The following is a 67,274-nucleotide window of genomic DNA, read 5'->3' as shown; positions in this document are numbered from 1 at the left end:
GGTCTAATCAACATGCTTAATGGCTTGCTCACATTGGTTGTACTCATTCATTCATTCATTCATTCATTCATTCATATAACCATTGCCCTCAATCCCATGGTTTCAATCGGTCGATCAATTTGCTATTGACTTTTGTTGAATTTGATACCTTGTCTTGATGTGGCACTAAAGTTGGATTGGATGGTGACTTGAAGTAAAGTGTGGATCCATGGGGAGATCCTTAGAAAGGGATTTGACACTAAAGATGCAATTCCCTTTTCTCAGACCATCAAAAGTTCCAAAAAGGTTTAATTTTTTTTAACACTAATATATATTTATTTATATATTATAGGAAATTAGATCTTAAGTTAGCTCTATAAATATTGTAGAATATCAATTTTCTAATACAAATATCCGAAGGTTTTGAATCATAGAAATATGTAAGGCACTTGAATTGGTTGAGATGTTAAATTCGAGTGCATTTCAATATATTTTTAAAGTAAATGAATATTACAATTAAAAAATATATATGGTGTTTACATTTAAGAATACTTGTTCGAACGAATGTCAATGATTAATGGGGTTAACTCATTAAATTTGCAAAGTTGCGAGATGGACTTGCAATGGAAATATAGACATATGAATTGGCAATTTGGAATTGGTGTCTCGTTGGATACACAAGCATATGACAAATGGCAAAATAAGCACCTATTAGTCTTTCAATATTATTTGTCAAGTAATCTTACAAAAATATTGATTTAACACGACATACCTATAGAAACAATTATTTGGAACAAGTAGTGCCGACACGGTAAGCTGTTTCTATGACAACTCATCCAATGACATGGAAGAGGATGACATTGATCATTTTATAAAACAATATATAAAATAGATTATAAACATGAAGAAAGGGGATGAAAAGGAAGATGGAAGATAGAGATCTATAAAGATGTAACATTCAATAATTTAAGTTTAGGGGCCATCGCATCATTTGGCATAAGAGAGAGGGAATGTCTACTGTCTACTCACATAGCAGCGAAATTTAAGTTAACACCCTTTTGCTTTATTATTTTCATTTTTCATTCGTCCACTCAATCAATTCGATATTAATATCATAAATTTATTTATTATTTGTTTAATTTATTATGTGATAAAGTTGTGATGTACAATTAAAACGTCTAGGTTGCACGAGGGCCTCCTTTTTGTAGTTTTGTGCTTTTTCTGCTACGATTTTGGTGCCTCTCACTCTTCTTCCTCACCATTATTTCCTTCTAATTATTGACACCTCTGTTTCTCTCTCTTTATGCACACGTGTGGTTCATGCACGCGTGACTATGAAATTAGGTTGATTTGAATTTGTATGAATGTTCAGATAATCTTGGATTTGTATAATTTTTTATGAAAACGATGGGTGTACATAGTTGTAAAGACAAGGATTTTGTTGTTAAATATCGGAGAAAATCATTTAACATAAAAAAAAAAAGAGTTCATAATAAGTGACGATTCGATGCTCATGTTTATCTAAAGAATTTATTTCTCTTCATTATTGTTAGATAGTCATTATTTTAATTTTCATCATAACTAAAATAACATGTTACTTCTTTTGCTTAGAATTATAAATTCTCATTATCAAGGATTAGTTAACGACAACATCACGAAAAAGACTTTTTAAATGAGATTTTAGTATTTATGTAAAGAGTTATATCAATAAAAAATAATTTTAAAAAATCTCTTCAAATTAGTTTTTTAAAATAAAATTGTTCTTCTTTCATTAAAAAATCTATTGATGATGTCATAGGCTGTCTTGAGATTAGCAATCTGAGTTGCCCATTGCCAACTTCAAAAAGGAAAACAAATGAGAAAAGAAAAATGGAAATTTGTAAATGACGTGTGTGCAGAGCAGAATCAGAACTACAGAGAAGTGCGAAGAAAGAGGAGATTAAAGAATGTCAGATGATTTGTCCGATTGTGTATGTCTCCATGCACACCCATCTTTATCCCCATAATAATCATCACCATTTTTGTGTGCACGTGTGGGTTCCTCATGTACACGTGCATCTGTTTTTATTCACTGAAATTGATTGACTTGTCGTCTCTTTGGCCTCTTTCCAATTGCTTTGATATTTCTCACCTCCCCTAATCTTTGTCTCTTTGTTAACTGTCACCTCCATTCTTTGGTCCCATGCTCTCTCTCTCTCTCTCTCTCTCTCTCTCTCTATAACCCTAAAAGAAGAGAGAAATTAAAAATTCGCATTCACTCTCATTCACTTCTTGCACACCCTTTTTATAGTTTTTGTGGACAGTTTGGCTACGGAATATGTTGTAGGGTTTTTGTAGTTATCTAAGACAACTTAGATTAGTCCAACTACGATAAGATATGATTTGTTCTTTCTATATCATCAATGGGATAAGAGCTTTTAAAATGGAACAAGAGTTAAGTCTCAAAATCAAATTCCTATTTATATTGACACTAATCATATCATAATTGGCTCGTGTTTTTAACATTATGCTTGATTAGTCTCCTATATTATCAGTAGCTAGTAGTCATGATGTGAAGGATTGCAGCCAGGATTGAATTTAATGAGTGAACTTTAGTTTGTCATATCTTCGGCAACAGGATTGGATCAAGCCTCAAGGGTGATGCTTAGGTTCAATTGTTACAAATAAATATGTTTGTTTGATTAAATCAAGGTGATGCATGCATTTTTATTCAAGGCTTACGTTCAATCATCATCATCTCTTAGGTCATAATTTTGATTTGTTTTGTTAGTTATTGTGACTATACATACATTCATACATATATATATATATATATATAGACACACACACACACATACCTGGATCATATGCACCTGTAAAGCTAATTAAAAAAGCTAGATTAAATTAATAATTTGAACCCACAACAAAAGCTTGACTTTTGATCGGCTCAATGAAGATTACTTATTGAGTCTGTCACTTCGCTTGGCTCCGTAAAATGCAAGCCTTGGTCAAACTATTGGTTCGCTTATCGAGATGAAAAGAACTCGATCATTTGAAAGAGAGTTGTTATTTCATAACTCTGTGTCAATTGCATTGTTAAATATTTCGCACTTCGAAAGAACCCACAGAACAGAAATACCACTTTATTTAATCATTTTGTTTTTTGTTGTTTTGAATAGGAAAGTGAGTTAATACTTGGTATATTCAATTCAAATTTTTGTACCAAATACGACGGTGAAGGTCACGTGTGCTGCTTGCACAGAATTGGACTTAATAGTTATTGCTCTGGCTCAAATTTACTTCTTAACAACTTTTCCAACCATATTTACCAGCTATTAATTGATGTTAATATAGAATAATAGAAGTTAATGTTTCTGACTCTTTTTCCCTTACAAAGATGGTTTGGCTATGTTAGGGAATGGTATTAATTGTTGTGAAATCCATACAGCTGTTGTTAACATTATGTTTTCAAATTTTGTAGATTTTTGTTACAAAATAGACTCTTTTTTTTTTGGGTTACAAGATGGCTTGAATTCGTTAGTGCGGACTCGTTTTGAGTTGTAAACTATGTGTTACGGAATTTCGATTCCAGTATTGAAGCTCCTCTACTCCAAGATGTCGTCAAAGTCTCTCCATCTCATAATCCAAAAATCTAGCAATTGGAATAAATTAAGATAACGTAAAATAGCCAGAAGAAAGATTGACATGCAAATATGAATATTATTCTAATCATTAAGATTGAGACTATCAACAGAAAATTAAACAACGGTGTTCGCATTTGCCCCAAGTGTGTGCTTCCAACCACCATTTTGCAAAAGATTCTTAGCTTTTTAGAAGATGGCTCCACTCCCCATGTGTTAAAAGGTCCCCCCATTCAATTGCAATTTGTTTGATGATGGTTGATGCTTAAGTGCTTGTCTCTGCTGTTGTTTCTTCATTTCTCATTGATCTTAATATTCTTTCTATCAAAATTCTTTTTCCACTTCTTTTTCAGTTAAGCCCACATTAGGTAACCTTATGTTATAAAGTTGATACCAAAACCATGTGATCCCAGTGCTTGTTTGGCCACAATGAGGATGAAATTTAGCACTAGTGGGGTTGCAATGAAGCTGGTTTTGTATTTATATTTCCTTTTTGTTGCAGCAAAGCAACAATGGGAAAAAAACTTGCCAATGTTGCATGTTACCCCCTCGTGGGTTAAGTTTATCGTATCGTAATCGATCGTCCTTGGTACGATAAAGACAATTGACAAGAACCAAACAGTTTGTGAGCCCAACCATGCATCCATGGAATATTTTCGTATAAAAATTGTAAGGGTTAGTGTCACTGTCTTTCTTAACATTTGTCTTCAATATAATCGTTGGATCTGTACCCATCACTATCAGCTTAATTTATTGAATCAAATAGTTTCTCTTACTTAATATGAGAGCAAATTAAATGTCTTAATGATTTAGTTTATGTTTCACTTAAGAGAACTTATATTAGATTCTTACTTATTAGTTTAAACTTTTTAACAGTTTTTTTAACTCTTTTAATTTTCTCGTAGAAAGATATATAAGAGTAGATGAATTTATGAACACCTTTGTCTTATAAGCTAATATTTAAGGATAAGTTTTATCATTAGTTAACAATAACAACAGTGGAGCAGGCACCATATTAAATCGTCAAGTGTGGAATCAAATTCACCGTGGTGATAAGTAAATGATTAGTATCAATGCGGCCTCAAGCAAACTTTTCATTGTTAATTTTTGAAGCACTACCACTTCTTCATATATATATATATATATATATCCACTTCAATAGATGTCGATTCTCATCATGGCCTCGAAAAAAAAAGATCAAAGCTTTGACACCTAATTTCCATGTATTAACAATTTGTGTTGAAGACAAATTCCAACACATGCATGTAGTCAAACAACAAAGATTTTGTGATTATACATACGTTGAAATCATAGTCATAATTAATAGGCTTGCACGAGGGTACCTAATTTCTCTCTTATTTGAGTAATTTTATAATATTTGTTTCATACACCAATAACATGAAGCCCATTATTCTCGCACGAAGAGACATTGAAGCATGTTGCTAGTGAAAGCAAAAATTAGGTCAATCATTTAGATCTCATATGATCACACCATATTATTATTATTTTAATGATGTTCATATTATAACAATTATTACATGGATTTTAATTGTTATGATCTTAAGTTCCTAGCATGTGTTAGATACCTCCTAACCTACTCACTCACATGCTGCACACCAATTTCAAATCCCTAATCAATCTAATAAAAGTTGTTAGTCTTATAAAACTTGATGATAAAGTCTCATATTATCCGGATTGAATTCGATTGTGTTAGCTACTTTAGCTGGAACGCTATCTAATACTATGTTCCTTGTTAGTGCTTTAACTAATTCTAAAATGAAAAGTACTTTTATTCATAAGATATAGATTTTTTGAGTAATAAGTAAAAAAGAGCCATGCACAGTGCAAATGCGATATTATTTTACAACAAATTAAACAAAAGTAATGTAACACTGTTTCACAGCAATGGAGCAACTCAGACACAATTTTGCAGCAATATGAAGCAATGGAGAGCATCATTTTAATTAATAAAATTCAAACGTCCGCGTTTAAAAAGTTTTTAATCGATTGCATTTCTCAGAAGTTATTTTATGAGTAACAACAGTGCCCTAATCCGGCACATTCCGTTTTATCAAATTTGTAAAGTAACGTGAATCACGCCTTTTATAAGGGCGGCAGTGATGATCAATTTGTCACCTTTTGCATGTGTGTTCTCCCTCAAAATTGTAGTCAATCAGCAAATCATATCAAAACATTCAAACTTCTGTCTGTCACATGAATGAACTAGCCTTTCAAATTTAAGATTTGAAAGACATATTGTGAAGAATTTTGACCCCAAAAGCACTTCTAGTCAACCCGATACAGTATAAGGAATCAACCAAATCTCTCACATAGCTTCCAAGCTAAAGAGTACTGTGTCCACAGTTGCCGTCCACAGTTGCCCATCTTTTCATTACAACTTTAGAAATTCCGCCCTAATAAAAGTCATTTCCATTTAATCACGTCATGATTGTAATTAGATTATATCACTTGCAGATGCGATCATCAAGTTGTAGCTAACACCTCGAGAACTCATCAAACAATTTTTTTTTTTTCCCACTAACAAAATTGAGCGGTTTTTAAATTTGTATTGGGAACAGGGAGCTAGTTGGAATCATATAATTAACAATACAATCTTTATGAATATGTATTAACTAACATAAAAAAATTAAACTAGTGAGGAAAAACATTTCCAATTTTTTATTATGTAACTATGGATATATACCAATCGTGCATTACATGTTTCAATTATTGAAATGGACAACGATGAGACTGATCACTCTTTTGCTGCCCCTACTGTTAAAGGCCCCAGTGTGTCGGGTGGAACTAGTAATCATCAGAAAATTGAGTGCTATTTAATTGCCATATACATAATATGTAGTGTGAGATTGAAAGGGTAGTTAGAGGTTGATCTCTTTTTTTCATTTTACAATTACTTGCTTTCAATTTAAACAATCTTGCTGCTTCTCTTTGTAGCCCATTTTTCATGCAAGGCAACATGGAACCACATGATTAATCAATGCTTCTGAAGAAAAAGCTGAATTTGAGCATTATTCATTAACGAATATATCATAGAAATGGCTTTATTAGCGACTCGGAACATATATAATTTTATTCAGATATTGCACGGCAACCTGAATCCCACTTGCCCCATTTACATATTAAAATTAAAGTGTCGTTGTTAAACTTTGGAGAAGCAAAATAATATGAAAAAAAAATTAAAGACCCTTTATGCAAAAACATAGAATAATAATTTAATCACTTCAATTATATGTGAGTAGTGCAGTGCTGCTGGATTTGCAAAGCATTATTTCTGGTTTATAGCTCCAGAAAATCTTAACTTTATATATTCTGTACAATTCTGCAAATAACTATTCAACGATATTGGTGACAACCTTATTGCAAAGAATTAACGGTAGCTTCTATCAGTTTGATGAAGCTATTTACAGAGACTTGCCTGAATGTTTTTTTCACATTGCTGCCAAATCCCAAATTGCTTGAATTGTTGAATATTATTTTCAAACAAAGTTAATTGATCTTGCCTAACACGTTTGGGCCACTATGCCCCAGTCCGTCAAGCCCAGCTCAATACTAATGGGCATCAAATGGGCTGACGTTGTTTTCAAGAGTAGAATGAATAGTAAGATCTAATTACCGGAATCGAAGAAACAGCGGGACTATTAGTATTAGCACCCCTGTAACATTCTTTTCAAACTCCTTTTGTGTCGAAACCTAGTGTAATTCTAAAATATCATTTTCCTATTTTTTTCAGTTTGTCTATGGTTCAAAATGAAAAAAAAAAAAAATTCATCTTTTTCCAAACAACTCCGATTACAATTTTTTTTTCTCTTTACAAATTTCTGAATTATTAAATCATATATATTTAACTCAAAAAACAATCAATATATATATAATGTGTGTGTGTGAATTAAGTAGAATTAAAAATCCACTCAAATAGCTATTTAAAAAAAAAAAAGTTCAGAATGTAAAAGTGTGTGTGAGAAAACAAAAAATGTAAAAGACTTTGATGTAGTAGTATGAATGTAAAAAATTAGAGAGAGAAATATAGTCGTATAATTAGAATTATTTTGTCCTTCAATGTAATTAGAATGTAACAGGGATTTTATAAGGATTATAAGAAGGTGCCAATGATTTAACTCTGAAGAAAATCACAAGATTAGCAAAGCTACTTAAGCTTAACCAAGGGATTTAGAGAGCTCACCGCGCAAGCATGAACATCATCACACCCACATAAAAGCCTTCCATTTAGAGTATCAACAGCTTGAAATGAACCTCGTCCTTCACTCCTCTGCATTGTACAACAAATTAGCTCAATATGTCGGAACCTGAATGTGCATTGGTTCAATTGCATTTGAATATGTATCCATATTTGAAAACGAGTTTGATTATGATATCATGTTAGAGAAATCAACTTCAAGTGTGAAGTATGCAAGTGAAAGAATTCAACATGTGTATGTAATCAAAATCAACTTAAAATATAGAATCGCCTTTTGATTGGTTAGCAAATTAAGCAAAGATCAAAGACAAAACTGAAAGAGGGAAGGGAATGTGCTCCGAATTCATTATACCTTGTAGTAATCAACAGCAACAAAGTTAGCCCACCGGTTGCCAGCAGCAGCATAGCAAGTGTGAAGCATGTTAATAAGATGCCCGGAGTTATGCACACATGCGGTTCGCTTGATAGGAAGGGACTTGAAGTAATTCACCAATACCAAAGATTTTCTCTCGTCATTGAGTGGTGATGATTCTGCTCTATTAGAGCAACTCCCGGCATGCATCCCACGATTCCCATCTATAAAAAATATCATTCATATAACAGTTGGGGAGTGCAGCAGCGATATTAACCCTAAGAAAATTTCAAGGAAAAAAATAAAAATAAATAAATGAAGTGGTTTCTTACACTTATTTTCAACCATGTAGCTCCATTGATAAGCAATTCCTTCACTTTCTTGTTTAGATTTATTTGATGTGAAAACAAGTAGCCTTTGGTTATTAGCGACCATGTCGCTAACTAAAGGCCAATCTTCGCCATTTTTGGGCATTTTTGAAACTGGGAACCAATATTTCATCAATCCGGCTTCAGCAAACACTTTTGTGAGTCCGTTTGGGGCTTGAACATAATCTTCTAAAATCAATGTCACAATTTCTGCTGGCTTTGCTGACATGAATGCTTCAATCTCCTTCAGTGTGTCAATTGCCGGTTCCTACTTGATAAATAATATTTCTCTTCATCATAACAAATACTTAATTGAATAAAATCTTGAAATCTACTAACTTTTAGTAAGAAAGAAAAAAAAAATCAACATACAAATGCGGTGTAGTCATGGCATTTTCCTCCAAATGAGTGACACAACCAGACATCTCCTTTAAAATCATAAGTATCGAGCATGAAGCCTCGAACACCATTCTACAAATTAAATAAATACATATATAAATCTTTAGATTTCAATTATTATTTTGGATTGAATTTAGTTTGAGGACTATTTTCAGAACAAATAAAAAGAAGAGAAAAAGTTTAGTAAATACTCGTACTTTTAGCTGTTGAGTAACATTATCTTCTTGATTTGTAAAGGTTAATCGAGGAACTCCTGTGTGGGATGGCGTGTGATCGATGGCAAAAGCATTGTGTGTTGTCAAGAATGCATACTTATTCAACGGCAGAGAATTATTCTATCAAAAAAGAAAAAAAATAATTAGTCCATATTAATGCATTAAATTTGATATTATGTACTTAATTTTTTCTTCAAATTGTGCATCACTATGGTAATTTGTTATTATATACTTGTTTGATTGTAAATATATTTAATTCCAAACCTCATGTTTTCAACATGAGATTTTATCATCTCAATTAAATGGCACCCACGTCTTATTATAGGGTTTAACTGTATGTGAATGTAAATAAAATAACTAGGAAAAAAAAATCTTTAAAAATATACTTAATAACCCTATTAAAGTTTGGGCGTGACTGCGATGTAGCAAATATACTATGTATTCATCCCATCTTTTCGTTACTAGTAACCAAATTATAACTTTTATCTAATGTAAAAAAAAATTAAAATCTTCATGAGGTCAGAAAAAGAAAAAAACAACTTACGTCAGTATAATTTAGTGCTGTCGTATTCCACCATTAAATTGTCAAAAACCAAACACCACTTAAACTCCATTTAAATTGATGGTCACATTCACCACTAAAGTCAAATGAACAAACACCTCCCACTAGTCCTTTTAAGCGTGCTTTTGACACGACGTTGTTTATTATTTATTGCCTTTATTGTATTAATAGTAACATTTTTATAAATTAAAAAAAAAAAAACATTTAGAAGATGAAAGCACTTCTTCTGAACACCTAAAATCCTTATTAATTAAATTTCTTTATTATCAATCGAACTAAGTGATTCCATGCCATATATATATATATATATTATATGAAACCCAAAAAGCCAACGCTATCACACAAACATATTATGACCGTTGCATTGCATGTATCACCGTTTCATAAAAAAATAATTAAAAAGAAAAAAGAAAAACCAAAACAAACAAGCAAATCGTTACATTTGTGTTGTTTGGGCTTGCGACAGAAAATTTGTGAGCTTCCTAGAAACTGCCGAATGCGTCGTGTATTTAAAATTTTTCATCATGAAATGACAAAAAATAATCAATTAAATAAAGAATTAAAAAAAATTAAAATTAAATAACTTAGTTAATTACCAGGAGCTTGAATTGGTCAGTAATAGTTGATCTTACACATCTTGAACCTGAGAATCTCTCCGGGCAAGAGAAACAGTAAAGCCCCGCCTCGCAATCGCCGTCCGAAGAGCATTGCTCAAGCAGCTATTTATATATATGTATCAACATCGAAATTAATTAAGGTTTTAGAAAATGTCCAAAAAGAAACAAGCTAATTATTTAGTGCTCAAACACAAACCTTGCGCTGTCCATTGGAGCAAGCTGAAGCTAACATTAAAAGAACTGAAACTATGAATATGATTGAAATCAAGTTTCGGGAAGGACCCATTTTTGCGGAACTAATTTCTAGATGAAGAGGATATATTTGTTGGCTCAGAAAAAAAAAGAACATTCCATTGAGTAACTTCCATGGAAGCCAAGAGCAGAAACATGGAATTATAAATGTGCACGAAATTAGGAGAGCAAGAAAATGGGGACAAGTCAAATGAAAATGTTAAATTGTATTTATACATATGTATGAGAATGGAGGGTTTTGTATGGGGATTAGCTTGAGAGTTTATGAGGGTTCATTGTATCCATCATGTACTATGATTTTTTTTTTCCTTTTTTTAATAACAAATCATATATTAATTGATCTAGAAAATGTTAAACCATGAGTCATCGTCATTAAAGATCATGAAATTTACAATTTTTAAGGACTTGAGAATTGATTCGGAATGAGTTATTAGAGTGTAGTTAGGGCATGAAAGTGATGGGTTTGACTTCAAATCTTTTTCTGTTCATGTTATTCATTAATGTTTGCTTTGCCTAAACTATCATGCAAGGAGATAATTGTTCGTCTACTTCATGTCAATAAAATTGATGGGTCGAATATCAGTATTCGAACAATAACCCTTGCCCAGTCTATGGAGCACACCCTACCGAATTAATGGGCCTGAAATGGGCTGATAATGTTTTTCAAGAATAGACGGTATATGGGTTAAACAGGGTCCACTCCAAGAGCAATCCGAGGTTTTATATTTGGGCTATCATGCGCTCCCCCCAATCAAATTTAGCATCCTAATAATGAATTAGTGTGAGAAAAATTCAATCATTAATCTGACTTCCATGACATTGTAAGAAGTTAAACCAAGTTATCCCTTAAGAAGTGAGAATCAATCAAATGAAAGAAAAAAAAAAGGATCAAAGTCTTAACCAAAATTTAGTTCATTTCAAGGTAAATCGAAAGGGAGTTGCGATAGATTTTACGTTTAATAATTTTGGAGTTTTAAACGGATTGAGGTTAGACAGCTGTATCTTAAAGGTTATAGTACTAAAGTATTTGGTAAACATTAACTGCTGTAGCTTGGAAGTTATGTTAATATGATTTTTCATTTGTACAATGGAAAATCTATTATATCTTTAACAATTTTATCAAAATTATTATTTAAAATTTACATTTACTATATATTACTAATTTTTGTTTTATAGTTACATTTTTTTTCCACAGTAATTATAACTTAAAAGTTATAGTACCTCAATTCCAAATGCACCCTAAGTGGATGTGAATATTACTGTTGAGACGTCGTGCCAACAAATAATAACTGAAATTGACATAAAATTTATGTAAGAAGAGCATAATGAAAATTAAATTTGATTCACATTGTTGGAGAGAAAATTGTTTGTGGGTTAGCATCAGTAATTGCTGCTCAAGACGAAGACTCACAAGTGTTCATGCCCCAATTTTACACTAAACTTAATTAAGACGGCGCCCCGAAATTACTGTTTCGTATATTATACTTACAGGCGCTTGATTCACATGATCGGAAAGAATTTGGTTCACATGTTTGGTGAGAAAATTGTTCATGAGTTAGCATCAGTGTTTGCTGCCGAAGACGAAGACTCACAAGTCTTAATGCCCCAGTCTTTCTGCAAAGCTTAAATGCTGCCCCAACTTTGTGTTCATAAACGGTTACATCCGAGTGTTAAGAGTCCGACAATACTCTTTCATTTATCTATGTATATATATGTATATGTACTTACAGGCACTTGATGTGAAGAAGCTGTGAGTTATCACAATAAGCAATGGAGAATCATATGAAATTTCTATCAGTAATTGCCGCACTCTACTTCTGCCACCTGATCATCTTCTTTTGCATCCTTGCGGCCGCAGGTGACTCACCGTCCCCTTATTACACCCCAACAATAACCTTCGTTGCTTGTGGCTGGTTGGGCAACATCAGCGCCCATGGCCAGACCTGGGTGGGAGATGTCAGCTCTCAGTACTCCCCCTTGGGACAACAACAATCAACAATCTCCACCAAGCCTCGGGAACCCCCATATTCAGCCTCTCGGCTTTCTCATTCCCAATTCACTTACATATTCAATGTCACACCCGGTCAGAAATTCATCCGCCTCCATTTCTATTCAACTTCGTATTCAGGCTTTAACATCTCTAGTGCTTTCTTCTCTGTCAAAGCCAATTCTTTTACGCTTGTTAACAACTTTAGTGCTTCATTCGCGCCTGATGATACTTTTTTCAAAGAATTCTGCATCAACGTCCCAGAAGATCAGAGGTCACTGAGTATAACCTTCACTCCAAGTCCAGATTACCAAGATTCATATGCCTTTATCAACGGAATTGAATTAGTTTCCATGCCTCTCAATCTGTATTACACGGCGGCTGACGATCAAAGGTTCGAATTTGTTGGCGAGGGGAGCCAATTCAGTATCCTAAACAGCAATGCTCTTGAGACTTTATATCGAATGAATGTCGGTGGGAGCTTTATCTCGCCGCAGATGGACACCGGCATGTATCGGACGTGGATTGCGGACGACGGCTACGTGACAGACGCCAGACCAAGCGCTCTTCCAGTTAACACTACTATTGTTCTTCGTTTCAGCAGGATACTCAATTTCTCTGCTCCACTTGCAGTTTACAGAACCGCCAGGACAATGGGACTAGACAAGAACATAAACGAGCATTATAATCTCACTTGGGAGTTTCAGGTTGATTCTGGGTTCATATATTTTGTCAGACTTCATTTCTGCGAGTTTCAGTCGGAGGTGACTGAAGAGAGTGATAGAGTTTTCAAGATCTACCTAGCGAATCTAACTGCTGAAGATGTTGCAGACGTAATAGCTTGGAGTGGTGGGAATGGTGTTCCAGAATACAGAGATTACGCAGTGGCGATAGGATCAAAATCAGACGTAAAGAAGCAGAACCTGTCTATTGCACTGCACCCTGCTCCCCGATGGAGGACCAAGTATTCTGATTCTATCTTAAATGGGATTGAAATTTTTAAAGTGGACAACAACGGAAGTCTCGCCGGACCTAATCCTTACCCTACAGTCAGCCAAGCATCATCGTTTGGGACGCGGAGCCCGCAGCAATCAACAAAAGCAAAGAACAATCGTCCACGTATGCTTGGCATCGTTGGCGTTGTTGCTTTAGGCTTAGTTGTGCTCTTCATTGTGTTTCTGTTAATATCAAGGCGAGCAGTAATGAAAGAAGCTAAGTCCCGCGGCCCTGCCTCATCTCTACCGTCTGATCTTTGTACCCAGTTTTCAATTTCTGAAATCAAAGAGGCTACAAAAGACTTCAACAACCTTCTCCTTATTGGTCGTGGAGGATTTGGAAATGTGTACAAAGGATTCCTCAATGGCGACTCCACTCCCGTTGCCATCAAACGGCTGAATCCAGGATCACAACAGGGCGCTCTGGAATTCCAGACTGAGATCGGAATGCTCTCCCAGCTCAGGTATCTTCATTTGGTCTCTCTCATTGGTTACTGCAATGATGATGGCCAAATGATCCTCGTATACGATTACATGGCCCGTGGGACTCTACGCGATCATCTTTACAACAGCGATAATCCTCCTCTTCCATGGGATCGACGGCTCAAAATTTGCATTGGTGCAGCTCGCGCGTTGCATTATCTGCATACCGGTGCGAGCAAAGTTATCATTCATCGTGATGTGAAGACAACGAATATACTCTTGGACGAGGAATGGGTGGCTAAGGTTTCTGATTTCGGACTGTCCAAATTCGGACCCAATTTTTCCAAAACTCATGTAAGCACACAGGTGAAGGGAAGTATCGGATACTTGGATCCTGAATACTATCGCCTTCAGCTGCTTACAGAGAAATCAGATGTGTACTCATTTGGTGTTGTGCTGTTGGAAGTACTGTGTGCTCGGCCCCCTATTCTCCGGACAGGAGACAAGAAGCAGGTGAATTTAGCTGTTTGGGCGACAGAATGTTATCGGAATGGAAAAATTGGTGATATCATTGATCCGTTTTTAAAGGGTAATGCACCGCCTGTGTGCTTGAACCAGTTCGCTGAGGTTGCAATGAGCTGCGTGAATGATGATCGAATCAGACGGCCATCAATGAGCGATGTGGTTTGGGGTCTTGAGTTTGTATTTCAGCTGCTGCGGGAAAGTTCAGAGAAGAATGAAAAGCTTGGTGAGATTGAACATAAAACTGTAAGGTATGATAGCGCATCCTTGACTCGAGATGTGTTCTCTGATATTGTGAATCCTCAAGGAAGATAAAAGGGGATGGTTGATGTTACAAGTTTTCGTAATTACCGGTGTTTTGCATTATAAATAAATTGATAGAATTCTGTTTGTAATTGTATTAAAAATAAATAAACAAAAATCATTTGCTTTTGGTTGGCAATTTAGCTCAGGATTTGCAGCAGCATACATACTAGCAACAATACCCCTTTTCATAATTCCTCTGCTTGTTAATTTATCATTGGAACAACTTAGATTAATGAGAAAATTAATTAAGTAACATTTATTTGACATAAAATCAACAACAATCAACAAAGGATCTTGCATTTTGGGTTCAAATATCTGTACAATTGAAACAAAAGTATACCTTTAATTGGAAGCCATGGCTCTCCTCTAGTTTTGCTGTGATACAGGATTCAAGTATGCCAAACAAAACAGCAAGCAATCTGCAGAGAGAGGGAGAAATCCGAGAGGATTTTTATAATGAGTTATTCACACAAGGTTACACTTGTCACAAAAATTTCTGTATAGCTACATTGGCATTTGCTTTCTCAAAAGCCAGCTGCCGGTTAAAATCAAACTCAACCTTTTCTTTTTCATTTCTAGTTTGTAGCTCCATCAATCTTTTGTACAGATCTCGAAATATCAAATTGGTGACAACTTATTATTTGTAAAAGTACGGTAACTTGAACTTGTACTTAAGAATTCGATGTTGCTTTTGCGGAAACTTTAACCTGAATTTTGCTCATTCATTGTCCTCATTCTTATGAAGTGCAGGCTCCGGCGGTTGATCCAGGCTGAAGCAAGCACAAAATACAGTCTCAGAAAATAGCACAAATTGAAGATCAAATTGCTTTACATGCTATATTGTTATTTGAAATATATATATATATATATATATATATATATATATATATCAATTTATGGCCGATAACAAATCCATGTAAGGGTCATCAGGCTTAGCATACCGAATTAATGGACCCAAAATGGGCTGAGTATAAAAAATAAAAGAAACAATTAAAAAGCTCACCGCACAAGCATGAAGATCATCACATCCACACAACAGCTTCCCATTTAGAGTATCAACAGCTTGAAATGAGCCTCCTCCTTCACTTCTCTGCATAATAAAGCAAGCAATTAGTTTAAACTTTTGATTAGCAAGTTAAGCATAGATATAACAAAGGGGAAAATATAAATTAGGGGAAGGGAACAAATTCCTATTCGTTACCTTGTAGTAATCAACAGCAACAAAGTTAGCCCACCGGCTGCCAGCAGCACCATGGCAAGTGTCAAGCATGTTAATAAGATCTCCTGAGTTATGCACACATGTGGTCTGCTTGATAGGAAAAGACTCGAAATAATTCACCAATACCAAAGATTTACTCTTGTCATTGAGTGGTGGTGATTCTGCCCTGTTAGGGCAACTCCCAGCATGCATTCCACCATTTCCATCTATAAGATCATCATTCAAAATTAAAAGGAGAAAAAGATGTTCAATTATAGTGCCAGTTTACTAGTCTGACACAATTAAGCACACATCACATTTTGGTCAGTTTGCCATAGTTTGACTCTGATATTACTTGTTTAAACCATCAAAATATTCAGAATTCAAAATGCATTTTCAATCAATTCTCAAAATGCTACAAAATTTATCAAAATCTTTCTTTATTTAATGAAATCTGTTAGACCTTCTTGAGCTTCATGAGAAACCTCAAAACAGAGTTTGAGAAGGGCTTCAATTTTGGATGAACTTTAAAGTTATCAGGGATTTCTTGATTTTCGGAAAAAAGCATAAGGGAGTGCAATGACATTAAACACTGTAAATTCATCATAATATAAAATTAGTTTAATAGATCCTATTATTCTTACACTGATTTTCAACCATGTAGCTCCACTGGTAAGCAATTCCTTCACTTGTTTCCTTAGATTTATTTGACGTGAAAACAAGTAGCCTTTGGTTATTAGCAACCATGTCACTAACTAGAGGCCAGTCTTCACCATTTTTGGGCATTTTTGAAACTGGGTACCAATATTTCATCAATCCAGCATCATTGAAAACTTTTGTCAATCCATTTGGGGCTTGAACATAATCTTCTAAAATCAATGTCACAATTTCTGCTGGATTTGCTGACATAAAGGCTTCAATGTCCTTTAATGTGTCTATTGCTGGTTCCTACTAGATAAATAATATTTGTTTTTATAGTTATAACATTCAAAATGAAGCATTGCAGAAAATGAAATTCTGAAACTTAAAGAGAATAAGTTATAGGGGAAAAAAAGAGGGAAAAAAAAACATACAAATGCAGTAACGTCATAGCATTTTCCCCCAAATGAGTGACACAACCACACATCTCCTTTGAAATCATATGTATCAAGCATGAATCCTCGAACTCCATTCTTCAAAATTAAAAAATATCCATCAGTTTTTTGATTAATTATTTTTCAAAGTTCAATTGTTATTTTGGGTTGCATTTAATTTAAGTTGAGTAATATTTTGAATTGAACAAAGCTTATTTAAAACGCCAGAATCAGTAGTAAGAAACTGGAAACAAACTTTTAAAAGATCATAACAATCATACACTTAGCTGTTGAGCTACAGTGTCTTCTTGATTTGTGGCTGCGACTCGAGGAACGCCTGTGTGAGATGGCTCATTCTCATTGGCAAATGCATTGTGTGTTGCCAAGAATGCATACTTATTCAATGGTAGAGAATTATTCTATTAAAAAACCACCAAAAAAAAAAATATTAGTGGTCTTGGACAGAACTAAAACTTTCAACAATAAATTAATTACACAATCAACAAGAATCAATCTAATCAGGAAAAAATGTAAACAAAGAATAAATAAGGAAACAGAATTGAATTACTACCAACCAGAAGCTTGAATTGGTTAGTAACAGTTGATCTTGCACATCTTGAACCTGAGAATCCTTGTGGACAAGAGAAACAGTATAGTCCTGCCTCGCAATCTCCGTCCGATGAGCATGGCTCACGTAGCTATACATTAGCATTGGAAATTAATTAACCCAGTAGGTACACATCAGCACTGCAAAATGTATAAGAGAAATTATAAAAAAATAAAAATAAATAAATTTAAGGATCACAAGACGTGCACACAAACCCTGCACTGTCCATTGGAGCAAGCTGCGTTTACTGTGAGAAGAACTGAAACTATGACGCTCAAAATCAAATTTTGAGAAGGACCCATTTTGAAAAGTGCTAGAAGATTAAGAGGGCTTGTTTTAAAAATAGGATTGGAAGTGGCTAGATCATCGATGTTTACTGGCTGAGAAAACTAAAGAATACTCCATTCATCTTCGATGAGAAACCAAGAGAAGGAATTTATAAATGTGTGTATGAAAGCAACAAAATGGGAACAAGACGGAAAAAGAAAAGACAAAAAGAAAAAAGAAAAAGAGATTAATGTGGGAAGGTTGGATTGAATTGGGTTGAATTTGAGGGTTCATTGTGCATTATGCACTCTCTCTTTAAAACATATGATACAAAATGACAAATCATGAGTTTAATTATCACCATTATAGACGGTTGCAAAAGATCAGAAAAGAATTGATTTTGTGCGGTTAGGCAGTGTTGTTGCATGAAATTAATTGAGTTGATGGTTTGATGACTTCAAATTTTGTGCGTGTGTTATGAGGCAATGCTTGTGTTGACTACGGGGAGTCAGTTGTCCAGCAACCTCTTCTTGACTTTTATTCTGTTTCCTTTTTCTTTTTGTCATTATTATTTTTTTAATCTAATGCTTTAGCCTTTAGGATTAAAATAATTCGCTTATTATTTGTTTGATAATCCGCGTTGCAAAGCGTATTGTGTATTTTCAAAGTAGATGAACAAATTAAACTTTTTATGAATTATCTTGATATTTAATTAATAGTAAATCTTGAATAAATTAAGATTCTTTTCTAATATAATCTCTTCTAAATTTTTAAAGATCTCCTATTTTATATCAAATAGTTTATAAAAAAAAAAATAACATTGAAGGTCTTAGTTACAACTAAATTACGACTATCAAAAGAAAAATTCATTAAAGAAAGGAAAAAAAATTTTATGTAGAAAAACATAAATAAAAGTTGACAAACTGTGTAAAATAATAAAAATAATTAATATACATAGTTTCCCATGTCTCTTGTATGATAAATTGACTGTTGTTAATTCTTGGGTGGTTGAAAATGATCTTTATCTTGGGAGAAGAAGCGGTTAATGGCGGGCATGACTTGGGGAGGGCGAGTACGAAGGAACCTGCGAAGTCCATGCTCTGCATATTTCTCTCCTTCCTCTTCGTTTTCAAGCACTCCCATGCTCCTACGCCCCTTGTTTATTCTGCATCAATCATTTAACATTAATTTCGATCGAAGCACAAGGCACATGAATTCTCCGTCACCTTTGTCAAGTTTATAAAAGCGTTAAATCAAAAGGTACCTGACATCAGGATTTAGCAGCACGTTTCTAGTAAGCTGGAAGACGCACATGCTAGCCACAAACGTCATGGCAGCCATTAATGGATAAACCTGGTTAAAAAAGGAAAAATCAATGCATGAGATATGTATACAAATTAATTAAATAATTAATAATCCTTCGAAATATACATATATATATATATATATATATCTAATAGAAATGAAGATATATATTCATTCATATTTCATGCTTCATGCGTGTATGTACCTCTGGCCTCATCCCACGCCCCATTTCCAACTTTTCTTCTTTTTCAGACTTTGATCAGTTTAGGACGACGTACTCCAGGTATATGCAAATAGTTCAATGCAATTTATATATGTTTCAGTGCTCTTGTATGTGTCCCTATATATAGTGTTGCGAAATTGGAACAGTCAAGATTCTGCTCGTCAGCAATGATAAGGACCAGATTGAATTGCCGAATTGGTAAGGTTTTAAGGTTTGTTTCAGTGGGCTGCATTCAAGCTTTAAATTTTTGACTTCACTCAAAACCAGGGGCTTAGCCTCTTGTTTCTTTTTCCTTCCTTAACTTGGTAACTTTCGAAATGACCCAAATAGTTGACAATTTGTGCTTTTATTATTCACTTGGAAGGTTCCCATTCTCTCCTAGTACTCATCCAACAAGCCTGTTTTTTTATCTGGAGACGACAATGAAATTTCTGTTTCAAAAAAAAAAAAAAAAACTCTTTGGTGGATCATTAGGCTTATCTCCTTTCTGATTTCATTTGCAAACTATAACTTGCCTGCCATATTATCACAAAGGGCCTTAAATTAAAGACAAGTGTATTATTAATTTATTATTAACCTTTGTTTTCTTCAACGTGGACTGTTGAATTAGTAAAAATATCATCAATCATCAAGCTTCACTCTTTGTCTTTTATTTCACTTTCTTGATTTTAAATCAAAATCTTCATAACGCAGCTTAATTAACGCGGGTGCCATGCGTCTCGTTGAGGTGATTCAATTGTTTACGTTAGAAAAAAAAAATGGCTGCTTACATAAATAGAAAAGAGATTAAATTAATATTTAAAAAAATTAAAACTTTAGTTATATGGTTAAAATAATATATTAGAGCCAAGATTCTATTTCCAAACCCTATGTCTTTACTTCACCTTGATTAATTTTTGTTCACTCAACCTATTTTTAAGTCTCTTTTTACAATTAAGTAAGTCCTTCTCAATATATATGATTTTAAAATTACGAAGTACGAACGATCCTTCGCTAAATTCGAGTAGGAAACAGATCATAGATGGTTCCTGGTCTGGGCCTATTTGATATAATCGACAAAAAATTTAATTCGAAGTCCCTGTTATAAATTATAGGGACTATTCTGAAAATCTTCGCAAATTTTGCAGAGAACCGAATGTTCGGTCTGGTCCACATACTTAGTCAGGCCAAGTTGAACCCGTACCTAAGCCGCTCAAAAGCCGTATGACAACAGGTGGCATAAAACAACTGCATGCTGTGATTTCTTTTCATGAACCTGCCCGTACGAAACCCACGAGTATAAATCTGTAAAAATATCCAAAACCTACCACTCTACTCTGTTCTCACTAAAACTCACTTCTTTCACCGCCGCCGCTGCCTCCAATCACCTCACTCTTACTCCGGCGATCTCCCCCGTCGGCTTGGATCGTCCTCGCGTCTGTTACTGTATTATGCATTTGTATTTTTCTCTTTCGTAAGCGGTTAATTTTTTCTTCATAACACACTGCCGCCACCTACGCCGTCGATTCGTGCCGTTCTTGTCGCCGTCCGTCGGTAGCAAGGTTTCTTTCGATCGTCTAATGCAATTTATTTATTTTTTTCATTTTACAAAATTTTCTCCTTCGTTCGAACTGCCTTCGACAAATGATCCATTATTAATAAATTGAATGGTAGAATTTACAACCGTTTCATGAGATTCATGTGTTTTAATCCTCACATTGCTTATATCTGACCACAAGGATGCGCAGAATTTAGCTATTTATAGTATAGAATTTTTATTTATTTATCAGTAATATTTATTTGTTTCATTTTTGTGAATTCGGATACTACATTAGTAAGAAATGTGGCTGTGTTTTACTGTAAACTTTTACTTAATCTTGGCTTTTAGGACGCCTCGTTCGTGTAGCTGTTACATTAAGACTGAATGGACCAGGTAGGTGACCAAATTTATAATAAATTTACAATGTTTTAGCTCATAACTGCTTTCCATTTTTTACTATAAATGTTATTATTGAAGTGGTTCTGATGTCTGTGAATGCGCCAGTATGAAAAGGTTGAGAAGATTGGTGAAGGAACCTATGGAGTAGTTTACAAGGCCCGTAATTGTGTCACGAATGAGACAATAGCATTGAAGAAGATCCGCCTTGAGCAGGAAGATGAAGGTGTGCCTAGCACCGCAATTAGAGAAATTTCCCTCTTGAAAGAAATGCAGCATGGGAACATTGTTAGGTATATACATTTCACTCGTAGTAGATGGATTCTTATGTGTCATTATGTATTCTATCTTGTTTGATGGACGTTTGGATATCAGGTTGCAAGATGTAGTGCATAGCGAGAAGAAACTTTATCTGGTTTTCGAGTATTTGGACTTGGATTTGAAGAAGCACATGGATTCTTGCCCAGATTTTGCTAATGATCCTCGTCTGATAAAAGTGAGTTTGAGATATATAGTTACATTTCATAAATTGAGGTTTATATTTTGCTCTTTAGATTCCTGTATGCAATGTGGTTAGAGACTAGCTAGTATTTTCTTACCTTGGGAAATTACTTTCTCCAAAGGCATTTTAATTGGTCATAGTGTTGATGATCTGTCATAGCGCTTCAAATTTAAATTCATACTTTGAGGTTCAAAATTAGTCAGGAATTCACCCCACTAAAATGCGCATGTTTATTTTTTTGGTTTAATGATTCCTTTTTGGCTTGTCAAGCAGAGATGCATTGCTGTAGGATTGCATGTTTGGTGATCCTCATATAATCTTTTGATCCATTTGCAATTATTGTTTGATTACTGCAGTTAGTTTACCTGATTGAGTACCTGGCTCAAAATGATGAAACTTTTTTTTTTCTTTTTATAGCAATCAAGATGGAGAGAATGATACTACTTACAGTCATATTGCTTGTTTCTTGTCTTGCAGACATTCCTTTATCAAATTCTACGTGGCATTGCCTACTGCCATTCTCACCGGGTTCTTCATCGAGATTTGAAACCACAAAATTTGCTAATAGATCGTCGTACGAATGCACTAAAGCTTGCAGATTTTGGACTGGCCAGGGCTTTTGGTATTCCTGTTAGGACATTTACACATGAGGTACTAAAGATGACTGCATTTAAGTTTCTGAACAATAATGTTTTATTATTGTATCAAAGAAAACATAGCGGTGTACTAGGGATGCAGAACTTCTATTTCTACAATTTTGGTTGGCCATACGAGTGAGACTAGTCTGATTTTATACGAGGGAGAGTGTGTGCTCATCTTTGTATCTACTAGGATTTACCTTTGTTTGAGCTTTTTTTTTTTTGGGCGGGTGGAGGCTGCTGGTATGCCCTAAATATTGTAAACTCTTTTTCTTTCTTTTTAGCATTGGGGTAGTACTGGTATCTCAATATACTTTAGCTTCTTAAGGTATCGTGTACTGGCTGGTTCATTGATACTGCAGTTTCTCAAGGTTATTATGTATCGGCTACTTCAGTGATTAAAATTTTCTGTTGATACAATGGCCTTGCTGCGTTTATACTCAATATCAGTTCTCTCTAGGTGGTGACATTGTGGTACAGAGCACCTGAAATATTACTAGGATCTCGCCATTACTCTACTCCAGTTGATGTGTGGTCGGTGGGATGTATATTTGCTGAGATGGTGAACCAGCGGCCATTGTTTCCAGGAGACTCTGAGATTGATGAGTTATTCAAGATCTTCAGGTTTATTGTTTCCTAAACTTGATTAGATTCATTCAGTCATTATATTAGAATATGATATGTTCGTACCATATTTCTAGAGTGATTCAAGATCTTCAGGTTTATTGTTTCCCAAACTTGATTAGATTCATTCAGTAATTATATTAGAATATGATATGTTCGTACCATATTTCTAGAGTGATCTCTTCTCTCTTTGTATATCCTGAATTACACTCTGAATCAGCTATGCTGAGGGGAGAAAATAAAGTCATGATACATTGAATGTTGAGAAGTTGGTTTTTAATGAAAGATGGAAGTTGACATCTGATTATTCATCCCTCGTATGTGCAATGAATTGTTTTGCTTAGATGAGCTAGTATGTTGAAATGGAATGAATGTATGATTACAAGATTCCTAGATCTAAGTTTGGATTGAAACTTATTTTCTGACTGTTTTTGGAAAGATGATAAATATGTTAAATATTATTGTTCCTCCAAAATCATAGTGTGTTGAAATAAAACGATTATATGGTTAAGTTATCTCGGACTTCTTTTCCAAGATTCCTAGATTGTGTGGTTAAGGTACCTCAGGCTTGTTTTCCCAGATTCATAGATCTAGGTTTGGATGGAAACTTGTTTTCTGACTATGATATTGGAAATATGATTTGTATGTTAACTATTATTGTTCCTCTGGTTTAGTTTGTACCTGATATAGTTTATCTGAGTGATCAGTGACTTCTCCTTCATGTGATTTCTGTTGGTCATGTACCTTTTCTTTTCTTTCTCTTGTAAATATAGTCTTGAATAATTTTGAGAACGTATAAATAACATGAGATATTCAGCAAAATGGAGGGAATAATTGCTATTTTGTAAATTTATGGCTTGGCTTAGGATTTGAAAATTTTTATCCATTTTAATGTGAGGCCAGTTGAGAATACTATGTTTTGGTTGTCCCATAAAAGTTATTGACTCTGTTTATTCACTAGTGTTGTTAAGTAAGTTTTGCAAATTTTTTTCTTAAATTACCTTTCAATAATGGTCAATTTTGCCTAAGAAAAGAAGAAGAATTGAAGAAATGATGTGGAACAGAATGGATCTCCTTGGTGCATCTTCATTGTTTTTGTATCTTTCTTTATATTCTTTATTCTCTCTATTTGGTTCTGGCTCACTCTTTCCCCACCCTCTATGAAGAGTCTTGGGAACACCTAATGAGGACACATGGCCTGGAGTGACTTCATTGCCTGACTTTAAATCTGCCTTTCCTAAATGGCCTTCTAAGGTAATGGGATTTAGTTATGACGTCATGTTTGTTGTATGCAGTGATGTAATTATGTTGAAGAGAAAGAAAAGAGAGAATATACTATTATAAAGTTTTCTTAGTGCACATGTTATTTGCAGGACTATTATAAAGTTTTCTTAGTGCACATGTTATTTGCAGGAGTTGGGGACTGTTGTTCGAAATCTTGAGCCAGCTGGCATTGATCTCCTTTCTGTAAGTTCAAGATTTGAGATGATGCTAACTGCATCTGTTCCTCCCTGTTTGCAGCTCAATAATACCTAGTATTGTATACATAAAACGAGTTTTCTATGAATCTTTCTACTCAATTGGGGCTTTTTATTTTGTAATATGATGTCCCTTTAGTGTGAGCTCAGTGAGTTGTCAGCCAAATGGCTCCAATTTAATTTTTATTTACTTATTTATTTTTTATTTTCAAATGACATCCAGTGTTTAGAAGTTTTTAAACTCTCTCTTTGGCAATATGTGCCTGAAAGCAAAGTCCTAAATTAGATCCTTCCTACATCATTGCCTTTTTAATTTTTTAGCCCTTCTGAGGATTGTGGTAATTGGATGATGACCCAAGGCCATTGTCATAGGGCTTTAATTTCATAGATTTCAGGATTAAAAAAAAATTGTTTTTAGGAAATTTTAAGGCTTTTATTTCTTACATTTTAGGATTTCTTTCAATTCTTTTACTAATATCTATACCTTGAACATAAAGTGATTCCAAAGCTGAGTATTGTGTACTGTGAAATTACAATTTGCACTGATGTTTTCTATTTGAGATACTTATGCCCTTTGTATATCATTTTTCCAGAAAATGCTCTGCATGGATCCAAGCAGAAGAATTACTGCCAGAAGTGCTCTAGAACATGAATACTTCAGGGACGTCGAATTTGTACCCTAATATCTGTTGTATATGCTATTAGAGTGTTGACATTATTGTGAAGCCTTCGGTTTTGATTGTTTGCGAAATTTGCCGACTGTCTTTACTTGCAGTTTTACTGAAAAGTCTTACTACATGGAATGGCTTTTTACAGTCATCTCTGGATTTGCCTAGTTTGTAATCGTGTATTCGCGGCTTTCTTGATCTTGTGGATAAATGTTTGTGCCAGTTTTTCTTTTAATATTTGATATGTAATACACCAAATTGAATTTGTTGTTCGATTTCTCAAATTTGCTTGCTGAAAAAGCATGTGAAAAGAACAAATGCTGTATGGACTCTTAGATTAGCCTTAATGAAATGGTAAGTTACTGAATATATTGTATGAAATGAATGATAATAATTGCTTGATTGCACGGCATCAAAGCGGAAACCACTGATAATATTGCCAAAAGATTTTTTTTCCTTTTCGATTAGTAGATCCAAATGATATTAATTTATTAGCTTGTATTGGGGGCAAATTGCGGAAGTTTCTAAATATTATTAGGTTGTACCAGGGGCGAAAAACGGCTGTTATATCTATTATGGAATATTATAAGACTGAAATTATATTTAGCATTTTAATATATATATATATATATATATATACACGCACGCGCGCGTACACGCGCGTACATACCTAAGTAAAACAAGTAATCTTTGATGGGTAGGATCATATCGCGTTCTAGCATTTTGTGATCTTTCTGATTTTATTGTTAATCCATGTTGACCGGTACACATAATCAAGGGTCATAATTGCGCAAACACCAATAGGCAATGGCCTTACAAGAGATAAGAAGCAGCCTATATTTTCATTTTTCAACCATACATAAATTATATGTTAATACTTTAATAGTCTTTGAAGTAGGTACATACAGTGTAAATGGAGTAGACGGATGTGACTGCAAAATTTCAATGAGGAAATCTAATGGCAGTACCTATATACTGCAAACCTAGGTCAATCAGGAGTATCATCAATCTTCGTATTACAAGTTTGGGTGGGACTTGGCAGCGTAACCCTCTTTCGTATCAGCATTTCCACGGTTGGACATTTCCTCTTTCGCCCACCCCTCTCCCTTGACCTGAACCGCTCATCCGACTCTACAAAATCCCCCTGATACCAAAGAAAAAACAGAGTATGGTTTTTATCAGTGCTAATCATGATGTTTTACCAAGCTAAATGAGAAAATATTGGAAAAAAATGAAAGCTGTCTTGACATTATTTTCACAGTACACTCACAGAAGAATAAACATGGTGCCCAGATTTCTCATGGTTATCTCTCACATGCTTGAAGGCAAATCTCATGCCACAACCAAAAAAGCTACAGGCAAAAGGCTTGATTTCATAGTGCACAGCTTTCACATGCTGCCGGAGGTTTGAGTTCTGCAAACAGATAGACCAATGGTGGAAAGATATTAAATAACATATATAATGCAAGAAAATCAATTCAGGCCAAAAGAAGAAGTGGGGGGGGGGGGGGGGGGGGGGACTCAAAGGTCGCTGCTTCTTACAGTTGAGAATGAGAGGAGGCAGCCCTTGAATTGGCATTTAATTCTCTCAGATAAATCTCTGGCTTCATGTGTGCGGACATGTCGCTTGATGTTCTTTTTCAACTGCATGGACCCACATATCTCACATGGAATATATTGGTGGCATGACCTGATGTGAGCCTCTAGGCATTGTTTATTCGTAAAATACTTCATACATCCAGGTGCAGAACAAAATGCCTCCACAGAGTCTAGATTAACTGTGGACACAAACATGTTGGTCAGAGCTTGCAGACTGCCAACTTCAACTCAAACAACACTTCAAACATTCACTATAACAAATATTATGTTACAAAATTTCATATTAATTTGGAATTTAAGCAACAGACCATGAGAATCCTCGTGTTGCCGCAACTTCGAGGCATATTTGAATACTTTTCCACACCCAATTTCCTGACAGATGTACTGCTTCTGATCACCAGAATCAGTGGATGTGGTGCCCTCATGATGAAGTTCTTTCACATGTCTTTTCATATTGCCCTGAATGGTAAATTCACGATTGCAGTTTTCTATTGGACACTTAAATAATTTTCCTTGATGCCGTAATAGATGCCGAGTCAAGTGATCTTTTCTTCTATAGCTGGCATGGCAATCATCAACCGAGCAGCGAAATGGCCTCTGCAGCAAATCAAATGAATCAGCAGTGATCCACTGCATAGTTGACAAACCTAAGTGCAAGCATACATATCCAAACCTCGATTCGGAAGATTGCGTGAATGAGGCTTACTTGATGGAGCTTCTCAGGAGGTCTCCCAACCTGATACTGGTCCATTCAAGTTTAAAATTGCAACCTCTTGCATTTTGGAGTTCTCTGTGAGGGATCCAATGCTTCACGCTACAAATTCCATGGTTTTTTTCAGATTTCTCAAAAACCAAAATTCCTGCAAAATTATTGATCTTTAATTGGCACAAACAATATGAAAAGGATCCCACTAACTAGGTATTGAAAGTTCTTTTCTTGATGAAGGATTATAAAACAAGACATCAGCAGAGGAATTTTGCCATGCAACAGGAAAAAGACCACAATGAATGTACTCTTGAAAAAGAACTCTGTGGAAAAGGAAAGATGCCCAACAATTATTCTGAAATACCTCAAGCAAATGACTCAGCATGTGTTGTTTCAAGTAAGCAGGTTTCTTGAAACTAGCACCACATTCCTCGCATGTATTGCATTGCACTCCTTTTGTTTCCCCATCTCCATCAACCCTTTCCTCATCTTCCTGATAGAAAAGAATCAATAAAATAAAAAACTATAAGATAGACGGGCACAACTGTACTTAGTGTAATTGTTTGTTCATCATCAGAAATTCCCAAGCAGCTCAGAGAATTCAAGTTGGACACTCGAGCCACCCACTAAATTCTAGCAGCAAACGTTGTTACCCTTGAAACTTGACTCACTAACGCTCAATTAAAGTGTAAAGCAATTGAATAATTGAACCCAGATTTTTATTAAAAAGAAAAATACCTTTTTTGGGTAAAAGACAAAATTGGTTTCTCAGATAAGCTTCAAATACTACGGGTTTTCACAGAAGCTTAGACAGCAAATTACAATTGAAGTCAAAATACAAAACCATATGAGCAAAAAGTTGAATTTCAATAATCCCTTAAGAATCTAAAATTCCTAATTATGTGAAACAATTTTTTTTCATTAAACAAAAAAGGCAAGAGAATCAAACCTTATGGTGAGTGGCGATGTGGGAAAGAATGAGAGACTTCTTGGACCTGCAAATCCCACAGTAATCACAGTAATAACGCCTTACGACTCTTGATTTTGGCCGTTCTTCCAATCCTTTTTCTTCTTCCATATCAGAGACCTCCTCCATTCAATACAATAACTGATTATCGCGGCAATATATAACTGGGAAGAGAGAGTTTACAGTGAAGTTAGGGTAAGCGATCCGGCAGCTAGATGAATAACACAATCCAGAAACCGTCTTTTATAACTGACCGTTGGATGAGCTACAATACATCTGGGCCGTTCGTTTCAAGCCAAAATCACGGAGAGAAACGATATCGTTCATTAGGGTAACTTCCTGTTAGGGTTATTATCATACTTGTCCCTATAGTTTGCCAAAAGCACCAAATTAACCCAAAAGTTTACCACGTTTTCCAATTAATATCTGTCTTCCAATCGCAATTCGGTTTGCCAAAACTGACCAAATTCTTATTGTTATCGAGTTATTTTAATGTTTTATATCTTTTGCATATTGTCGCACGAGTTCATCGATAAAATGTTGGTCAATAATATAGACAGTATCTGAATAGATTATTATTGTCGCATTTATAATTAAAGCCTACGGAGTGATGAATATTTAATTCTCTAAATCTGTTTTCAAAATTTAAAAAAAAATCATAAATTAATGCGCAACTTTTTTTATTGAACAAAATCGCGAACTCATGGACTAATTTGCTAGTTTTGAAAACTATAAAGACACGTTTCACACTAACCCTTTGCCTTTTGCCGGTTTGAGAGTTTCCTTCTTCCACGAGCGCCAAGAGGGAGGGAGGGAGGGAGCGAGAGAGAGAGAGAGATTGCAGCGTACGCTTCAGTTGCAGAAACATCGTTAAATAAAAAAAGAAAAAGAAAAATAATGGGGTGCGTTAGCAGGGCCTTGTACCTCAATGGAATTGGGCTGTCACCATCCCCACAATCCCCATTACATTTTCCGTATTGGAAACAAAATTTTGTTATTAACAATAAAGCATTCGATAAATTTCACTTCCCTTTGCTCGCTTGCTCCATTGGCAATGGCGGTAGCAGCGGCAACAACAACAACAACAACAACAACAATAACAATAACCCATTTGGTTCTTGGTGGCGGCACGGCGGGAATGGTGGTGATGATGATTCTTCAGGGTCTTTGTATTCACTTCTCTTGTTTGTACCATCGCTTTTGTATTGTTTCTGTCACTGGCAAGTGGCCACAGCAATTGCAAGAACTGCAACAAGTTCTGAGGACGACGGCAAGAAGGAATACGACGCCGTTTGGGAAGTAAAGGGAAGCAAGCGGACCAAGCTGATTCCTGATTTCACAAAAGATGCATTTGTTGTTGCAAGTGCAAGTAATGCTTGGTTATCGTCGCTGTTATCTGTTAATAAATTATGGGATGAGTGTAGAGAACTCTTTGTGCAATTCATGCTACCCGAAGGTTTTCCTGATAGTGTCACTAGTGATTATTTGAACTACTCTCTTTGGCGGAGCGTTCAGGGCGTTGCCAGCCAAATTAGTGGCGTTCTTGCTACCCAGGTAACTCCCAAAAAAAAAAAAGCAATAATTCTGATTGAGAACTTTCTTCGAAAACCTGGCAGTCAATTTTTTGTTTTTTGTTTTATATTTAAGAGATGTGATGTAGGCTTTGCTTTATGCTATTGGATTGGGTAAAGGAGCTATTCCTACAGCAGCTGCTATTAATTGGGTACTTAAAGATGGAATCGGGTATCTTAGTAAAATTATGTTGTCGAATTTCGGAAGGCATTTTGATGTGAATCCTAAAGGGTGGAGGTTGTTTGCTGATCTTTTGGAAAATGCTGCCTTTGGATTAGAGATGTTAACTCCTGCTTTTCCGCACCATTTTGTTTTCATTGGTGCTGCTGCTGGAGCTGGACGCTCAGCTGCTGCACTCATTCAGGTACTACAAACAATGTTGGTGTTTATTTTTAGCACGTTCCAAACTTTATTATGATGCTGTTGTAATGCAGAGTTTGGTAGCTGAAATGGAAAAACTTCCTACTGAATTCAATTCTGTTTTTTTAAGTTAGATGGTTTAGGTGTAGATACTTGGTTGGATATCGTATTAGCCATTTGTGTCCACCATATCTTTAAATCAACACTGTGTTCAGTTTCTCTGCTTTATGAACAATTTCACAGTCTGTGAATGTTGTGTTGTTCTGTTGTTTTCTTTTCACATTGACCCACCTAATATATGATGTACATTTAATGAAAGTTTACGCTCATCAATTCACAGGCATCAACAAGGAGCTGCTTCTATGCTGGTTTTGCTGCTCGAAGGAACTTTGCTGAGGTGAAATGCAGTTTTCTTTTTTATTTACTAGTTTTTATAGTGCTACTATATATTAAATTCCCTTCGTCGTCCAGCATATCTTTCCTGAATGGAATTATTAAATTTAGGTAATTGCTAAAGGTGAAGCTCAAGGAATGGTGAGCAAAGCTATTGGTATCATGCTTGGTATAGCATTGGCTAATCAGATAGGCTCATCTATGCCTTTTGCACTTGCTTCCTTCAGTGTTGTGACATGGATTCACATGTACTGTAATCTGAAGTCATACCAGTCCATTGAACTTAGGACTTTAAATCCCTACCGTGCAAGTACGTCTCCTCTTTCATTCAGTCCTTTTCTTTCTTTCTTTTATCCTTTTTTTTTTATTAGAAGTGTTTTGGCATTGGTATTGTTACATTTCGACTTGAATATTTTAATGAAACGGTTTGCAATGTACATGAAATACTTATTTGATCCCTAATGAATAGATATTATACCTTTGTGATATCATTTGCATAATCCATTACTTCTGTGTGATATCATGTCAACTTGGATTTTCTAGCAGCAATAGAAATTGGCCCTATAACGTGAAATCATTATTACATCATAGTCATTTTCATAATGATTTCTATCAGAGAGTTTTTGTTTCTTGTTGTATAACTGTTACAACAGGTCTGGTCTTCAGTGAATATCTCCTCAGTGGCCAAGCTCCTCCAGTCAAGGAGGTCAATGATGAGGAACCACTTTTTCCAGCCCTTCATTTTTTTAAAATAAAGTCTGCAAACAAAGTAAGTTCGGTTCTTATTTTCTTACCTCTGTTGCTAGTGGTTAAATTCCAGAGAAAATAGAATAATGGAAGGTAAACATCCCAAATGATCAGGAAGCGTAGATTCGAGAATTGACAGACCAAAGAAAGCTAATGCTGGTTTTCATTTCAAAATGCACATGTGTCTGGGCATATAGCTGCGGTTTTATTGTCTCTTACCTTATGGGAGCTTTATGTTGAAGATATCACTTTAAATAATGTTATAGGTGCATATGACTACGAAACTAAAAATTGCAAAAAGACTACATTGCAGCATCATAAGTCATAGCAGGCCTAGTTACGGTGGATATATAGTGCTGCACTATATTATCTAGCTTTGTAGAACTTCCAACGCACATCATTATCCAGTCATTTATGAATTCAAGTTCTTGATTTTGCTGGTACCTTGTGGTGAGCAAGAGCCTGGCTTATGGATTCATCAGTGTGTGATTAAATACTCCCACCCCTCTAAGCATTCATCTTTCTTCTGCACCTTAAGTAAGGGGAATAGATCGGACCAGGGCATTAATCTATTTAACAATGACTAAATTCATTCCATAACACTCAATTGCTCGGTGATTTAAGTACTGGGATTGGGATGCTTGGAGAATTTATATGATTCTGAGCAGTGTGACCATATAAGTTTAACATGCATATGCAGTAGTAGTAGTATTATTGATTCTTATATCTGATTCTTATTAGTAAATATCCATTTTCAGTCACAATTACTTGTTCTATCATCGCAAGCGAAGGATGCTGCAGTTGAAATTGAGCATCGGCTACAGCTTGGATCAAGGCTCAGTGATGTTGTCAACAATAAGGAGGATGCTCATGCATTATTCAGTTTATATCAAGATGAAGGCTACATTTTGACTGAGCACGGTGGAAAATTCTGTGTAATTATCTACCTCCTTGTCGTCTCATGTCATCACATCATTTTTTTTCAAATTCGAGTGTTTCTTTCCCTTTTTGATGTTTTTCTACTTAAAACATTTGATTACCCTTTAATTGAAAGAATGAATTAATCGGAGAAGACAGTTAACTTTGTCTTTCCAAAGTTAGAAAACAAATGCACTGAACTTTTTCTTGACGTTTTGACTGTCTACTTGCTTTGATCAGGTTGTGCTTAAAGAAAGTGCTTTACCTCAAGACATGCTAAAGTCATTGTTCCAAGTGAGTTACCTCTATTGGTTGGAAAGAAATGCGGGAATAGTAGCAACAAGTACTTCTGCTGACTGTGCACCAGGTGGAAGGCTAGAAATCTCACTGGACTACGTGCAAAGGGAATTTAACCATGTCAAAAGTGACAGCGCTTCCGTAGGTTGGGTCACTGATGGTCTTATTGCAAGGCCTTTACCTAATAGGATACGTCCTGGTTATGTGGAGCCTTCGGTGGCAAGCTGATATATCCGGATTCTGGGCCTTTCATTCAGGCAATTCGTTCTAGGACCAAAACAAAACTTATATTTTAGGAAAGGCACTGTTTTGTGAATTAATTTGTTAAGTTCATTATACAGAAAGTTGTTGATGATCTACACGTCATTGATTGTCAGCATTCTATTTGCTAGCAATAGGAAACACTGTATATCTGTCTAGCTAGCCTGCGATAATGAAAAGCCGACATTCTCTCTTGCAATATATCATTAAGCTCCCTCTAGTTTACTTATTTTATTTGTTTTTAGTACTTCATATATTATCAACATCTATCAAATACATATAATTCTGAAAGAAGCTTATGTTTATTAGTGTAACTAAAAGGTAGGAAATCGAATGCTCATACAACAACATCAACTGAGTCTTGATATGACTTTACATAAAATCTGCCCCACTGGCTGTGCTTCTGCTACAACTTTATTATGAAAATGCTCTTCCTTGTCTTCAATCTATGATTCATAATTTTCACACAATGTTTTCACCATAGTTTCTCAGGCTGACGATCCCCTAAGCTTTCCTGAATGCAAATCTGTCAAGTGATGGGATATTTGCAGTTGTAAAGTTTACGAAGTTCAACTTCCCTCACAAAAAGGCCATGGGAACCTGTAGGCACACGCTGAGTCAACTTCACTGCGGCCTCAATATCCAAATGAGGTGATTTTGCATCCGTCACCAAGAACTTTGATTCACCAGTCTTCTCATCATGAACATACGACACCACGTACCCATTATCTTCATCAGCTTCAGTGTTCGCCGCAACACCGCCGGATCTTGTATTCTTAAAAACATATTATCTGCATACCGATACATGTTCTTTTTTCCCAGATATCACGGATTTATGACCCCCATATCCAGATTTCTTGCTGAAATAGGATGCCTTGATACTATTCCTGTTCTGAGATCAATCCTCACTTTTTCCATCAAACAAGGAACAAGTTCTGTTTTTCCAAATGCTTGTTCAATAGATAATATGTTTGGTGCCAAAATGATTACGTTGCCGTCCTCCTCATCCCATTCATTGATAGCATGTATATTGTTAAATCCCGGCACGTCAAACCATCTCATTTGCAATGAATCTTTCGCGCATCGCGGAATGACACCAATTCTTGACGCCTTGGTTGGATCCGAATGCAGCAAAGAGTCTCCTCGGAGAATCATTTCCGTATAATACATATTCAATTGGGTGTCAACAGAGACGGTATGTTTCTTTGTTATTGCAAAGTCATGCATGAAAAGAGGGTGACGTCCTGCCATTGCTATGTGTACATCAATCTGTTTCTCTCCGCTTGCATCAAAGTAAAAGTGTGTCACAAACGGAGGTATTGGACCATAACGGAAAGCAAACGTTTCGTCTGTTGCAGGGTCTTTTTTCGGATGGGCAGTCATGTTCATCCCTAACTTTTCATCAAAATCATAATGTCCCAAAGTTTCGGTGTCACCATTAGACGTCAAACGTACAGCATATGGGAGATCACCTTCACAAATCGCAAACAGATGGTCTCCCAAGAAAGATAAACTGGCGTTTGCTAGACCAAATCCATTGTTAATACTAATTAAGTTGGCCTGTGAGAACACGAGCTGTAGGGACAGCAGCTCATGCTAGAAACGCAAGAGGGCCACTGAAGCTAGAGAAGGCACGGGAAACAAAGGGAGAACCAACAGTGTTTTCAATGGTGTATTTGTAAGTTTTGACACAGCGGCTACAGAAGGTGGCTTGGCCTTGTGAGATTCTAATGCAGTGCAGCATTGCATCGCCATCGAAGAGATGATAAGGCTCTGAAAGAGGAGGTTATTGTTGGTTAGGGCCATTACGAATGTATGCACCGTCCAAGCAAGATGGGAGTGACCCTTGTATGACTTGGCATTGTGTTGGAGGAAGCTCATCCACTGGAGCAAAGTTATTAGAGAGTGCACGTTTTGGGTCGAGAGATGGTTGGAGTTTATAATTAGAGTTTATCATCATCAAGTTGTTGAAGAGATTGTTGATTGTATTGACTATCATTGTCCTAGCCGATGATGATGATGATGAGGTCTTTCTTTGCGATGATGATGATAATGAGGTCTTTCTTTGCGATGAAGACGATGATGGTAACGATAGTGGAGGTTTTTTTGGTTTGAGACAGGAGTGGTATTTGAGATGGTAATGTTGATAAGGTGGAGGAAGAGAAGGCATCCATGGCTACTATGAAAATGGAATATTGGAAGGGGGTATTTATAAAGGCTGCCAAACGCACTACCCAGATAATGAAATTGAAATAATATATGTATATTGTAGAAAAATCTTATGAATATTTTTTATTTATCACGACCACAATAAATTAATTAGGTAGTCTACATAATGCAGTTAAGTGATTTTATTCTTAGAACTTTCTTTTCAATTAATGGTTCCTAAACAATCAAGCTCCCATCAATTTAAGACGAGTTGTGGCGGCCGTCTCAACAGCTCAGCATGCTGGGGTTCTAGTAGAGTTCAATGGTGTCGTGTCACGAGTCTTATTGTGGGATCAGCACTGGATCCCATAGCAGTTCTCACTAAAATTTAATGTTAAAAAATTTAACGACTCCTACAATAAAATCAAATGCTCTACCTTATGACAGAATATCATTTAACTATTTCATTAACTGTTAGATAATCCGACACAAGTTTTTTGTCCTAATTTTAGATGATGATATCCTAATGTGTATTTTATTGACCGACATGCACATAAGACTCCAGTGACAAACTAATTTTGCTGTATCAACATGAAAATAAATAAGTTACATGCTATAAAGTATTTATTGCGTTAATGTATTATATAATATGAGAAAATCATCTTTCTTAAATAGGACGTAGGTAAAACTTTTAAAATTCTGTAAGACTAACTTATACTTAAAGACTAACTTTTAAGAGTTGATAACTCAAGTCTTGTGTGCATGTCGGTCAATAAAATACACATTAGAAAATCATTATCTAAAACTATGAATAAAAAAAAAAACTTGCGTGGAATTGTCTTACCGTTAATAGGATAGTTCAATGACGTTCCACCATATGATAGAGCATTTGATTTTATCGTGGGACTCGTTAAAATTTTCTAACATTAAATTTAGTGAGTACTACTATGGGATCCACTGCTAATCCCACAATAAGACTCATGGGACATGGGTAAAACTTTTAAAATTTCTGTAGGGGTAACTTGTACTTAAAAACTAACTCAAGAGTTGAAGATTGTCCAAATCTTGTATATTTAGTCCGTTATTATCTGCAATTAAATACTTGTGTAATAAATAAATTGCATGCTATCAAGTATTATTGTGTTCGTGTATTATATAATATGAGAAAATCATCTTCCTTAAATAGGACATGGATAAAACTTTTAAAATTTCATATGACTAACTTATACTTAAAAATTAATACAAGAGATGAGGATTATCCAAATCCTGTATATTTAGTTGAAGAACTATTCTCAATATGGTTCTTAACACCCCTATCATTTGGCTGATTTTTTACATAGTCTTTATCATGTGAAAAAATATTATGAACCCAAGCGAAAAGATAATACAAGCTCACTCGCGCATGAGTATGATTCTAATTAATACTATGTATGAGTCTAAAACTTATACGCAAAAGTGAGCTAAAGAGTTGATGATAAAGAATTTTATGAAGTGTTAATACTCGTGTTGCATTTTCACAAAGAAGATTACAAAGATTTATACACATGTCTTACATAATAAAAAAGAATAATGACATGTGGATTGTCATTTTTTTTATACCTACCTTGGCAGCAAATAATTCAATAATAAAGACAAAATATGCATGTGGCCAGCCTTGAGATCGGGATCTAATGCTTTTCCTCCGGCTGTTTGATTCCAATCTTTTCTTCATACTTAGTTTCTTGCTATCCATGTGTTCATTGCGATGATCTTGCAGATTTCTTTACCATCGTAACTATGTTGTTGATTGCATGAGACCTAGTAATTGCTGATTTGCCATTGACATGATCTCTTAGATGATTGTTATTTAACACATGATTTATTTTCAGTTAATGTGAGATTATCTATCCAACAAACCTAACTTCTAATAAGCTTTTATAATTTACATATTTTCAGTATATACTCTGTGTTTTTCATAAATTCAAAGGAAGAGGGAAATACATCATAAATATCTAATTATATAGGCTGTCGAAGATATACCGTATGCAACGGATGATAACAAGTAAAAAAGGCACTAAAAAAATGTTAAAAGAGTTGAAACATAATTTTCAAACCCAATAATGCATTCCAACTACCTTATAATTTAGTTTCCTTCTAAATGAAGCCCCACTTACAATTTTGAGGGTGGGACTAGGACACTGAGGTATTCGACTTAAGAAATTAAAAGTTTAAGTGAAGTAAATTCTTTTCTAATATATGAGGTATTACTTAGTTTCTCAACAATCATCCTCGGACAGAAGCACTACCCCGGACAATTAATCGAATCCATCACATTCTAGTTATTAAGGTCTAATTCTAATACCATTTATTTATTAAGGTCTAATTCTAATACCATTTATTTGGGGATGAATTTAGAACATTCAAATATCCATGTATCATACCATAACATAATCTTATATTTTTGACACTCCGCAGCTAAGCAAACGTTCCAAGTAAGCAAGCAAACAAACAAACAAAGGAGATGAATTTGTTCCATTTCATTATGAATTTGTTCCATTTCATTATGAATTTGTTCATGCAGTTCTAAGAGGGTGAATTTGGGTACAACTGAAGGTCAAGCAAAGGTTGGAGGTACAGTCATCTGTGTTTCTGGTGCCATAGTAATGGTTCTATTCCATGGCCCGGCTTTATTTGGAGGCAGTAACCAGGACTTTGTAACACAAACCGAAATAAGTGAAAGGGGTCAACTGGCACCTGCTGGATGGCTAGTGTCTAGTTTTCTGGGGCTTGGACTTGATCATTGGATGATTGGAACCATAGAGTTTTGTGCGTAATAGGGAATTGCATGTGCATGGCTAGTCTTCTGGCTTTCCAGGTACTGGATTATATAGTTCACTTCTGGGTGCATGAAGTTGCATTTTCAGAAATATTAAATAGATTCTAAGTTACTTTTTAGAACATCATCAGAAGTCTGATCCATTCTGCTTGGAAAACTAAAATGATAAATTGATTTAGCTTTTTGCTAATTAATCTTTCACGACAAACAAATGGGTAGATTTCTTACGGAAATTTTCAATAAATTTCCTCTGCAGCTGATTGTCTAATGCATTTCTTTAAGTCTACGAATGTGTATTTCGAATTCTTAAAGCTGCTTTCTGCCTGAAGTGAGTGATTTGTGTGACGTCTCTTTGAGGCCGTTGCTATGTCAATCATATTACTGGGTGTTTGTCTGCTGCCTTTGGAAACTATGCTTAATCCTCATTCATTCGTTTTGCTTGTGGATTTCACAACAATTAGACTATTCGGAAAAGCATATACATTGATGGCAGAAGGCGAAGGTTTCATGCGTCCTTGTCCTGCTTAAGACTAGTTACTTTTTCAGCTTCTGAAAGCAGTTCTTGCAACTGTGACTGTAAAGTTTCATTAGAAATATCTGTGCTTTCTGAATTCGTTACTGAATCATTTTACTGAAATTTAGATGATACCATATGATTTTTGCCCTCATGGCCCCTTAATTTTTTATGAATACGACTTACTACTACATCTTGATAACGTCTTGTTGTGCATTTCCTGATAAGTTTCTGCTCACAACTTATGCTTGAACTATTCTTTCCGACGTCTAATTTCTTGTGGTAAACATATCCGGGCACAAGTTTTCAAGGAATATCCAGCCAGCCTCTCTGTTACAGCATATTCGTACTTCTTTGGTGCTATATTCATCGTAATAACAACCTTCTTTATGGCCAATGAGTCAACGGATTGGAGTTTGACAGAGTCTGAACTGTCTGCAGTCATATATACTGTAAGTTTCCTCATGTTATAGATGCATTTTTTTTTTTCTTAATGATCCAATCTAGAAAGTTTTAGCTGTATGTAAATGAGCCGTTTTTATGTGTCTGAAATAAAGAAATGCTTTACAAAATCTGTCCATGCTTTTCCAGGGAGCTGTTGCATCTGCATTCAACCATGGATTCATGACTTGGTCTAATAGGATCTTGAAACCAGCTTTGGTTGCACTATACAATCCAATTCAACTTGTAGCATCCGCCATTCTATCAATTTTTTTCCTCGGAAGCCCTATCTATTGAGGAAGGTACGTACACCATGTTGTTTTTCGTTCGATTACTATAGTATGTTGAAATTTTCATTTGGTTGGCTCCTTGCCGAAGGTAGTGTAAGCTCGCTTGGTGTTTTTTTGCATCTGGACGGTATTGTAGGAGGATGTCTAATTGTCGCTGGACTTTATTTGGTCCCTTGGGCATCCTCTAGAGACAGAAAAGCCGCACCGGATATTGTTGCTCATGTTACTCGGGCCGCTGAACCTTTCATTCGCAAAGATCCATCAGTTAAATCACACAACTGCACTTACTTGCTAAAGAGGACATTTTTTTTCTCCAAAGTCTAGAGTTTTAGGTAAATATCTTGTTATTTCTATGTGGATATATATTTAATCCTAGTTTGATTTATTTAAAATTAAGCTAAGTTACCTCTGTCGAGAGAATTGAGCGTTTCTTCTTTAATTTGAGGCAACATGCAAGTCCCAACCTGGGTTCTGAAGCTTGTTTTAGAAATGTCTTCAACGACAGTTCAAAGTCATACATGCTCGTTGATGATTTGTTTTTAATGATTGGACTAAATGTGCTAGCACTAACACTCTGGCACATTCTGCAAACAGCCGGTTGCACGTTTCAAAAGTTAATCCACCGATGAGATATAAATTTCAGTAATTTAATTTTACAAGAAGCAACTCATTTGTGGGGCTATTGAACTTCTCCTTAGTAAAAATTTAAGTATTAATTATTGGTTAATAAATAAAAAATAAAAAATTAAATTCTATCTATATATTAATATTATACGACCCATTGTATAAGATCGTTAAAAGTTTAGAAAGATTTAAATTAAGTGAGAATTTTAATAAATATTATATTTTTAATTAATAAAATATGACACATCGTGTGTATTTTTTTCAATATATTTTTATATATCAATAAATTAACGTTATTATTAGAAAAAATAATAACAACGAAAAAAAAAACATACTGAGTTGTAAAATGTACCTTGCTTGAACTTATATTGACTTTCCAAAAAGATGCACATGGGTACCTAAAAAGTTTGGTGGAGTGATTTTAATTTTTTTTTCCTATTCCTTTTGATAGAGAAGTAGTTTTGATTAAAAGCAAACTGAAAAAAAAAAAAAAAAATCAATGGATTTGTTTCCAAATTTCGATAATTTTTGCTTTGCTTAGCCAAATATAAATGAATGAATTGACAGATTAGCGAACGTGTTGTGGCGTTATTAGGAAGTAAAACAAACAACTAAACAAAGAAACCCCATTAGGACAAAGACAAAACATAACAATTAACAAGCATAGTTAAAATGTCAAAATCAGCAGAATTTGAAACAAAATCTGTCCGAACCCAGCGACAACTTAATTCAATCACTATTACCTTATTTGTTGCCTTGTAAATAAAAGAGTATCACTCACACCCGCAAGCACACCCATTATTATTATTAGTACTATCGACCTCTTCTTCTTCCATTCTGCATATATATATATATATTGATTTTTTGGTTTATTTTTTCATTGAGGCAAAACAACGAACACTTCACGACGAAACCAAAAATTTCAAAATCAAAAGCTTGTTAATGGAGAGGGAGGTTTTGAGAGCTCATGGGGCGATGGCTTTGGTGCAGTTATTCAATGGAGGGTATCATGTAATTACCAAAGTAGCCCTCAATGTCGGAGTCGATCAGCTTGTCTTTTGTGTATTTCGTGATCTTCTTGCCCTCTCAATTCTCGCCCCCATCGCCTATTTTCGTGAGAAGTATGTTTTTCTTACAATTTTATTTTTCATTTCCATAATCAGGGTTTCATTTTTAAGGATAAAAATTGGAACTCCAGTGTCAAATAGTTTAGCTTTTTAGGATTTTGAGATGATGAAATTTCTATAGTTAGGTGGCGCTGTTGGATTTAAAGTAATCATTTTAGCTCTGATTCAACTTATTATTGACTCTTGCATGTTGAATTTGTATTAATACGAGTATATACAAGCTAAGAAGAACTAAGCATATGTTTCTTGATTAAAAACTTACCTGAGAGTTTGAAATGTTTTTGCTTATATGCATTACCTGGCCTTGGGATATGCATCCAAAGGAATGTTTAAGATTGAGATGCTGTGGAATGAAATTACTAGCTGTCGAGTATAAGTGGGTAGGTCGTTATTAAAGTATGAACGCTCAAATACAAGTGGGTGTTATCCAAAAACTTGCTACTCTGTTCTCCAAACTGAGCTGAAGCATAGCAGATACAAACATACCCTAAATCTGTCTTTTTTGTTGCATGTATATTCTAGCATGAATGAAATTTCACATGCCTACATGCACAAATGCCGTTTCCATTTTGTATAGAGTAGGGAAAGAGAGGATTTCATTATTCAAGTGTAATTCATGTCTAACTATTGATGTACTGCTGCATTCGACACTCGTTACCTTGTTGATTTTTTGTTTCTTTTTCAGGGGTTCATTAAGGTCCGTCCTTGGTTATCTGCACTTATGATCGTATTACACTTCTTGCTGTATCTAGAATGTTATGAGGTTTTGTGGGGTTAACACCCCTGAAATAGAGAAAAGTAATTAGAGCCTGCTGCTGTATCCTTTTTGTTCGTTTGACATATGGCAGAAGTCAGCTTCTTATTTATTCAAGCTTCTATCTTTCTGTATGACTGCATCTATTTGCCTTTTGTAGATTTGGCTGTAAAATGAATCCTGCTATTAAATAATTTTGTTATTGTATACTGCTTATTTGTAGCATATGATAGATAAAGTCAGTATTATGAAATATTTTTTGTTTCCTCTATGTAGAAGAACCCGTCTACCTATGACTAGACGCCTACTCATGTCATTCTTCTTTCTTGGATTAACAGGGTAAGTCATTTTTCATTAAAGATCCATTGTTATAGGACTGGTCATAGCTTCCTAATATAGTGCTGAAAAAATCCATCTGGTTTTATAGCTATTTTTTAACACCTTTGTTTAGGATATTTGGGAACCAGCTTCTGTTTCTTCTTGGTCTTAGCTACACCAATCCTACTTATGCTGCTGCCATACAACCTTCAATTCCAGTATTCACATTTCTTTTGGCTGTAATGATGGGGTGAGTGACAAATTTCTATTTGACCCCTTGTACCTTTTATACCTATCTATATTAATGAGTGTTTTATGTGGGATGTTGCTCGTCCAATTTCATGTATGAACCTGTTCATGCAGTACAGAAAGAGTGAATTTGCTCACAACTGAAGGTCAGGCAAAGGTTGGAGGTACCTTCATCTGTGTTTCTGGAGCCATATTAATGGTTTTATTCCGTGGCCCAGCTTTGTTTGGATGTGGTAATGAAGACTTTGTAGGGGAAAATGAAGTACGTGTAAGGGGTCAACCGGAGCCTGTTGGATGGCTCTTGTCTAATTTCATTGATATTGGACTTGATCAGTGGCACCTTGGAGTTTTATGCTTGATTGGAAATTGTATGTGCATGGCTGCTTTTATAGCCATTCAGGTACTGGATTGTACAGTTACTGTTGGATGAGTACTGAAATTTCGTATCTGAAGTCAAAACATAAAAACTGAGAGGATAATTTTTTGTATGCTTAGAAAATGTTCTTTGTTTAATTTTGGCTTGCTTTAATGTTTCATTCTACTATTTACTATCACTTAGTTGCTTCAATTTCCTTGATCTTCTCATAAGACTTTAGCTTTTCTTAATAAGCCTCCATATTTGATTTTAGCATGCTGTACTTGTTTCTGCATCGAACTATTTATCATAACTTTTACATATCTTTTGCTTGTTGAAGGTTAGAATTTCCTGATGTTAATTTTTTGTGATGAAATTTACAGGCACCTATTTTAAGGAAATATCCTTCCAGCCTCTCTGTTACAGCATATTCATACTTTTTTGGTGCTGTATTGATGGTTATAACAGCATTCTTTTTGACCAATGACTCAACAGAGTGGAGTTTGACACAGTCTGAATTGTTTGCTGTCATATATGCTGTAAGTTTCCCTATATCATTATTTGTAGTTGCATCTATTAATCTAGTTCCATTTTGAGTTATAAGTCCATCTAGCTTTGGGAAGTTGTTTAGTAGTATCTACCTAATCTTCTGGGTAGATGCATGAATTTTGGTTGTTTATTGGACATAGTCAGGGTTGTATCATTTTCTTACTTGTAGTTCAGAATTGGTTAAAATCACAAGTTATTTGTGAGTGTCCACTCGTTTTGTTGAAGCAGAAGTTACCTAGTCTAGGAAGTGATTAAGGTCCTTAGATTGTGAAATTTGGTATATCAATTATCAAGTTTGAAGTTTTAGCTGCTTGTTATGGCCTCTATTAAGTGTTGAAAATGTGAGTTTCAGAGAAAAAGAGTTATTCTCATTACTTATTATTCCAATGAACTACATGAGGATACATATATATATTAAGGTGGCCTCAGAAGTAAATCCCTTCAAATTAGGAATCCTTCCTAATATTAGTAGAGACTAATATTAGGAATCCTACTAATATTAGGAGACTAACTAAAATTAGAATTAGTCAACAACTAAATCTCCTTATTAGGTAATAAAATAATAAATAAATAAAATCTAAATGCTAATATGTACAGTGATTCTACACTCCCCCTCAAGCTGGGTTGTACAAATTGTACATGCCTAGCTTGCAACTCAATTCTTCAAATCTAGTTCTTGGAAGAGCTTTAGTAAGGATGTCTGCAGTTTGATGTTGAGTAGGAATGTAGACAATATGGACTGTGCTATTTTCGATCTTCTCTAGGATGAAGTGGCGATCAATCTCAACATGTTTCATCCTATCATGGTGCACTGGGTTTTTAGCAATGCTGATTGCTGCCTGGTTATCACATAATAGCCTGATAGGTTGCTTATCTATCATTCCCAGCTCTCTAAGTAATCGATGAATCCAAATACCTTCACAAATACCCATTGCCAATGATCTGAACTCAGATTCTGCACTGCTCCGAGAGACAACCGACTGTTTCTTACTTCTCCATGTAACAAGATTTCCCCAAACATATGAACAATAGCCAGAAGTAGAGCGCCTGTCCATTATGTTCCCTGCATGGTCTGCATCAGTGTATACATCAATCTCCCGTTTGTTGTTTTTCCTGAACATTAATCCCTTCCCAGGTGTCAACTTAAGGTACCTTAGGATCCTATACACGGCCTCCATATGCTCTTCCCTTGGATTGTTCATGAATTGACTCACTAAACTGACAGCAAATCCAATGTCTGGGCGTGTATGAGAGAGATAGATTAGCCGTCCAACAAGTCTCTGGTATCTCCCCCTGTCCACAGGAACACTCTCTGATTCTGTGCCAAACTTTTTGCTTGAGTCCATGGGTGTATCTGCTGGTTTACAGCCAAGCATCCCTGTTTCCATCAACAAATCCAATACATATTTCCGTTGGGTCACTGCAATGCCTTCTCTTGACCTTGCTATCTCCATGCCAAGGAAGTACTTTAAACTACCGAGGTCTTTAATATCAAATTCCTGAGCTAAACGTTGTTTCAAAACCTGTAATTCTTCCTCAAAATCACCAGTAAGAATGATATCATCAACATAAACGATCAAAACTGCAATTTTCTTCTCTGTTGAGAGCTTAACAAACAATGTATGATCTGATTGGCACTGTTTATACCCACATTTGGTCACAAACTTGGCAAACCTACCAAACCATGCACGAGGGGACTGCTTGAGTCCATAGAGAGACTTTACCAGTTTACATACCTTGCCTTTAGTATGAGAATTTTCTATCCCAGGTGGCACTTCCATATAGACTTCTTCTTCAAGTTCGCCATTTAGAAAAGCATTCTTAATGTCTAGTTGATGTAATGACCAATCAAAATTAGCAGCAAGTGAAAGGAGTACTCGGATGGTATTAAGTTTGGCAACTGGAGCAAAAGTTTCTTGATAGTCAATACCATAGGATTGTGTAAATCCCTTAGCAACTAACCGAGCTTTGAGTCTTTCAATGCTTCCATCTACTTTGTGTTTGATGGTAAATATCCACCTGCAACCTACTGTTCTTTTTCCAGCTGGTAGATCTGTGATTACCCATGTTCCATTCTTTTCAAGTGCAGTGACCTCATCCTGTACAGCTTTCTGCCATCCTGGATGCTTAAGAGCCTCATGAATAGTTCTTGGAATTTGTACACTGTCAAGGGAAGTAATGAATGCCCTGTATGCTGGAGAAAGAGAGTTATAGCTCACAAAATTTCTAATCGGATGACTGGTACAGGATCTTACACCCTTCCTTAGAGCAATAGGAACATCAGCATCATCAATCACCGGCACAATTAACTCAGGAGAATGATCGGCCTCACTTGAGTGAACTTGAGTAGGATTAGAATTCGGGTTGGAGTCATGGCATTGCATGAGAGGTGCAAGGTTCTTTCTCTCTTTGTTTTCATTTTTCCTCCTTGTATAGACACGAAGCTGGGAAGATTCAAGTTGTGTAGACCTATGTTTTGAGGATAATGGACTGTTAGACGATGGAATTTCAAGGTTGGGGTTTGGTGTGTAGTTTGAATCCGAGGGAAGAAGGACAAGAGGTGGAGATGCATGCTGAATTTCAGAGGATTCTTTGATGAGAAGTTCATCCCAAAATTGAGATTCCCTTACATTCTCCCCCTGAATGTTAGATTTTGGGTAATAAGGTTCATGTTCAAAGAAAGTGACATCCATTGAATTGTAGACCCTTTTGGTAATAGGAGAGTAGCATCTGTAACCCTTTTGGTTTGATGAATAACCTAGGAAGACACATTTGATGGATTTAGGATCTAATTTGGATCTATCTGTGTAGTGATTATGAACAAAGGCTGAGCACCCAAAAACTCTTATAGGAACATCTGAGGAGATAAATTTGGTGTGAGGATAGATTTTGAGGAGAACTTGATGAGGACTTTGAAATTTATGAACCCTAGAGGGCATCCGATTGATTAGGTAAGCTGCAGTAAGGACTGCCTCACCCCAAAAATACTTCGGCATATTGGATGTAAATAAGAGTGCCCGAGCTACCTCAAGAATGTGGCGATTTTTTCTTTCAGCCACTCCGTTCTGTTGAGGGGTATTTACACATGAGCTGGTATGTATTATGCCATGATGTGAAAGATATGACTCAAGATGGGACTTGAAGTATTCGCTAGCATTGTCGGTTTTAAAGACTTGGATTTGAGCATTGAACTGATTTTGGATCATCATATGAAATTTCTGGAAGATATGGTTAACTTCAGATTTTTCTTTCATGAGAAATATCCAAGTCAGACGAGTGTGATCATCAACAAAAGACACAAACCAACGAGCCCCTGAGAGGCTTTTAATTCTTGATGGACCCCATACATCACTATGAATCATGGTGAATGGACGGGTAGGTAAGTGAGGAATTGAAGGAAAATTTGCACGTGTGTGTTTAGCAAATTGACATATTTCACAATGAAATGAATTTGGTTTTTTATTGATGAATAGTTTAGGAAATATTTTTCCTAGATACACAAAGTTGGGATGGCCGAGGCGAAAGTGCCACAGCATGATTTTATCCACATTATTGACACTAGAATTGAAAATCGAAGAATGAAGTGATGACAGACTCTTTGACACACTAGTGGACATGTTGCAACTTGAGTAACCAGCTTGTCTATTTGGAGGATTATTGGCTCTAAATAGATAGAGACCTGACACCAACTCAGCACTGCCAATCGTCTTCCCCGATTCCATTCCCTGAAATTCACACAAGCGTGGGAAAAATTTAGCAACACAATTAAGATCTTGGCTAAATTTTCTAACTGAAAGCAAATTACAGTCCAAATTTTGAACGTGAAGAACAGGGGTGAGAATTATATCTTCTGTTAGATGAGCAGATCCTATTCCCAAGACCATGGAGAGAGAACCATCTGCTATACGAACAGAAGAATTACCTGTTTGAGGACAGTAATTGTGCAGGAGTGTTGCATCCCCTGTCATATGGTCGGATGCGCCAGAGTCTACAATCCATGATTCACCTCGGTCACTGCTAGTATTAAGAGCAACAGGAAAACTGCTTCGCTGTGCCTTCATACTGGTTGCTTGAAGTTGGCTAGTAGATTGTGAAAGACTATGGCAGATCATTTTCTGCAGAATTTCCATTTGTTCTTTGCTGAATCCACTTGTTTCACTTGAAGTTTTCTCCTCCGTTGATGAAGCTGCATTAGCACGGCTTTCTTTATCACGGTTAGGCTTGTTTGACTTCCAATCAGCTGGTTTCCCGTGAAGTTTCCAGCAACTTTCCTTCCAATGTCCAGCCTTGCGGCAGTGGTTGCACCAGGGCCTTCCTCGTTGTTGACGGTTGTCATTGGAGCTAGTGTTGGTTCCTCGGACAGCAAGCGCAGAACTGTCAAGCAGTGACGGATTAGTTGTGACTTCTTGAGATCCCATCATCACCTTGCGCCTGCTTTCTTCACGCCTAACCTCAGAGAATACGTTTCTAATGCTGGGCAGTGGTTTAGTCCCCATAATTCGTCCCCTTACTTCATCCAACTCCTTGTTTAATCCTAATAGGAATTTGAAGATCCTTTTTTTGCTCCACGATTTTTTTGTAAGTGACTGCATCATCTGCACACTTCCATGTATGAGTATCAAACATATCAAGTTGCTGCCAATGTCTTGTTAGAGTGTTGAAATACTGTGTGACAGAGAGATTCTCTTGACGGAAATCGTGCAAGATGGTCTCAATTTGGAATAGTTCGGCTGTGTTCTCAGAACTTGAGTATGTCTCCTTTGCTGCGTCCCATATTTCTTTCGCTGTGCCATAAAGAAGAAAGTTTTCACCTATATCATTGTTCATGGAATTTATCAGCCATGACATAATCATGTTGTTGTCACTCTTCCACAGCCTGTATTTTGGATCTCCTTTCTCAGGAATTTCAATCTCATCGGTGAGATATTCATCTTTACCTTTCCCGGAAATAAACATTAGCACAGATTGGGACCATTGGAGGTAGTTCTGTCCATTTAATTTATGGCTGGTAATGAGAATGGATCCAGATTCGGAGTTACCATGGGTGGCTGTCATCGGGGTTGAATATGATTTAGACGTGACCTCAGAGGAGGAGGTTTGCAATGCTGCTCCTATTTTCGTCATGTTTGGTTCAGAGGAATCGAAAAAAAAAAAATATTGTAGATGAAGGCTTGAAGGATAGAAAATCTGTAGGGTATTGATTGGAATGAGAATAGGGAATGAAATTCACAAGATTAGGTTTTCAGAGGAGGATCGTATGAGGCTCTGATACCATGTGAGTTTCAGAGAAAAAGAGTTATTCTCATTACTTATTATTCCAATGAACTACATGAGGATACATATATATATTAAGGTGGCCTCAGAAGTAAATCCCTTCAAATTAGGAATCCTTCCTAATATTAGTAGAGACTAATATTAGGAATCCTACTAATATTAGGAGACTAACTAAAATTAGAATTAGTCAACAACTAAATCTCCTTATTAGGTAATAAAATAATAAATAAATAAAATCTAAATGCTAATATGTACAGTGATTCTACAGAAAATGAAGAAATCCTTGAGAAAAATAATCCATGCTTTTCCAGGGAATTATTGCATCAGCTGTCAATTATGGACTCATCACTTGGTCCAATAAGATCTTGGGGCCAGCTTTGGTTGCACTCTACAATCCACTTCAACCTGCAGCATCTGCCTTTTTGTCAAAAATTTTCCTTGGAAGCCCTATTTATTTGGGAAGGTTCTGCTCCTTTTCATCCTTACTTCTTTGGTTGAACATCCTTGAGCTTGTACCTCAAAAGCTAATGTGTGCTTACTTCTGGTATTTTTCGCTTGTGGATGCAGCGTGTTAGGGGGTTGTCTAATTATTGCGGGTCTTTATATGGTCACTTGGGCATCCTATAGAGAAAGACAAGCACCCCCAGTGATCACTACTCATGTTACTCGAGAAGTTGAACCTGTAATAAACAAGGACGCGGCAGTATCCAAGACTCCTTTCCAGAGAGCACATGTTTTTGCAACAAAATCGAATGATTAAGCGAACTCTTGATATTTGATGTAAAGTTATCATTACTCAAGTCTTTGTCAAAGAAATTAGTATATCTTACTGTGTACTTTCTCTTCACCAAATGTATGTTAGTCCTTCCCAAGGCCAACCATCATTTTCGCATGATTAAGTTGTTTGTCTGTTTGACCTTATTTGCTCAAATTTTACGAAACCATCCCATGGAATTGATTATCTGTGTGAATTTGCTTGGCCACTTGAAGGAGTCGCTGTCAATTTTGTTGAGACCTTTTCCAGTAAAGCTTTTTGTAGCATGTTTGGTAAGTGGAAAAGCCTTGGCATTTGTGCGTTGTAGACGGAAAGCCATTGATTGAAAGACTGAAATCAAATTTGTTTTCGTTTGTTTGGTGAACATAGGTCGTTTGCCCCCTCATTGGAGAAGTTTTTTATTGGGGCGTTTTTATGGGAGCATCTAATAAAATTGTGATACGTGTATGTTAAAAATTTTATCACCAATGTTTGGTTGCTTCTAATTTCGATGTGTATGTGGTAATATTTCATTGGACAGCTTTACTAATGACACGATTGGGATGTCTTCGTAAATGACTTTCTCGACCTAAATGTAAAATATGGTAATAAAAACTTCAGAAGCAAGTTTGAATAGAAGGGAAATAAATTTACTCTGATACTAAATGAAGCAGAAAGGCAGAAGCAAGAATTACAGAAAATAAGTGACACATTTCGTCATCCACTATTCCACTCCCTTCCCTTTGTATGCACGAGATTTGGCCTTAGTTTTTCTTACACAACTACATAAATATTTTACCATTTGAGTTATGGAAATTCTTTCATAGTTTTATTACCTTAACAAGACAGATTTTTTTTCAACATCATATTTGCGTCTACCCCAAGTCCTAGTAGATTTTGAGGGAGTGATTATGGAAGATAATGATTTTTATCGACTGAAAAAGGGGGAAAAAAATGGAAAAGAAACCTCTTCTTTAATTTCTTTAGTTGAAAAAAAGAAAAAGAAAAATGCAATTACAAATATGCCCTTGGATCCAAAACTCTCCACCAAGTTGGATCGGACTTCGTATTTGGATCCAATCCAAAGTCAAAATCAACAGGCAGCGGCACTGTGTAGTCGTCTGATTCAAGTCAGAAAAAATAAGTAAAAATAAAACAATAAAACAATATAGAAACGTAATAAAAATTAAATTAAAACTCAGGAAAAGAAAATCACGCAAATCACAAACAAGGAATGGAAGGAGTTTAGTTGAGTTACAACAAAACAAAGAACAAGAAGAAGAACAAGACCCCGTCTCACTCTCTCTCTCTCTCTCATTGGATCTCAAATGTTATAAAAAAAGGGGAAAAAAAAGGGTTCTGAGTCAGGGCATTAACCAGACGACAGATCATCACTGCCAATCTATCAACACAACCAAAAACTTCGCTCATTTTTTCCCGTTTGCTTTCGCTTTCACTTTCTTCTGTGTGTAAGTTTTTCTTTTTCCCCCACCCTAACTTTGTTTTCTAATTTTAATTCTGTAGCTTTTCGTATATTTTGTGTTTTTCTTCTTTTTTTGGTTCAATGGGTTGGTGGGTATTTAGTATTATTGGCACTTGTTTACTTTTCATTCACATTTAGCTTACTTTTGTATGTGAGATCATAATGTTCTAGGGTTTCTTGTTCATCGATTTATGAATGTTCTTTATTGTATTGTATTAGAAATTGGTTGAGCATCGAAAAACAAATACTACCTATGATTCAAAATCGTATCTTAATAGTTATTCTTTGAAGGATCATCTTTGAGATGTCAAAATAAAAAAATGATTGAGACAAAAGTAGATTTTTTTACTCAGCAATACATGTGAATTTGTCTCTCTCAGCAACCCATGATCCAAAGATGTGGTTTTTTATTATGTAATTGACTGATTAGATTCTGTAATGGAACTTCTCTGTGCAGGATTTGTTCAAGTTGATACCTTGTATTTGATTTATCAGCACTCAATCACACTGGCTTTGTGCACATGATTGCAATCATTATGCATGGAAATTTGAAATATATGCAAGCTCCTTTTTCCTTGTTTTGGCTCCTTGGTACGCAAATGGGATGTTGATTGGAGACATGTAAGCTATTCCATTAATTCAGTGCAGGCAGTGTGATGCGCAATTATCAAAATTTTGGTGGAATATTCTGCTGCACAAGATGGTGTTCAGTAGAATTGCAGAAGTAATCTCAGCTGCATCAAGTCGTATTTCAGCACCACAGTCTTCTACTGCTCTTTCAGCTGGATTGTCAACTGAGGCCAGTTCAGCTCATCAGTTTGGTTTTCCCAACAATCTGCGACTCTCCTCGTCTCTTCAAGATTTTTCAACTTATCGTCAACTTGATTCAGAGGAGGCTGTTGGTCTTGGATATGATAGGTATGCAAAACAACCGAATCTCTTACAGAGAGAAAATGCTGGATCAAGTTTTTCAAAGGAAAAGGGATTGCCCGGTGGAACACCGTTTATGTGCAGGAAATGGCTGCGAGTTTTTATGGTTCTCTTGATCCTATTATTGTTTTCTTTTCTAGTATATATGGTTTCAATGTACATTTATTCTAATTGGTATCAAGGAGGGTCCAAATACTATGTTGTTCTTGATTGTGGAAGTACTGGAACTCGAGTTTATGTGTATGAGGCATCTCTAAATCACAATAAAGAGAGCAGTCTCCCTATTTTGATGAATCCTCTTACGAAGGGTCTTTCTAGAAAATCTAGTTTACAGAGCGGACGTGCATATGATAGAATGGAGACTGAGCCCGGGTTTGATAAGTTGGTGCACAATATATCTGGCTTGAAGGCTGCTATAAAGCCTCTTTTACAGTGGGCAGAGAAACAAATCCCTGAGCATGCACATAAGACTACCTCTCTCTTCATTTATGCTACAGCTGGGGTTCGCAGGCTGCCGACGTCCGATTCAAAATGGCTGCTAGACAATGCTTGGTCCATTCTTAAAAAAAATTCACCGTTCTTGTGTCAGAGAGATTGGGTTAAGATCATAAGTGGCACAGAGGAAGCTTACTATGGATGGACGGCCTTGAACTATCGCACAGGTATGTTGGGGGCCATACCCAAAAAAGAAACATTTGGCTCACTTGACTTGGGTGGATCGTCGTTGCAAGTTACATTTGAGAGTAAGGAACACATGCATAATGAGACTAACTTAAACCTTAGGATTGGGGCAGTTAACCATCATCTCAGTGCCTACTCTCTCTCAGGATATGGTTTGAATGACGCATTTGACAAGTCTGTGGTTAAACTTTTAAAGAGGATTCCAAATGTTACAAATTCAGACTTAGTAAATGGTAAAGTAGAAATTAAGCACCCTTGCTTGCAGGCTGGTTACAAGGAACAATATGTTTGCTCTCATTGTGCTTCTAGTCCAGCGGAAAACGGAAGTCCTGTGGTTGGAGGAAAAAAATTGGTTAAGGGAGGAAAATCGGGAACTACTGTGCAGCTAACTGGTGCTCCAAACTGGGAAGAATGCAGTGCACTTGCCAAAACTGTTGTCAATTTGTCTGAATGGTTGAATATAAGCCCAGGAGTTGATTGTGATATGCAACCTTGTGCTCTTCCTGATGGTTTGCCACGCCCTTTCGGTCAATTTTATGCTATCTCAGGGTTTTTTGTGGTGTATAGGTTTTTTAACCTGACTTCAGAAGCTTCACTTGATGATGTGTTAGAAAAGGGTCGGGAGTTCTGTGAGAAAACTTGGGACATTGCTAGAGTCAGTGTTCCCCCGCAGCCCTTTATTGAACAGTACTGCTTTAGGTCACCATATGTTGTGTTATTGTTAAGAGAGGGCTTGCATATCACTGATAAAAACATCATTGTTGGTTCTGGAAGTATTACTTGGACACTTGGGGTTGCCCTGTTGGAAGCTGGGAAGACATTTTCAACTAGTTGGGGGCTTCACAGTTATGAAATACTTCGAATGAAGATCAATCCAGTTATTCTAATTGTTGTTTTCCTTATTTCATTCATTTTCCTAGTTTGTGCATTATCATGTGTCAATTGGACACCAAGATTTTTCCGGCGGTCATATCTCCCATTATTTAAACATAACAGCACATCTACTACATCTGTTCTTAATATTCCATCTCCTTTCCGGTTCAAGCGTTGGAGTCCTATTAACTCTGGTAAGCTCTTCGACTACACTATTGGATGTTCATACTGTTAATTATCTGCTACATGATTTGAAATAACACATTATATGTGGGTATAATCAGGTTAGCAGGGTTTGAGAGCCTTATGACTTTAATCAGCATGTAGTTTGTCTATCTTATATTTATTATCTTGATTTGTTCTGCAACCTGATTATTACTTCACTCGTGTTACGTGATCAAACAATTCAAGCGATTCTTTCATCGCTTATGTGAATCTCATTTCTTAGTCCACAGAATTTTTATTTTGTTTCAGTCTATTCGGTATTCTCTTTTGAGCAAGTTTTATTCTGTTTGTTTCTTCTTGTTAACTAGTTTTAGATTAGGTTTTCTATGTTCAAGTTCTAAAGGCAATGACAACTGTGGTTTAGGGGATGGAAGAGTTAAGATGCCACTGAGTCCAACAGTTGCGGGTTCCCAGCAAAGACCATTTGGCTTGGGACATGGTCTCGGAGGCAGCAGCATTGAGCTTGTGGAGTCTCCATTGTACCCATCAACTAGTAGTGTATCACACAGTTTCTCTTCAAATAATTTGGGGCAAATGCAATTTGACAGTGGTAGCATGGCGTCCTTCTGGTCCCCTCACAGAAGTCAGATGCGTCTTCAAAGTAGGAGATCACAATCTCGAGAAGACCTCAGTTCTTCTCTGGCTGATGCACACTTGGTGAAGATTTAGGCAAATGCTTGTCCTGAAGTTTTGGTATGGTCATTCTTCTCTGAATCACATTTGTTTTATTCTTGAAACACAGTAAAAAGCCACTAAAGTTTTTTTTTTTTTTAACAATTTGGCCTTTCCCATTCAATTGTAGGCATTCTTTTTGTATCATACAGAACTTCAATTTAAAAAGTTTATAATCCATTTAGCGTCAGATATGTTACTACCTGCTCTATTTCTGTAATAAAGAAGATGAAATTGCATATACGGATATATCAGTAATATATCTTATTTGTGGCAATTAAAGGGATTAAAAACACTCACCAAAGAAAGAAAAACTTTTATATCCCAACTCTCATGACTCACCAAGTGGAAACCCTTCTCTCATCAGCAATTATGAATTGATGATCAGATGCGTTAACTTCTTCTTCTTATTCGTTTTTCACCCTTCACTAAGCTGTTTCTTTTGCTTTTTCACTTGATCCTTGACGCATTCCACTACATTTTGTGAATGTTCCCCTCATTATAGCGCTCAATTACAAAGAAAATGATCATTGAGCTAATGATGAGCTGGTCTTATCATTGTTCGAACAGATGTTGCTCAGCAGGGTATTCAGGCATCGTTGGCAAATTGCCCAACACACAAGTTTGCATTCATTGAGAGTACAGGCCATGGTTACAATGTCCTCAGTCACTAGCTATGTGAGCATTCCATGTTCTGCCATTTCTTATCTGACAACAATTTGATGCCCCGACATCTTTAGTCTGGCAGCGCCAATGACCATATTTGCATGAAGCATGCTTCGTAAAGATTGCTTAGGTCAAATTTTTCACTTAACTTTCACTCTTTTCCAGCTATTACTGTAGGAGCTTAACTGAATTAAGTTGACACTTGTTGATAATTTCATTTTGTCATTGGTTACGAAATGGTGCAGTGGAGGAGTGATCGGAAGAGATAGAAAATAGGATTACGAGAAACAGTTATAGTATGCTATAGAATGACCAGTATGCTTTCAATACATATGAGCTTTTGATGTCCATAATTAGCAGTTTTGTTTCAGGAAAAAGAAAAAAAAATGCTGTTGTAATTTAATGGTGACTTTTCCTAGCTCTATTATGCTGATCTTGAGGCTTGCACATTGAAGATCTTTTGTTCTGCACTTTTGTTAACAACACAGGGTACATGAAACAGGCAGAAGAAGATAAATTCACAAATTCTGGAGGTCCCTTATCTTTAGAAATGCATTGTTGTTATTATAATTCATGCTCACTTCTCAAAACTCATACTCAAGCAACATTGATATAGAAATGGTTATCTACAACACGAGTCTTGTCCATTTATTAGCTAGGGGCAGTTTCAAAGCTTACAGAAGTCGATTTCCCTCACAAAAAGGCCATGAAAGCCTGCAGGCACCCGCTGAGGCAGCTTCACTTCAGCCACAATGTCCAAGTGAGGTGATTTTGCATCCATCACCAAGAACTTTGATTCTCCTGCCTTCTCATCATGAACATACGACAAAATGTAGCCATCATCTTCATCTGCTTCTTTGTCCGCTGCGTCTCTGGCCACGAAGAACGGCTCGCCGCCGTAGCAATCCGGCCCGTAAATCCTGGTAGCCACAGTGCACTCCCGTCGTTCCCCTTTCTTCAAATCCAGCTTCACCAAGCCTGTCATCTTAGGCATTGGATCGCCCACTGCTGCATACACATACCTGTTCTTTTTTGCCACATATCCCGGATTTATAACCGCCATATCCAAATTTCTTGCTGAAATAGGATGCCTTGAAACTACTCCTGTTCTGAGATCAATCCTCACTTTTTCCATCAAACAATGAATAAGTTCCATTCTTTCAAACACTTGTTCCACAGATAATATATTTGGTGCCACCATGACTATTACATTGCCATCCTCCTCATCCCATGCATTGACGGCATGTATATTGTTAAGTCCCGGCGCATCAAACCATCTCATTTGCGATGAATTTTTTGCATATCGAGGCATAACACCAATCCTTGACACCTTTGTTGGATCCGAATGGAGCAGAGGCTCCCGTCGAAGAATCATTTCCATACCATAAGCCTGCACTTGTGTGTCGACAAATATAGCGTATCTCTTTGTTATTGCAAAGTCATGCATTAAAGGAGGGTGACGAAGCCATTGACCTGGCATTTTTATGTGCACGTCAGGTTGTTTCTCTCCGTTAGCATCAAACCAGAAGTAGGTCACAAACGGAGGCATTGGACTATAACGGAAAGCAAACATTTCGCCTGTTTCGGGGTCTTTCTTGGGATGGGCAGTCATGTTCATCACTAACTTTCCATCCAAATCACAACGACCCAAAGTTTCAATATCACCATTAGACGTCAAGCGCACAGCATAGGGGAGATCACCTTCATAAAGTGCAAGCAAACGGTTTCCCAAGAAAGCTAAACTGGTGTTCGCTAGACCAAATCCGCTGTTAATACTAAGTTGACCTGTGAGCACACGAGCTGCTAAGACACCAGCTCTTGTTAAAAACGCAAGAGGGCCACTGAAGCTAGAGAAGGGACGCGGAACAATGGGAGAACCAACTGTGTTTTCAATGGTGTATTTATAAGTTTTGACATAGCGGCTACAGAAGGTGGCCTGGCCTTGTGAGATTTTAATGCAGTGCAGCATGCCATCGCCGTCGAAGGGACTATAAGGCTCTGAACGAGGAGGGTATTGAGGGTTAGGGCCATTGCGAATGTATGCACCCTCTAAGCAGGACGGGAGAGACCCTTGTGTTACCTGGCATTGTGTTGGATGAAGCTCATCGACAGGAGCTAAGTTATTGGAAAATGCACGACTTGGGTCGAGAGACAGTGGTTGCGCCTGGAGTTTAGGTTTTATCAATTTGTTGAGTGTATTAAGTATCACTGCACTTACGTTTGTTGTTGTTGATACTGATGATGATGGTTTCTGCGTCGTCTTTGTTTGCTGTTTGTTATTTTCTTCTGTGGTTTCAGGTTTTTTGGGTGGTGGTGTTGTTGAAACTATCACATTATTGGTTCGCGATGAAGATGATGATGATGGTAACAACAGTGGTGCTTTTGTTTTGGTTGGAGAGTAGTGGAGCCGCTGTATTTGAGGTGGTAATGTTGACATGAAGGAGGAAGACAAGGCATCCATGGCTATGTGTGTCTTTGCACTACAACAGCGGTGGATCGGAGCGGGTATATATAGTTACGAAGTGGAAACGTTATTAAGTTTTCTTATATAAGAAACTAGATTTCGGAATAATGATAAATTTTTTTGAAAGTTTGAATAAATAATATTAAGATTTTGAGCCTCTTTTATAATAAGTTTAATTATCATGAATTTATCAAAATAGTTAAATTCGAAATATAATATGATAATTAAATTCTCCTAATCAAAGTAACAAAAGAAAAATAAACAACACTCAAATCCGAGTTCTAAAAAAAAAAAGATAAAAATCTTAAAAGAATAATAAAAAATAGGGTTTTCTGGCTCGACTATGGGTAGAACATTTTAGGCGGTTTTGAGTTTTGTTCGTCTCGTCGCAAGGTTTGAAACAATATATTATACATGGAAAAACGGACACTTATAACCCAAATTATGACCTCCAGAATGTACCATACTCGCGGCACACAATACTCTACATGATTTAGAGAGAGACAAAATGCATTACTTGAAAGGGGGAAAAAAAATTAAAAGTTTAGGAGAGAATTTAAATTATGAGAGGATACTAATTTATATTTTTTACATTCAAAGTAAGTAGTATAATTAGTTAATTAATGACAATATATATGAAAATAGTATAGAGAAATTTAAAGTAACTACCAATTTTGTTAATGTTTCAACATGATGTGAATAACTAAGAATGAATTAGTTATACGTTCCTTTCTACTAATCAACTGCCGTGCCAATAAAAGTAAACTCGGGATAAGTTTATCTGCATATGATTAGAAGAAAATCCTAGCGAGGCTGGATTTCGATATGGCTGTCATGAATCACGTGGAATAACGCTCGTAAAAATTTCTTCGCCCAAGCTTCCAGCAGTCTTAATTGACTTAATTATTGTTGACAATGGCAGATGGAAATGAAGCGCGGGTCCACAAAGACTCTTAAATCTTAATAATAGTGTGTATGTTTCTTGACATGAATCATGTTTAATTACGTGGACAGTGGAATCTATATCTATGTGAAGCATCATATGCGAGTGGCGTCTAGAATCTCTAGCTAGAATACGGTTGTGATGGATGTAATTTGCTATATATTTTCAATTATAAACAGTCGTGTTTAATTGACCCATGATATTAATTAGTCTCGACAGACAAAGTTAGGTTTGACATATTAACTAGAAAATAGAGTACTCCCCTCTTGCTTAGACGGCGCATGCACTCGCAATGGCCCTAACCCTCTCAATACCTTCCTCCTTCAGAGCCTCTCAATCCGACGGTGATGGCATGCTGCACTGCGTTAATGAAACGTGAGGAAGTTCTAGGTCTTAAATGAAAAATTGATTGAGTAAATGTTACATATTAATTAATGTGGCAAAATTCTTTAGCTGCTACGTGTTATATAGTTAATTCTTTATTAATTTCACTGTTTATTGTGATAATTTTGTTGCAGTACCTTAATGAAAATTTTGATAATTCATCTCTAGAAGAATTCAAGTAAAAATGCATGTTGTTTATTACTAAAGAATAGCCACTTCGGCCAAGGCCGAAGTGGTGGGCTGCTGCCCTCACAATGCTTGTGAGGGCAGCGGTTCTAGCCCCCACAAAAGTATTGTGGGGGCTAAATGTTCTTTATATTTAAAAATCATTCTCCCTTGTGAAATGCAAGTGGAGTATGGACATCCCTCTCCTGTGAGGGGTTATTTGTCTGGGCATGTACTTCATAGAATTCAATGTAATAATGTAAGTCCCAATCATGTATATCTGATTGTAAATATCAGTGTAATATCTCTGTTACAATAGCAGTTGTTGTAAATATCTGTGTAATGCAGTAATCTGATGATTAATCAGTATTCAAAAAAAAAAAAAAAAGACTCCATATAAAAGGTAAATATACTCATGACTAGTTCAAAACTGCTGGTTGTGTGGTAATCTAATTTCTTCGTATATACTTGGTGCACGATTTCAATCTAATAATCTAATTTCTCCCAGTGGATTATATGCCTCACTGTCTATTGTACTTCCTTGAAAAATAGCACTCTTCAATGTCTACACGTATAAACAAAGTCATCAATAGGGACAAATGATTTGATTTAATAATCGAAACACAATTCTGTGCACCAATAATAAAACTTATAAAGATGTAAGATTTTCAAAAGTTAGGTAAGCAAACTCCTAACCCATGCTATACCGTCCCAGGAAGCACCTTAATCCAAATGCATCATGGTAACTTTGATTATTATTACATAGGTAGCAACAAAATTTTTCAAAAGAAAAATGGAATTTCTCTTTCTTTTATGTATTCACGTGAAAGCAACTCATCTACAAGGCATGACTGTCTGAATTGCCCAAAGTCATGATACTAACCATCAAAATTTTATTTTTCTTCCTTCCCTTGTTCCTAAGAATATATACCCAAATTGATGGTGTGTTGAATTGTGAAATTAAAGAATCAGAATCGCAATAATTGATCGTATTTGTTTGTTAAAATAGAAGTAGGAATAGAAATAAAAATAAGTGAGGCCCAAATATTTTTGATATTAAGCTACAAAAACTTAATTTCCATGAGGGTTGGAAATTAACTTCTCATCCCAAATTTCATAATTCCATCTTTATTCTTAATTAAATTATTATTATTACCACTACTACTCTACTGCTACTGCTAGTAGTAGCCGTTATTTTGAATAACAACAATAATAATTATAATTATTATAAATTAAATCAATCAACTAAAGTCATTTTAACAACTTATAAAAATCTATTTCGATTCCTGCGGCTAAAGCAAATAAGTAATTCTAATTTTCATTCCTCATTTGGATTCTCATTCATTCTAATTCTAACTCATTCCAATTACTAATTGATAAACACAACATTAAAGTAGATGTAACTCATATGATTAAAGTAAACAATTTATTTTAATTCTAATCCTTCATTTCGATTTTCAGTTTATTTCAATTTTAACTCATTTTCGATTACTAATCGGTAATCATAACATTGGAGTAGATTCAGCTCGTCTTAAACCGGATATGTAGATATGTAGACTATGTTGTGACAGAATCTTATTCTTAAGTTTCACAAACTTCCACATGCATATAACAAATTTTCTAATGGTCCAGAGTCCAGACCAGCCCTCCTAAAAATTCAGAGGCCCATTTTTTAGAACCCAAAAAGTAAACAGAAACCACGCGGCTGTAGCGCGTGCAACATTTCTCAAAACAAAACTAAAAGAATCCTGCAATTTGCTTAGGCAGTTGTTCAATCACACACTCTGTCACACACACTCACTCAGAAGATCAATTAATATGTTTGGCCTTGCACTCAAATCACGCCCGCTGTTTTTCTCGCCACTTTGTCAAACTTTCTCACCGCCCAAACGCCTGAAAAAACCCCAGTCATTCAGATTCTCCGTCAAAGCCAATATGTCAAAGACCATCGAGCACGTCGTCCTTTTCAAGGTCAAATCCGAGACCGACCCGTCAAAAGTGGACACCATGATCAACAACCTCAACGGCCTGGTCACACTCGACCCGGTCCGACACCTAGCCTGCGGTCCGGTCCTCCGAAACGGTTCATCTCTCTTCACCTTCACTCACATGCTCCACAGCCGCTACAGCTCCAAAGAGGACCTCGACACTTACTCTCAACACCCCGACCACATGGGCGCGGTCAAAGAGTCAGTGCTGCCGATCTGCGAGGACATCATGGCCGTTGATTGGGAGGCTGATCAAACTCCCGATCCGATTGTCTTACCTCCGGGGTCAGCTGTGAGAGTCTCGTTTTTGAAATTGAAGGAGGGTGTTGGGGAGGATGCGAAGAATGAGATATATGGGGTGATAAAGGGAATTAAGGAGAGTTTTGGGGGGATTCAGCAAATTACTAGCGGAGAAAATTTTTCTGCCCGAGCCAAGGGTTTCTCGATTGCTTCCATTGCGGTTTTTAAGAGCGTGAAAGAGATGGAGGAAGCGGATTCGAATGAGGAGTTGGTGAATCTGCAGAAGCAGAAGGTGAAGGATTATTTAGACGGTGTCGTTGTCGTTGATTATGTTGTGCCTTCACTTTCTTCTTCCTCTAGTCTTTGAAGAAGTTCTTAGAGCCTTAGTCCTCATCTTCATTTGTTTCAATAACAGACTGGATTCTGCAAAGGTTCGAAACATTTCTGTTTAATGAAAGTGAGAACCATTTTGAATCCAAAATTCATTTAGTTGTCTACTGTTTGTTCTCTCTTGTTTTTGAACTGTAGCTTAGAGAGGGGGGGCGGGGGGGAAGGAGCACATATCTGTGCCCTGTTTCCTTTATCCAAACCCGCGCAAACCCCCAGTCCCTTGGGCAAAAGAAAGCACATTAACCTAAACAGAATTCACACGGTAATGATGATATATTATTTCACTTACAGCAACAAACAGTTCAAAAACAAAAAAAATATAAATGTAATATCTCCTTTTCTGTTCACTTGGGTAGCGACTCATCAACATGCCTATGTGACGCTGAACTGCTATGAAGATATTTCCTATTTAATTACAAAAATTAAAAATTACAAGTATTTAACTCCCAAAAGTGAAAAACTTAACCTCATATTCCCAAAATGGTCCTTATTTGATCTGGAGGATGTCTAGCTAGGGACTTGGGGTCTGGATAGCCATTCTCGGGGTCCATAATTGCCTGGTAAATTTGCTCATAAGCTTCAGCAAGTGACCTGGCCACCTGGATACACGCTTCAGAACGCAATTTTGGGACCTGCAATAACTCAAATTCAGGCAGAGAACTCTCACTTCCCAAAACAAGCCCAAAGAATGCCTTTAAACACTCCGAAAGAGATGTTGGAGAAGTGTCTTCTATCTCTGCCAGAGGAAGGCTAACCTCCTTGCTACGGAAATGACGCATCTTCGGCAACAAGCCGCATCTTCTTAAAATGGTATCAACTTCTTTATCCACAAGAATTCGCAAGTGATTATCTATCATTGATCCAAGGTTCTTAACATATTCAGCAGCAACTTCATGACCAATCAATGGTTGTTGGATTGCACATAAGCAGTTGATGAGGAATATCTTAGAAGGGGTCTCATTACTCTGCTAAAAAACATTTAGGGGATTAGAATGCAAAAACAATCAAGCATTTACACACACGCGCAAAGATTAAAGCCTTAACTCCATCACACCATACACAAAAACAGATTGGATCCTAACTATTGGGCCATTAGTGTTTTTTTTTTTTTTGGGCAATGATTTCTATAAGTATGGCTCAAAATATTTTAAGGACATATCTAGTAAAACCTGCAATTTAATAGTAACTAAAATTATCCCAAAATTATCATTGATAAAAGCAACAAAACAAGTAAGGACAAACCTGCGAGGATGGGGTGGAGCTGCTGTTCGACAATATTGCATCAACTGATGATTTACTCACATTGCCTGAGTCAGAACTCAGTCTTCTTCTCGATGAGTGACCGGCCCCCTTGGACTTGTGTGCTTCTGCTGCTTGTTCGCACATCTGCAAATAGAAGGAACGGATTTGACATCATTTCTAAATTCTAGCAAGAAAAATGAATTTTTATCTGATTTGCTAAATTTTGGAAAGAAGAGTTGGTACAATTTTTCACAAGGAACACCAGCATGGTTTAACAACAAGTTTTACAAAGGCCTGACTTTAGTCAGCCCATATAAAATTCAGAATGAGTTTAACTAGAGCTAAAATACAAAGAAAACATTCAGTTCTCATTTCCAAGGTAAATGTTACAATTCGAAGGTTTATAGTGAAACTTCTTTATCCTTCTTCCCAACTCCCTAGGCAAAAAGCACCGCATTTCTATTACAAAGACCTGATTGCAGCACAAAACATTGTTGTTCCAAAATTTTCCATTGTCAATCGGCCAAAAGTAGTTTGACACTAAATATAATGCAACTGAGAGAATTAATATGAAACACAAACATACCTGGATAATAGGATCCAGCAAAGCAGATATAACCAGATTGAAATCAGGTGTTTCTCTTGACACAGGAACCATTGTACTGTTATGGGTCTCAATTATTTCAAGCAGCACAGAAACTCCATCCCTCACAGCTGTAGGCGGAGAAAGGTCAGCAGCGACGAGGGGAGGGTACCGTAAAAGCTTTTCTCCTCTACTTTTCAGAATGTCAAAATATGTTTTTTGAGCAGCTTCCTTCAGCACCCAAAGAGTATTACATAGGGCTGTTTCCCTCCCAAGTAAATCTGATATCTACAGAAAACAACAAACAGTTGGACAAAAGAGAGCATAGCAGAGAACAGCGAATACAACAGGAATAGAGCTCGACTCACGGTATAGCTGTAAAACTCCAGGGTATTACTGAGTTTATATGAGATTATAAGACTGGGTTGAGATTGCAAAACTTGCTCAACCCTCACTTTAAATGGCCGACAAACTCCTTCAAAAATTCTATCCAGAACAAATGTCAGGTCTGAATCAGTCTTTCCAGATCCATTCTGGCTCTTGGAAAATTGGCTGGCAGTTAACCCAGTATCTCCTACATCTGGATCAAGTAACCCTAGCACAAGCTCCCGTTCAGATGCCAGTGCCTGCTTAGACAGCAACATATAAAAAAAATACAGTAAAAGTTCATTCACGGATGTAGAAAAGTACTCAGCTATATCAGAAGATCAAAGTTAAATCCATCAAAAAAGGCCTGCATCACACCTGATGTAACCACCCCAGCATGTCTCCTACATATCGTAAGGGGTCATGAGCATGCACTTCTATAGGTCTTGGCAGTCCACCGGGCCCTCCACGTGTAAGAGCACTTAAGAATCGTCTGAATAATGCATTGTGCCTCATATTCGCTACCTGTATAATCAGTGAAGTCATATAAGAGCTTCTAGAAAAATATAGTTTAGTTCTTAATACTAAGCTTAGAAAGAAAAAGAATCACCTCTTCTGCACAATACTTGAAAAGGACAGGCCTCTCCTTGAGGCATCGAACTGCTGTTTTCAAAAGTTCACCAACTTCAGGATTCTCAGTGTCACCCAGTTTCCTACACTCTGCCTGAACCCACCTAGGAGAAAGGAACGAAATACATATTACATATAATCTGTTCAGATACCATCGAAGCAAATAACTGTTGGATAAAAGATAAACAAATTATGCAAATCATAATTTGATTTACAAAAGGCAAACGCTTCCCCAAAAGTTGGTATCTGGAAATTCAGTAATAGACCACAGAGCAAGAGTGGGACTAAAAGAAAACTACATGAAGATTAAAGTACCATCAGATTGTTTATCTGGAAAAACTGAACTTAAGTTCTAAGAAGCCAAAGCAGTGCATGCGTATTTTTTTTTTCCCCGAAAAACATATAGCACTGATAGCCATCATAATATAGCTTTACCTGCAAAGGCGCTCATAGGCTCCTTCTTGGTACATAGCCATCATATCCATCAGCTCCAAACCTGCACGCTGCAAGTGAATCACAATTATCATCATTAATTCTGTAAAAAAATAATAATAATATAAGGAGGCCAAATAAACATGTAAATCTCGGTCCTTCTCAGTTAGTAATTAACACATGAATAAGAAAAATAATCTTCAACATAGGGTCAAAATTGAGTACCTGAAACTTAGAATACCTAAATAAAAGGGAGTAGACCAGCTAGGAGGTGTCTATAATTACTAATTTTAATCACAAATTAAGTGAATTCAATATAAATTTGACACTGGCACACACAAAAACAGAAATATACTGGACCAAAATGTGGCTCTATCTTTAGTGAGGAAATGCGAACGGTTGTATAACACACATCCACAAAGGGGATCTACCCACCTTCATTACAAAGATGTAGGAGAGGTAGAATGTGATGGCACCAGAAGATTAATCTTTAATCTTGTCTGATAGCCTAGAATTAAACTCATAGGTCTTATGACAGCAGGGATGCCTTTGGCCAAGAGATAGTGTCTTGGCAGTTGATAGAAGTCTTTATATGTTGCTGATCCTGTTTTAAAATGTAATTTTCAATTTTCAATTTCATATAGTTATAAATCCATTGAGTTTCAATGAGTCTAAGTCAATTATTAGTTCCATAACTTTGGACTTCAATGATTCAAACCAAGTTTTATCATATAACGTCCAAAATTGTCCCACATTGGATTGGAAAGAGAAAGAGAGACTTTACCTGGTGATGTGTCCTTAACAGAACTTTGCAGTTGGCGTGAATTTCTTGAACATGTGCAAGCGCCTTAAAGAAACTTTCATCTAGGTCTTCGTCTCTCAGTGCATTTATCTACAATTAAAACAAACAAACACCATAAATGGATATGAACACAGTAATTTAAGTTCAATTTGCGGGTGCATTTCGAAATCAAAGGCTTAATCTTGAACCTCTTCATTAGAGAGCTGATAATCACGAAGAAAGCATGAAACAATCTCTTGTCTCTGTGTATTCACATCAAGGTCCCGCTTGAGCCTCTCTGTGGTTTCGATAATATTACCAGTGGTAGCATTACAACTATTCAATGCCTTCTCAATCCTGTGAAGCACAACATGAATCAAAGATTGTGCGTGCACATGTGCATTTACAGGCCAAAGCTACCACCAATCAGAAATTACTACAATTGAATTAAATTCTTCTGATTAAAAAAAAACCTGTCACAGCATTCAGCGAGCGAATTAACCTCCTCTTCAACTTGATCCAGAGCCTAGAATCATTGAAAAAACAAATCCTACTAAAACAAAAAGAAAGAGAGAGAAATAAAGAGAGAAAATAATATAAGAGAGAGAGAGAGTTACTTGTTGAGCGGCGCTTGAGGCTTGGAGGAAATCGAGATTGATGGAGAGTGCGCGCTTTTCGATGGTGGATCTGAGGTTGCGACGCGCGTGTGGAGTGTTATCTTCGTAGAAAGTAGAAAGCGTTTTGAGCGAAGCTAGCAGATCGGGAGTTTCTGTTCTTGATTCTAGTACTTTCTTCAGCTTCCGTGAAAGCCCCGGCGCTAATGCCATTTCCGATTCTCCCCGAACAGACTGGCCAGCTCCGATCTGTGAATGAGACTGATCTGTTGTTTCTCTTCTTCTCTTCTGTTATTTTTTGTTTCTGTTTGTAATTGTCAAATACTGGGCCGGACCCAAATCTCATTGTTAAGGGCTTTAGGCCCATGAACAGAACCTTTAAAACAAACTTGAGGATAATAACATTTTTTCACCTAATATGTTATACATTTTCATATAGGGATGTATTTTTTCCATGTGTAACAAATAAGATCCCAACCCCTTAATGAAGTCACCAAAAGTTGGGGTAATAGCATTTTATTCCCTCAACCTTACAAAATCTTAAAGAAGGAGATAGTTTGTCCATGTGTAAGAATAAGTCCTCATTATCTTTTTTTTTTTTTTTTAACCATGAGGTGGTCTTAAATAGGTCACAACTGTGGGAGACACCTTTAAGTCTGCACCACAACCCAGACTAATCTCCGCTCGTACTAGATCGGCGCATAAATGGTAAAATACTGGCCAAAGTGGTGACTGTAACATTTGGTGGGTACGATTAGAAATATGCAGAGTGTATTTAACAATTGTCCTTTTTTTTGTTTTTAATACAAATAAGATATGAGACATCTAATGAAATCACTTAATTATATTATGGCACACTTTAAATTTCTACTCTTATAAGTATTGGACGGATATATACTGTACCAACAAACTAATAAAAAGATACTTACCTTTATGTAATTTTTTTATTGAGAGAGGAATGCAAATAGTCTCCAAAGGGACTACACCGTACTCTCACTAATGTGTTCACATGAATTCACCACTTGGCTATAGGCTGAGTGGCGCGTTTAGCAATCATTCTAAAAAGTATAGAAATGTTATCATTATAGACTACGCCCACTAAACTCAAGCCCATACTGCTTGTATATAATACTAATCTTTTGTTTTATCCTGAGTCCAACGGAGCTTTGAACAAGTTTC

At 36.3% G+C, this 67,274-nt stretch overlaps 11 protein-coding genes and 3 pseudogenes across 21 annotated transcripts; 7 read left to right on the top strand and 7 right to left on the bottom strand.

Annotated features, from left to right (window-relative positions):
* Positions 1–7,699: 7,699 nt before the first annotated feature.
* On the bottom strand, positions 7,700–10,751 carry LOC18038175 (annotated as a pseudogene).
* A 1,208-nt stretch (positions 10,752–11,959) lies between these two features.
* On the top strand, positions 11,960–14,852 carry LOC18038174 (receptor-like protein kinase FERONIA). Its single transcript, XM_006430878.2, has one exon. It carries the CDS (start codon positions 12,351–12,353, stop codon positions 14,820–14,822), a length of 2,472 nt encoding a protein of 823 aa, XP_006430941.1. The 5' UTR covers positions 11,960–12,350; the 3' UTR covers positions 14,823–14,852.
* Positions 14,651–18,383, bottom strand: LOC18039173 (PI-PLC X domain-containing protein At5g67130). Of its 2 annotated transcripts, XM_006430877.2 has the most exons (10): positions 17,907–18,383; positions 17,660–17,782; positions 17,366–17,503; positions 17,085–17,183; positions 16,656–16,959; positions 16,015–16,238; positions 15,817–15,903; positions 15,521–15,583; positions 15,154–15,232; positions 14,651–14,696 (listed from the first exon to the last, which is right to left on the bottom strand). In XM_006430877.2, exons 1-8 carry the CDS (start codon positions 17,991–17,993, stop codon positions 15,551–15,553), a joined length of 1,095 nt encoding a protein of 364 aa, XP_006430940.1. In that variant the 5' UTR covers positions 17,994–18,383; the 3' UTR covers positions 14,651–14,696; positions 15,154–15,232; positions 15,521–15,550. The 2 variants fall into 2 exon arrangements, with proteins under 2 accessions (XP_006430940.1, XP_024038559.1); XM_024182791.1 differs by having other exon boundaries at positions 15,154–15,583.
* Positions 18,384–18,766: 383 nt separating this feature from the next.
* On the bottom strand, positions 18,767–19,565 carry LOC18039022. The gene is made up of 3 exons (XM_006430876.2): positions 19,469–19,565; positions 19,223–19,311; positions 18,767–19,123 (listed from the first exon to the last, which is right to left on the bottom strand). Exons 1-3 carry the CDS (start codon positions 19,490–19,492, stop codon positions 18,952–18,954), a joined length of 285 nt encoding a protein of 94 aa, XP_006430939.1. The 5' UTR covers positions 19,493–19,565; the 3' UTR covers positions 18,767–18,951.
* A 1,165-nt stretch (positions 19,566–20,730) lies between these two features.
* LOC18038689 (cell division control protein 2 homolog) lies at positions 20,731–25,586 on the top strand. Of its 3 annotated transcripts, none has more exons than XM_024181910.1 (9): positions 20,731–21,027; positions 21,372–21,398; positions 21,510–21,694; positions 21,777–21,897; positions 22,381–22,554; positions 23,002–23,165; positions 24,332–24,419; positions 24,579–24,632; positions 25,237–25,586. In XM_024181910.1, exons 2-9 carry the CDS (start codon positions 21,390–21,392, stop codon positions 25,324–25,326), a joined length of 885 nt encoding a protein of 294 aa, XP_024037678.1. In that variant the 5' UTR covers positions 20,731–21,027; positions 21,372–21,389; the 3' UTR covers positions 25,327–25,586. The 3 variants fall into 3 exon arrangements, with proteins under 3 accessions (XP_024037678.1, XP_006430933.1, XP_006430932.1); XM_006430870.2 differs by having other exon boundaries at positions 20,732–21,027; positions 21,354–21,398; XM_006430869.2 differs by lacking the exons at positions 20,731–21,027; positions 21,372–21,398 and having other exon boundaries at positions 21,501–21,694.
* Positions 25,587–26,042: 456 nt separating this feature from the next.
* On the bottom strand, positions 26,043–28,810 carry LOC18038914 (transcription factor IIIA). Of its 2 annotated transcripts, XM_024182714.1 has the most exons (7): positions 28,566–28,650; positions 27,981–28,105; positions 27,584–27,770; positions 27,219–27,507; positions 26,854–27,089; positions 26,582–26,725; positions 26,046–26,455 (listed from the first exon to the last, which is right to left on the bottom strand). In XM_024182714.1, the coding sequence occupies exons 3-7, from the start codon at positions 27,659–27,661 to the stop codon at positions 26,300–26,302; spliced, it is 903 nt and encodes a 300-aa protein (XP_024038482.1). In that variant the 5' UTR covers positions 27,662–27,770; positions 27,981–28,105; positions 28,566–28,650; the 3' UTR covers positions 26,046–26,299. The 2 variants fall into 2 exon arrangements, with proteins under 2 accessions (XP_006430925.1, XP_024038482.1); XM_006430862.2 differs by lacking the exon at positions 27,584–27,770 and having other exon boundaries at positions 26,043–26,455; positions 27,981–28,109; positions 28,566–28,810.
* Positions 28,811–29,364: 554 nt separating this feature from the next.
* On the top strand, positions 29,365–33,334 carry LOC18038913 (protein root UVB sensitive 1, chloroplastic). The gene is made up of 7 exons (XM_024182831.1): positions 29,365–30,137; positions 30,244–30,519; positions 30,856–30,912; positions 31,020–31,218; positions 31,562–31,677; positions 32,414–32,590; positions 32,814–33,334. Exons 1-7 carry the CDS (start codon positions 29,481–29,483, stop codon positions 33,096–33,098), a joined length of 1,767 nt encoding a protein of 588 aa, XP_024038599.1. The 5' UTR covers positions 29,365–29,480; the 3' UTR covers positions 33,099–33,334.
* A 326-nt stretch (positions 33,335–33,660) lies between these two features.
* Positions 33,661–35,305, bottom strand: LOC18038241 (annotated as a pseudogene).
* A 2,209-nt stretch (positions 35,306–37,514) lies between these two features.
* LOC18038240 lies at positions 37,515–39,663 on the top strand (annotated as a pseudogene).
* A 1,072-nt stretch (positions 39,664–40,735) lies between these two features.
* Positions 40,736–49,464, top strand: LOC18038547 (WAT1-related protein At4g19185). 3 transcript variants are annotated; one of them, XM_024181677.1, is made up of 8 exons: positions 40,736–41,084; positions 41,776–41,787; positions 42,121–42,183; positions 42,296–42,412; positions 42,526–42,811; positions 43,150–43,305; positions 48,901–49,052; positions 49,157–49,464. In XM_024181677.1, exons 1-8 carry the CDS (start codon positions 40,906–40,908, stop codon positions 49,347–49,349), a joined length of 1,158 nt encoding a protein of 385 aa, XP_024037445.1. In that variant the 5' UTR covers positions 40,736–40,905; the 3' UTR covers positions 49,350–49,464. The 3 variants fall into 3 exon arrangements, with proteins under 3 accessions (XP_024037445.1, XP_006430915.2, XP_024037444.1); XM_006430852.2 differs by lacking the exon at positions 41,776–41,787; XM_024181676.1 differs by lacking the exons at positions 40,736–41,084; positions 41,776–41,787 and having other exon boundaries at positions 42,312–42,412.
* A 1,070-nt stretch (positions 49,465–50,534) lies between these two features.
* Positions 50,535–55,375, top strand: LOC18038545 (probable apyrase 7). 4 transcript variants are annotated; one of them, XM_024181835.1, is made up of 4 exons: positions 50,535–50,812; positions 51,470–53,504; positions 53,900–54,228; positions 54,778–55,375. In XM_024181835.1, the coding sequence occupies exons 2-3, from the start codon at positions 51,527–51,529 to the stop codon at positions 54,202–54,204; spliced, it is 2,283 nt and encodes a 760-aa protein (XP_024037603.1). In that variant the 5' UTR covers positions 50,535–50,812; positions 51,470–51,526; the 3' UTR covers positions 54,205–54,228; positions 54,778–55,375. The 4 variants fall into 4 exon arrangements, with proteins under 4 accessions (XP_024037603.1, XP_006430913.1, XP_024037602.1 ...); XM_006430850.2 differs by having other exon boundaries at positions 51,284–53,504; XM_024181834.1 differs by lacking the exon at positions 54,778–55,375 and having other exon boundaries at positions 51,284–53,504; positions 53,900–54,397.
* A 134-nt stretch (positions 55,376–55,509) lies between these two features.
* On the bottom strand, positions 55,510–57,373 carry LOC18038224 (probable carotenoid cleavage dioxygenase 4, chloroplastic). The gene has a single exon (XM_006430849.2). The coding sequence runs from the start codon at positions 57,332–57,334 to the stop codon at positions 55,541–55,543; it is 1,794 nt and encodes a 597-aa protein (XP_006430912.1). The 5' UTR covers positions 57,335–57,373; the 3' UTR covers positions 55,510–55,540.
* A 3,117-nt stretch (positions 57,374–60,490) lies between these two features.
* Positions 60,491–61,542, top strand: LOC18038225 (stress-response A/B barrel domain-containing protein UP3). Its single transcript, XM_006430845.2, has one exon. It carries the CDS (start codon positions 60,648–60,650, stop codon positions 61,422–61,424), a length of 777 nt encoding a protein of 258 aa, XP_006430908.1. The 5' UTR covers positions 60,491–60,647; the 3' UTR covers positions 61,425–61,542.
* A 59-nt stretch (positions 61,543–61,601) lies between these two features.
* Positions 61,602–66,365, bottom strand: LOC18038223 (conserved oligomeric Golgi complex subunit 6). Of its 2 annotated transcripts, none has more exons than XM_024181981.1 (11): positions 66,099–66,365; positions 65,955–66,007; positions 65,691–65,838; positions 65,485–65,592; positions 64,704–64,771; positions 64,249–64,372; positions 64,017–64,163; positions 63,641–63,898; positions 63,276–63,560; positions 62,690–62,833; positions 61,602–62,415 (listed from the first exon to the last, which is right to left on the bottom strand). In XM_024181981.1, the coding sequence occupies exons 1-11, from the start codon at positions 66,306–66,308 to the stop codon at positions 61,915–61,917; spliced, it is 2,046 nt and encodes a 681-aa protein (XP_024037749.1). In that variant the 5' UTR covers positions 66,309–66,365; the 3' UTR covers positions 61,602–61,914. The 2 variants fall into 2 exon arrangements, with proteins under 2 accessions (XP_024037749.1, XP_024037750.1); XM_024181982.1 differs by having other exon boundaries at positions 61,602–62,412.
* Positions 66,366–67,274: the final 909 nt, after the last annotated feature.

The sequence above is a fragment of the Citrus clementina genome, unplaced genomic scaffold (genome assembly GCF_000493195.1).
Source record: "Citrus clementina cultivar Clemenules unplaced genomic scaffold, Citrus_clementina_v1.0 scaffold_6, whole genome shotgun sequence".
In the NCBI taxonomy this organism is placed as follows: Eukaryota; Viridiplantae; Streptophyta; class Magnoliopsida; order Sapindales; family Rutaceae; genus Citrus; species Citrus x clementina.
This window is presented reverse-complemented; position numbering and strand designations above follow the sequence as displayed.

What these genes read in the sequence shown, in the direction of transcription:
- LOC18038545 (XM_024181835.1), top strand. Translation starts at nt 51,527, where the DNA reads ATGGTGTTCAGTAGAATTGCAGAAGTAATCTCAGCTGCATCAAGTCGT. An exon ending in TTGGAGTCCTATTAACTCTG is followed by an intron (nt 53,505 to 53,899) that starts GTAAGCTCTTCG and finishes ACTGTGGTTTAG; the next exon opens with GGGATGGAAGAGTTAAGATG.
- LOC18038689 (XM_024181910.1), top strand. An exon ending in TTAGGACATTTACACATGAG is followed by an intron (nt 22,555 to 23,001) that starts GTACTAAAGATG and finishes AGTTCTCTCTAG; the next exon opens with GTGGTGACATTGTGGTACAG. An exon ending in CTGGCATTGATCTCCTTTCT is followed by an intron (nt 24,633 to 25,236) that starts GTAAGTTCAAGA and finishes TCATTTTTCCAG; the next exon opens with AAAATGCTCTGCATGGATCC.
- LOC18038914 (XM_006430862.2), bottom strand. Translation starts at nt 28,712, where the DNA reads ATGGAGGAGGTCTCTGATATGGAAGAAGAAAAAGGATTGGAAGAACGG. An exon ending in ACATCGCCACTCACCATAAG is followed by an intron (nt 28,110 to 28,565) that starts GTTTGATTCTCT and finishes CTTTTCTATCAG; the next exon opens with GAAGATGAGGAAAGGGTTGA. An exon ending in TGCTGAGTCATTTGCTTGAG is followed by an intron (nt 27,508 to 27,980) that starts GTATTTCAGAAT and finishes GATTTGCTGCAG; the next exon opens with AGGCCATTTCGCTGCTCGGT.
- LOC18038225 (XM_006430845.2), top strand. Translation starts at nt 60,648, where the DNA reads ATGTTTGGCCTTGCACTCAAATCACGCCCGCTGTTTTTCTCGCCACTT.
- LOC18038223 (XM_024181981.1), bottom strand. Translation starts at nt 66,308, where the DNA reads ATGGCATTAGCGCCGGGGCTTTCACGGAAGCTGAAGAAAGTACTAGAA. An exon ending in CCTCAAGCGCCGCTCAACAA is followed by an intron (nt 66,008 to 66,098) that starts GTAACTCTCTCT and finishes CAATGATTCTAG; the next exon opens with GCTCTGGATCAAGTTGAAGA. An exon ending in CTCGCTGAATGCTGTGACAG is followed by an intron (nt 65,839 to 65,954) that starts GTTTTTTTTTAA and finishes TGTGCTTCACAG; the next exon opens with GATTGAGAAGGCATTGAATA.
- LOC18038174 (XM_006430878.2), top strand. Translation starts at nt 12,351, where the DNA reads ATGGAGAATCATATGAAATTTCTATCAGTAATTGCCGCACTCTACTTC.
- LOC18039173 (XM_024182791.1), bottom strand. Translation starts at nt 17,993, where the DNA reads ATGGGTCCTTCTCAAAATTTGATTTTGAGCGTCATAGTTTCAGTTCTT. An exon ending in GCTATGACGTTACTGCATTT is followed by an intron (nt 16,960 to 17,084) that starts GTATGTTTTTTT and finishes TTTATCTAGTAG; the next exon opens with GAACCAGCAATAGACACATT. An exon ending in ATGATCTTCATGCTTGTGCG is followed by an intron (nt 15,584 to 15,816) that starts GTGAGCTTTTTA and finishes TGCTTGCTTCAG; the next exon opens with CCTGGATCAACCGCCGGAGC.
- LOC18038224 (XM_006430849.2), bottom strand. Translation starts at nt 57,334, where the DNA reads ATGGATGCCTTGTCTTCCTCCTTCATGTCAACATTACCACCTCAAATA.
- LOC18039022 (XM_006430876.2), bottom strand. Translation starts at nt 19,492, where the DNA reads ATGGGGCGTGGGATGAGGCCAGAG. An exon ending in GGCGTGGGATGAGGCCAGAG is followed by an intron (nt 19,312 to 19,468) that starts GTACATACACGC and finishes TTTTTTAACCAG; the next exon opens with GTTTATCCATTAATGGCTGC. An exon ending in CTGCTAAATCCTGATGTCAG is followed by an intron (nt 19,124 to 19,222) that starts GTACCTTTTGAT and finishes TGATTGATGCAG; the next exon opens with AATAAACAAGGGGCGTAGGA.
- LOC18038547 (XM_024181677.1), top strand. Translation starts at nt 40,906, where the DNA reads ATGGAGAGGGAGGTTTTGAGAGCTCATGGGGCGATGGCTTTGGTGCAG. An exon ending in CTTTTGGCTGTAATGATGGG is followed by an intron (nt 42,413 to 42,525) that starts GTGAGTGACAAA and finishes CTGTTCATGCAG; the next exon opens with TACAGAAAGAGTGAATTTGC. An exon ending in CTGCTTTTATAGCCATTCAG is followed by an intron (nt 42,812 to 43,149) that starts GTACTGGATTGT and finishes TGAAATTTACAG; the next exon opens with GCACCTATTTTAAGGAAATA.
- LOC18038913 (XM_024182831.1), top strand. Translation starts at nt 29,481, where the DNA reads ATGGGGTGCGTTAGCAGGGCCTTGTACCTCAATGGAATTGGGCTGTCA. An exon ending in CTCGAAGGAACTTTGCTGAG is followed by an intron (nt 30,913 to 31,019) that starts GTGAAATGCAGT and finishes TATTAAATTTAG; the next exon opens with GTAATTGCTAAAGGTGAAGC. An exon ending in TTTAAATCCCTACCGTGCAA is followed by an intron (nt 31,219 to 31,561) that starts GTACGTCTCCTC and finishes CTGTTACAACAG; the next exon opens with GTCTGGTCTTCAGTGAATAT.